The sequence below is a fragment of the Amblyomma mixtum genome, chromosome 7, assembly GCF_055824585.1.
Source record: "Amblyomma mixtum isolate Tamu chromosome 7, ASM5582458v1, whole genome shotgun sequence".
NCBI lineage: Eukaryota > Metazoa > Arthropoda > Arachnida > Ixodida > Ixodidae > Amblyomma > Amblyomma mixtum.
This window is the reverse complement of record NC_143018.1, coordinates 132761725-132833358: the sequence shown is the minus strand read 5'-3', so window position 1 is coordinate 132833358 and position 71634 is coordinate 132761725. Positions and strand designations below refer to the sequence as shown.

Genomic DNA, 71634 nt, shown 5'->3' with positions numbered 1-71634 from the left:
CATTTCCCTCTTAAACACAGCCTCGAACCCAAAGCTGAAGTTGGAGCGCATCTAATTTGCATTTTACCTAACCACGCTTAGATCGTCATCTTTTTTTTTCGCGTTAAAATATGGCACCACGGCGCAAACTATAACTTCACCAAAAAATATCATACTGAGGAAAAAAAAAATTAAGATGATGAAAGGCGTATCCTTTGACGACATGGTTTCTGAAAAGCACCAACAAAGCGTTGCAGCACCTTCTTGGGGCCTCATCCCAAGCAGCGCAGGCAATCGGCCCAATATTGGAAGCTTATAGGCAAAGGCCGGTTCTACAAAGAACCAGAGTGAAACTATTCATTTGGAATATTGGGCCGATTACATGTGCTGCTTGGTGAGCCGTCTGCTTGATGCAGCTGAATTTCAGATGAACTCACCTTACTCTTTTTTTCCCCGCACGAAAGGCAAGCCGTGATGATGGAAAGCATGTCTCGACGCTGCGAAGATTACGTGGCCATCGTGACTGCGCTGCCGTTGTCGATGCGGGAACCTGGTCGCCATCGTCCTGGCAGCTATGCTGGTGGTTATGGCAGTATAGGAGTTCTTGTAGTTGCCCGGAGTTGTTTTTGTCGTGCTTACTCGAGCGTTTTGGACGTAGTGCTTGAGGTTCGAGTGACTGCGTGAGTAGTTGAGGTGCTCGCGCTTGTTCTTTCTGCGATTGTTGCAGTTGCAACTGTGTCGTTGTAGTTTTCAAAACTGCGGTTGCTCAGATACCGGAGAAATATTTGTTGGGAACTCAAATGGTGTGGCTGTACTTTCATTTTCTGCTTTGCGCTGCATTGTTGTGGTGAAATGTTGTCATATTGTGGCTGTACTTGCGTTTTTTGCTTTGTGCTGCGTTTCTATGGTCACCTATTTTCATAGTGTGGCTGTACTTTCGTTTTCTGCTTTGTGCTGCGTTTCTATGGTCACCTGTAGTCCTAGTGTGGCTGTACTTGTGTATTCTGTTTTGTGCTGCGTTGCTATGGTCATATGTTGTCATTGGCGTTTATGGATCGTGTGGGAGAGGTCCTTGTTTAGAAGAATGTAGGTGGTCATAGAATGACCAGCATTAGGAAGAACATAAGCGCCACCAGTGGATTTGCCAGGAGGGATGAGTTGACAGTGCCATGATGAACAGAAGTGCTGTTTTGGTCAAGACGCGTCTCATTTTAGATGGTGTGCCTTGCTTTGATCCGGATGTCCAAAAATGTTCAGTTCTGATTGATTGCACTTTTGCGTGGATTTATCACAGTCCAGAGGTATTAAGCAATGTCACAGGTAGGCATGTCGATAGTACTGGCAGTGGGGTAGCCTGCAATGAAAAATGCATCGCACCGGTACAGAACGTTTTGAACAGATGCCGACGCCTGTGCTGAGCAGCAGTTTGGTTTTTTGAGGCTGTGAGACAATTTATATCCAAGCAAATGACGCTCAATAGAAGTTCAAGAAGAGATTAATTCTGTATAAATGCGGTGGAAATTGCCGAGGCCACCGTGAATATATATACAGAAGGTCTTTTTAACACCTGAACGGCGTACCTGACAACGCCCACTGCAGGACAAAGACTTCTCCCATGTCTCTCCAATTACCACTGTCTATTGCCAGCTTCAGTGACCGTATCCCTGCAAACTTCTTAATCTCATCTGCCCACCTAACTTTCTGGCACCCCCTGCTACGCTTAGCTTTTCTGGGAATCCATTCGGTTACCCTTAAAGGACCTGTGGTTATCTTGCCTTCGCATTACATGTCCTGCCGAAGCCCATTTCCTGATTTCTACTGGAAATCAAGAGGAATAAATAAGTAAATGAATAAATAGATAAATTAGTTAATAAGGAGACACCTGATTTCTACTGGAAATCAAGAGGAATAAATAAGTAAATAAATAAATTAGTTAATAAGGAGAGAGTAAAAGTTAAAAACATAACTATTCAATATTAGTCAACCAGCTTACTAGTTAGCACGTCTTAGCTATATTCAGATGTGCTACACTACTGACGATGTTATGCCGAAACAAGCGCACTTCCCTCTCAAAAAGCGTATTTTAAAAAACTGCAGAGCATCTAAGGTGGAACACCCCGCATACAGCCTTCATAGATTACGAGACGGCAATGGACTCAGTTGAAACCAAACCTCAGTAGTATGAAGCCAATGTGTAACCAGGGTGCATGTGCAACCAGGGTGTAGAAGAAGACATATGTAAATGCTGTGAAAAATATTCACAGCTGTTGCACGGCGATAGCTTACAAGGGAAGCGATCAAAAACCGATCAGGAATGGAGAATGGCTAGATTACAGGATCTCTCTGCCACTGTTCACCGCGTGTTTAAAGAAGGTATCAAGAGAACAAGATTGGGAAGAGTTCGGGCTAAAAGATAATGAATAGCATATTAGAAATCTCAGGTCAGATTATGAATTCGCCTTTCTACTTGCTAAGGGCACGAAATTCAAGCCATGATCGAGTTCGCGGTCAGGCAACGTAGAACTGTCCGAAAATATTCAAGACTCTCGGAAGAGAGCATCAGTTTACGAAAAGCAGCGAAGTGTTCGACGTGGTGAGGAAATACGTCTACTGAGGGCACTTAGGGAAGTAGTCAGCACACAGTAACAGTCAGCACCATATGGTCACGCTAGTATGCATGAAGCATTTCGATTTATACAGATTCAAAAACCCGCGCCAAAATCTCCTCCTATACACAGTTTGAACGCTTAGTGTTTACTTTATTGGCCGCCAGATGTCAGGAGCTGTCCATCTTTTTTTGTCAGCTGCCCAAAAGGCGGGAAATAGTGTTCTTGTGAGAGGTGCGGCGCCATGCAACGCTCCCATGGATAAGTGTGTTTTTTGCACTGTTCCTTTAGGCAATAGGACGATGCACTTACCTCCGTATAGCTCTTTGAATATGCGACCACCGGTGAGTGTTTTAGAAGGATTGATGTTTGTTTTATGAAGGAAAGAGCGCATGTTTTGCTTCATTACCATATGGTCACGCTGGGCCTTAGGGCTCCGTAAATTGTTTTGTTTTTCATTTCTGCATTGCTTTCACTCGCACTAAGGCAAAATTGTCCCCGCTATACTCATGTAATGCATTATTGTCTAAATAGATTGACGTTGGAAGAAATAGCGTAGATACTCGAAGAGGAAGATGACGACGTGTCAGCAATTTACATAGAACCACTAGAGGCTAGCACCTATTCGGATGAGGACTCCGCAGATGAGGATTCCGGCGGGCTCATTGACAATCTGAGCGGGAGGCAGCTGAGAGCCGGAGCCGAAACTGTTTTCACGGAAGGACGCCGCATTGGTGGATGTGATTCCGACGACGACGATGACGACCATGGCGGGCAAGGCGACGGAGCATTGAACACCTCGTCACCTGCGGGTGATGCAGGCGTTTGTGCAAAATTACCTCTGACTTCGAAGTGGAAGAAGGAGGACCTTCAAAAGAGTCCTGCCATATTTCCCGACCCAAACGTTTCCTCCTACAGGGTCTTTTTAGCTGTGGAATTGTTCGAACGTTTTTTCGATGAAGCCGTAGTGGAGCTGCTGGTTGAGCAAACACGAAAATACGCGCTATTTTTTCATATGCCCGATCCGGAGGTCACCAGAGAAGAAATGAGGTGTTTTATCGGAGTCCTCGTTTTGTCCGGCTATACCCGCTTGCCAGGAAAGAAGTGCTACTGACAGCGGCACGGACATGCGCAACACAATGGTGCACAACGCCATGCGTAGAAACCGCTTCATACAGAAAATGAGGTTTCTGCACTGTGCGGACAACATAAGCCTGACACTCAGCGACAAGTTAACGAAGTTGCGGCCTTTGATGACGCTATTGAAAGCGAGGTTTCTGAAGCACTTTCAGCCTGTGCGTCACTTGAGCTATGACGAAAGCATGATTGAATACTACGGTCGCCATGGCTGTAAACAGTTCATACGTGGAAAGCCAATTCGCTTCGGATATAAAGTTCGGTGTCTAAATGCCAAGAATGGCTACCTTGTAAACTTTGAAGTGTATCAAGGCAAGCAGGGGAACCCAGGGACGTCTGCAAAATATGAAAAGGACTTTTGAAAGCTGCGGCCCCACTTCTTCAAATGGTGAATGAACTCCCGGCAGAAGCTCGCCATCTTCCATTCTCTTTCTATTTCGAAAATTTATTCACAAGCATCCCTCTGCTTAGGCATCTCAAGGAACAGGGCTACGAAGGTACGGGCACAGTGAGGCAGAACCGTGTTCCGAAAGAGTGCTCTATCGCTCGACCGGATGTCGTGAAGCGCCAACCTCGCGGACACGAAGAGCACGTGTTGAGCGACGATGGAATAATTGTTGTCCGCTGGATCGACAGTTCTGTAGTAACCATCGCGAGCACCATACACGGGGTAGAGCCAGTGTCGTCTGCAGACAGGTACTCCCGTGCTCAGAAGAAAATAATCAAAGTACCCCGTCCAAATGCTGTTGCTCAATACAACAGCTTTATGGGAGGTACAGACCAGATGGATCCGAATGTAGGTGCCTACAGGATCGGAATCCGTGGCAAGAAATGGTGGTGGCCGATCTTCACATGGCTTTGTGATGTGTCAATCAGCAATGCTTGGGCGCTTATTCGTAGCACAGGGTCCAACGTCACTCAGCTTCAGTTCCGTAGGCAAATCGCACAAAGTTATCTGATGCGATCGGACAATAAACCGAAACGACCTGGACGACGAAGAACCCCGAAGACTGGTGACGTCTTGACGGGTGCACGGTTTGACCAAGTGGCCCACTTTGTTGTACCGGTTCCCATTAGCAAAAGGCGAAGATGCGCTGGGGGACGATTGCAACAGCACGGTGCGCACACAATGTTCAAAGTGTGACATTGGCATGTGTATCCCATGCTTTAAACCTTACCACATTAAATAAGTGGCCAAATATTCACTTAGTATGTTTTTTGTCATTTCTCGCCACTTGAAATAAAGATTTGTTATTCCGTGCATTTTTGTGCAGCCTAAGGCCCAGCGTGACCATGTGGTCACGGGCTATATTTCCTGAACTAATAACACAACAGCCATAGTTTTTTCCATGGGACTTATGTGTATGGAATTGGGTTAAAATATAACATCCACTTCAAGAAAACCGAAAAAAAAACGGTCCTTAATGGGTTAAGGATAGGGTGAAGTGCATTCGGCAGGTACTTTCGGCTTAAGAGTTGAAGGAGGGATCGATGGTGACTTTTCAGTATTTGTTCTTAGAGCGACGAAATTTGGCAGATTTGCTTAAAACAGCATCAAACAATCAAATATAAAGATTCGCAATGGTAGCTTCAGTAGGTTCTCTTTTATCATTGCTTTTGTACTGTCTCCATGTTACTTGTGTAAAGCCTAGTATGACAAAAACAGGCTACAGTTCTGTAAATGCTTTTAATATTTATTAAGAAGTGTGGTGTAAATCAAGAATAGACTCTACTCAATTTTCTTTTTAAATTTCTCTGCTCTGTTTTTAAAGGTTTGGTTTGGTTTATGGGGTTTAACGTCCAAAAACGACTCAAGCTATTGAAGGGCTCTGGAAAATTCGACCACCTGGGGTTCTTTAACGTGCATCCCAGGGGACACAATATGCACCTTCTGTTTACTTTTAGAATGTATCACATGAAAGAGAGTTGGGTTTTGCTGCCCCAGCAGTTATCGCCGACGAAGGAGAGGAAGAAGACAGAAGACGAAGCTGACGAAGCTCGTGTGCGCGCTTGCGAACGCTGGCCTGCTGAGCAGCACCGCTCGAACATAGACCGGCCGTCCACACTAATTGTGCGAGTCGTCTCATTACACATACTTTAGTTACCATGTAATAAAAGAATGTGAGCCTAAATGATAAATCTTAGACTGTCTCGGCGCAGACCGCATTTCAATGATCACAACAAAAAATTACCGACGATTACGTTACTTCCTAATGCGAAATTTGAGCGCAGCAAATAAGCTGTTTCACCTTTTCGATAGATTGAGGCAAAGAAATCGAGCAACACATGTATGCGCTATCACAGAATTTTTTTTTTTTATTTTTCACACGTATTCCTTTAACAAAGACTCCACTAACAGTTCTTGACAGTCATGAAGGAAGCTTTGTGGTCGGAGAAATAGACTGATATATGTTCGACTTGGTACACCAATGCTTGATTCTCAAAGACGAGATCTATACAAGTGCCTCGCGAGGTTGTCACAGCCGTGGGACGCGTTACGAGCGAGAGGAACGGGATGTTCTCCCGCATAAGTGTTAGGAAATTGCTGTTAGTCTTTATGTCAACATTAAAGTCCCCCACTACTAACATCGGTGTGGATCGATGGACGGTTAATGCGAGTTGCAGGAAGTGCACGACCTCTTTCGTGAGTGCGGTAGGGGCGAAGTAGGCAGCTACTACCAGCAAGCCGTTGGGCAACTTTGCGGCGCACAGTTCGCCAACTTCATGTGACGTGCCAAACATTTCGACTGGTATTGCAGAGAGACCTGTGCGCAAGTAGATAGCGACTCCCGCCGCTCTGTTGTGGTCTCTGCGAGCACCACAGCAGTATAGGAAATCTATGATTTCGAGAGGGTCTTCGGGATCCATCCAGGTTTCAGCAAAGCAAAGTACAGAGGAATGGCGCAGAATGTGATCGTGGTGTACGTCCTTGGCATGTGCGGCAAGGGAGCGTACGTTAAGAATGTGGTTGTGAATGATAAATCAAGTGCTGCCAGAGAATGACGCGTCCATTGGCTGTCTGCGTGTGTTACTGATGTGTGGTTAACATGTTAAGCTTCGCCTGTAAGAGTGGAACGCGACAGCGTCTTGCAACGCTGCCAGGGAGTCCACAGAACGCCATCGCCAATTCGGCTGTACGCCTTGCTGGACGGTAAATTTATTTTTTGAGGAAAGGAAATGTATCTCTCTCGCATATCTGGGTGGACACCTGCACCTCGCCGTAAGGGAAAGGGGGAAGATGGGAGTGAACGAAGACGCCGTATTAGCTAGACGCGCCTTTGTTCATTCCAAACCGTTCAGCTGGCATTACGAAGTGGCTAGCGTGCTCGTATCGCACTCCGGAGACCCTGGTTCGAATCCCCAACTCGACCAATTTCGTTCTCGGTTTTATTGATTTATGCGGTCTAACTAGAAAGGTTAATTAGGCTATTTCATATTTATATTATTGTATTTCTATCTGTCGTGTTCTGTCATTAACCTGTCAATTGTTGGAACTGTCTAGGATGTTCGACACAACGTATATGAAACGAGCAACGTCTTACTGAGTGGGGAAGTGCGTGGTGGTGGAGGGAACGCGGCTTTGTACTTATGTTTTTTTCAGCAGCGTCTCCTTCCGCGGACGCTGTTGTCGCTGCGGCGCGCGTCTTTCTTTTCTTTTCTTCTGACCTCTTCATTCTCCTCTATATTAATCAGGCTAATTGATTAATTAAGCAATTAACTAAACTCAGTCTAACGTAGTTGCAGCATCACTATACTATCCCTTTGATTGGTTGCATGGTTACTAGCCAAAGTACAATTGGCCCCATTTGAAATTCGCGCACTGTGACGTCACGAGCATTTCGACCAATTGAAAAGCGTGACATTGGGGGCGGAGCTGGTTACGAGGCCGACGCCGACGCCGACGCCGACGCGAAACCCAGGAACGGACGCCAAAGAGCTGCGCTCTAAAAAAGAAAACGGGGTAAAAATCTATGAACCCATTGCTGTGCTAAGCTTTCCACGAGCAAGGTATTAAGCGCAAAACAAACTTTCGATAAAACAAGCCTGGAAGTAGTAAGCCAGCACACACTGTATATGTGTAGATGCCTTCAAATATATTTAGTTGGAGTGCTTAAAGTTTATTTTTGGGTGAAATATTTCAGTACAACATAGAAACAGTGTTGGAGATACCAGAAAGTACACTTTTCAAAAATCAAATTTTTTCGCGACTTTTGCATTCTGATCCGCACACCCCGCCTAAAGGATGGCAGTTTATCAGTATCCTCTCAAGAGCAAATGGTATAACAGCTGTATTAAGCATGAAATGCTTTTAGCCCCCGTTGTCGGCAGTGTGGTGACGTCACGCCGAGACCGAGATCCACTCATCCGGGCATTGAAATCCACTCATCCGGGCACTGAAATCCACTCATCCGGGCACTGAAATCGAGTCATCCGGGCACTGAAATCGAGTCATCCGGGCACTGAAATCGAGTCATCCGGGCACTGAAATGGAGTCATCCGGGCACTGAAATCGAGTCATCCGGGCACTGAAATCGAGTCATCCGGGCACTGAATTCCAGTCATCCGGGCTCTGAAACGAGAACATCCGGGCACCGTACGAGACTTAACGAGATTTAACGAGACTCTCTAAGCCCTCCTACGCGACCGGCATGCAAGCAACGGTTGGTCTCCAAACGAGTCACAAAAAATAACTGCTGCCAGTGCCTTCTCAATGTTTATCAAGATATCAGTCGCGCTGTGCGTTTGATAATGCACGGAATTATAATTTCCGATTTCTAATAACGCCTGCAGAAAGCACATAAATGCCACGTACACTTCGTTGTCGTACGTGATCTCTTAGGGGCTTCGCGCATCGAAGCAAAGCTGCGCAGGTGCACAGGGGCCCGGGGGAGAAGCGCTGCGTTCAAAGGGCAAGGCATCGCGCCGAACGGGTGGTGGCGTTCCTCCCTTGCTTTACGGTGCGGTTCGGGTGTCCACCGAGATGGCAGAGAATTACTGCGCCATTTCCTTTCCTCAAAAAACCAAATGGCAAGGCATCGCGCTGAACGGGTGGGGGCGTTCCTCCCTTCCTGTACGGTGCGGTTCGGGTGTCCACCGAGATGACATTAGGCCCGTAAACATTTCATGCTTACTCTACTCTCGGTTACGGGAGAGGCAGAGATTTTTTTGTTAGCACTCAATTAAGGAGCAGAAACATAGATGCTTGACAACAAGGTTGAACTTGAGTTGTGACAATGCGGCGAACTTAATTTCCTTCCCGTAGCTCCCTTTCAACGTCCAGCTTTTTTAACGTTCAAAGACAGGTATAGAGCGGAGTAGGTCAGGGAACAAATGCAAGTTAATCACACCCTAGTAGATATCATGAGAGAGAAACGGACATGGGCAGTGGAAGCCATGCAGGGCAATATAATCGATGGCCGTTATGGCTAACGCAGTGGATTCCAAGAGCAGGCAAGCGTAGCCGGAGGGCGGCAGTGAATAATCTGGTCATGAGATTAGTAAGCTTGCGTATGTGAGGCGGCCACAGCTGGCACAGGACAAGGTTATTCAGAGGGTTAACCTGGATGACTTTGTCCTGCAGTGGAGTAGTGAGGCTGATAATGAATTCACCGCAGGAAGATCCAACTCCTATACTCGAGTACCCATACCGCGATGTGGAGCAGTTTCAGTGCCAAAGTTGACGCGAACTTGCCCATGTTTCACCCAAAAACGAAGTTGCGCTTTGCTTGTGAACTAAAAGGCTCACTTGGCCACAATCTGGACAAATAGCGGCAGGCGCTTCGTTATCTAAAATGAGGTGTGCGCCCGTGAGGTACCGCTGAAGCCTCCCTAATTAAAACTTGCCGTGAGAGACCGTATTGAAACGTCACTGGAACATTTTGCGAGAGCCAGTAGTGTGGCGAAGATTACGTTGTTCAATGGGCCGATGGTTTATGGGGTTTAACGTCCCAAAGCAACTCGGGACACGAGGCACGCCGTAGTGAAGGGCTCCGCAAATTTCGATCACCTTCTTTAATACGCACTGACATCGCACAGTACACGGACCTCTAGAATTTTGCCTCCATCGACGGCTGAGAGACCAGAGTTATCCTGGTTATTACCGAGTGTACTCACCACAATTGTCTTGTCTTTCGGGGTTGAGGTCGAAGATATGTAAGACTTGTTTTTGCTGCGCAGGTGACTAGATGTGCTCAGTCGGAACGTGCTGGACTTTGTCGGGCTGAGGGACCGCATTTAGTTGCTGCTGTTGAAATTTGTGCACTCGCTACTACACTTGTCTGGGAGCTTGCGGTTGTGGCTGTCGCGGTTGTCGTCATTGGTGCCGTGGTGCATGCTTCTTGTCTTCTCCACAGGCATGTTTCCTCTGCGTGGTTATTAAGGTATTATGGCTAGTGCAGCATTGAGAAAATCCTGCAAGTCGTGGCTACGCCTGTCCTGGTTTTGCTGAAGGTCTAGCGTTCGGGCGTGACTGACAAACGTAAATATCTGAAGTCGTGTGGTTACTCTCATCTGGATGTTGGTGTCGTCATACTAATGGCGTAATGTTATCTTGAACCATCTATCCGTCAGTTGCAATGGGCGCTCTAGACCTCGTCTGGCTGGTTGTATTTCTACAGCTGTTGTTCGGTGGTTCGCCTGTTGTAGTGTGCCAAGTGCGGAGTCTGTGCGGTCTTACGTGCAGCTATGGTAATTGTGCTGTAGTCAGTAGTAAAGTTCTGGGTACTGTTGGGGCGCGCGTTCACCGTTTGTGACGGGGACGCGGTGGCTGTGCGTTTTGTGTTAGTGCATGGAATGTTGCGGCTACTGCTAGAAACTTAAGCATGAGGAATAACAGTAGCGCCACCAGAAATCTTCCAGGTCTGTATGGAACTGTGGACGAAATGAGAAAAAACAGCGCTGATTTGGACGAGGCGATTTGGACGCTTTAGAATTATATGCTTATTTTGTTTAGTTGTTAACAAGACCAGTGTCTCTTGTTGTGAGCCTTCAATGGTCTACACGATTTGTTCTTGAATATAAGTCCTACTCAAGCTTAAATTACTAGCTGGAATCTACATGGCATCCACAATGGTGGTCATCACCATGGGAGGAAGGATGTGCGGGCTTCAACTGCCCGGCGATGTTCTAGTCGCCGGAGTGTAGATGAAGGCGTCAATGCTCTGTCTGTAGAATCGATGTTAGGCCATACGTGAGCAGACTTGTCATTAGGGACAGCGGCTGCCCTACGGGCGTGATGTCGGGACGGGGTGACGACTGTTGGTCTGACACGATGAATATAGAAGGGCTGCCACACCGAAAACCTTCAGCCAGCGATATGATGTAGCAGTGGTTGCTGTCTGACCTGTTGGCGGGACCGACGCGGCGGATGCTTTTTAGCGAGTGCCGAAGAGTCGTTGGTGCTGGTCAACCGTGGTGTGTTGCATGGCAAACGCCTGGTGGCGTCTTGTGCCTGCGCGTGTTTTAGTTTTGTAGGTTGTGTTTCGGGGAGTGTCAGTCGTGTTTTCCCTGGTGTGTCCTTACTGGGTCTTGTGTCCCATCAGTGTGTTTTGCTCGTCGCTGCATACGTGTTGCTATTAATCTGCGCATTTCCTTACGGTTGTATGGCTCGTGGTTATTAAAAGTGTGTTCGACGAGCCTGGCTGTGTATTTGTGGTTGTGTCTGGTACGGCACTGTGAGCTTGGGTCGTCCATGTTGACTCATGAGGAGCAAAAGAAGTGCCGCCGGTTGCTTCGGAGTCACTGGGCCGCATGTTCCCGTCCGCAAATATGCGCACACGTCAGCCATGTCGACGCATATGCTAGTCACCCAGAGTGGTCCACTTTGCGATGTTGGTCAGTCCGATACAATCTGCGAAAAGGAAAGTGTCATCTTTGTTGAGCATTCTCAGTGTATGCAAAACATATTTCTGTTTCGCGTAGCATTCGTGATACTCTGCATTAACACGTGCACGAACTCCTACCGATATCGATTTTGTACTGTAAAAGAGGAGCATACATTAGTTTTGTTCAATAGCATTTGTTTTTTCATCTTTCTTGGTTATCATTGCCTGCAGGTGGCCTCAAACTTTTTGTATGTTAGCAGAGAGGCAAGCAGAGCTCTCTGGAACTGCGAATGACAAACGGGGAAGTGTGTACGATATTCTAGGTTGTCGTGGGTGCTTTAGCCTCTCCGCTCGTAAGTTTGCTTTCGTGTTTTAACTTAATGCGTCTAAAAAACACGGCCAGCATTCTGATTTTCAACGGCCGTGGAGCACACATGCTGATCTCGCCTCAATAGAGCATTTTGTATCGGGACGCAAGTTCACCCAATGGCGCTGCCTTCACCACTATATAACAACATCCTCGTATTATAGCTGCACAGTCTAGGCAGGAACACTCGACAGAATAAATTGACCTACAATTGTGATAGTAAAGACAGATTTCAGAGCAGCTCTTGACATGCCAGCCGCCAAAGCTCCTGACATGAAACTTGCCACCTTCCAGGAGCATCCCTTGGTATGCCACCTGCCACTGCTGGTAGGTGGTATTTTACGCTGCTAGCCCCGTTTCAGGATGTTCTCGTGGTACTTTCCAAGTGCCATGGGATTGAAACGCCACCAGGAAGGTGGGGGTTCATTCTCCTAATAATAGGAAAACCGATTACACAAGTAAGCTGAACTGGGCTAGTCGGAGCAATTGCATCTTCGAAAAACGTAGCGCGAAACACAAGACACAGGTAAGGTGAAGACAGGACACGAGCGCTACAGTACACTGGTACCGATTACACTGGTAGCTCCAGTGCCGACAGCGCCAATGCCGACAGCGCCGACGCCAACTACCAAGCAGAATACAGAAACGCGCGCCTGAGATCGGCGCTCTAAAAACTGTAGCGCAGAGATTTTTAAGGTGCCCCAGTGCACACGTGATGCGCTCGCATGACCAAATCTGTGGAACCACGTAAGGAGCCAGTGATCGCCAAATCTATACAGCCTGCTTTGGTAAGGGCAACAACGGTGCCGCACTCGGTAATATGGCCATCAAGCGAGGATGGTGACTTCCCATCAGAATTCGCCAGTGGCTGAAGCGACGCCAAGGCTCTCCTTTCCTGGGGCTTGAGCTAACGGCAATTGTTGAACCTGGGGTGGGGCATTGCTTTAGGAAATGACGGAAAGCAAAAACAAACGAATGGAATCAGCGTCGAGTCCACATGTTGCTTCACAGGCTGACCATTAATTACGGGAGGATTCATTAATTGTCTGAATGAATACTATTCGGTCAGGATGACAGAAGATCTGCTGGGTAAACGGGTTCTCGGAGGAGGGGTGATATTTCTCTCACTATGCTGTCATGATCTTGCATGAACGAAGGAAGTGAACTTAATGAGATTCGATAGCACCACAGATTTAATGAGCAACAAGTAAGCTTATAAATACCAAGTAAAACGAACGCTGTAAAACAAAAGCATAGCTTAGAAGCACCCACTCCGAACCCAACTGAAGAAAGAAGGAAATTTGATAGACGGAATGATGTGACAATGTTCGGTAGACCTTGTAACGATGCCATCTTCTAGCACTTTTCGATGTGACCCACGGCCTTCTAAGGCCGGAGGACCAGTGTCTCTGGGGAGGCTGGAAGGGGGTTTAGTGCATAGGCTTAGCTTGCACCCTCGGCCTTTAGGCGCGGCGTCTCCAAGCTAGTGGCTGCAGACCTTGAATTGCATGGTGTCACTAGGCCAAAACTGCGAAATCATCTTTGCCATCTCGTCACATGGTATGAAGTATAGAGTCCGACTTTTACGGCGTCGCCAGGAAAGAGGTTGAAGGATCTACGTAGGTATGACGCGGCATCGCTGCCTGGGCGCTGTTACTCAGCTCTGGACTTCATGACAGCCTAGCACTAGTGCTGCTGCACTTACTCGGGGTGGGGCAGGTGCAGTGCGTCCATTTGAATAGAGCCCACACACTACCCACACTGCAGGATGCAGTGAATGCTTCAAGATGCCTTTGGCTCAACCTTTGAGTGCACCGTTTGCGGTTAAAACTTCATGCCTAAAAATCCGGAAAAAATGCCTGAGTTCGAGTGTGCATGGCTTAGTAAACAGAAAAAAAAATTTAAAACAAGCTGCCCTTTCTCGGTGCTGAAAAGTAGCAATCACAACAGTACCACACCCATCAAAAGAGCTTCCTCTCTGAGACCCAACAGCTGTGCCACGTGATCACAAGCAGTAGAATGGGGGCGGAAGGTTGCCGGGTCACACAACCCACTTCGCACAAGGTTCTCTTGCGATCCCGTTTCTATTTACGAGCACGTGACCGTACGATTTACCGCCTTTGACACGCTTCGTAAATACCGACAATTCCACAAAGCGCGCCAGAGGCTCATCAAAACTCAGTGGCGCTAGGAGCGGGTAGGGATAAGAATTACAACCTCTTGGCGTCAATCCTTTGCCATGGAGGTTACGCACTAAGGCCATAATCAAGTGCGGGAACGGCGGCAAAATTAGAGAGCCTTAGCACTGCTTCGTAATACTAACAGGGCGCATTGCCACCTGCGTGATACTCCGTCGCGAGCTTCCCGTTCCAATTAACTCTCCCGTTAGGGTGAACCCTGGGAAGCCCTGCGGAGACCTGTCGTGCCCCCGTGCCGCTCCAGACGGCAGGAGAGCCAATCAAGAGGCAAGAGGCGCCCCGGCCAGACCTGCGCGCGTCCAACCTGGGCTCCTGACACACCGGGCAAGCTGCATCGAAGCACCCGCGATGAACACGCTAGCCGCTAGGCCACAGGTCCGGCACTGGCAATAGGCTTTCAGGGGGCCTTAATGTTGAACGCATTGGGAGTACTTATTGCACCGCAACACTGGGCACATACAATGCAATCGCTGCCAAGAGCCCATCCCGTCAGCGATCGCTTGTAGCAGGAGCACGCGGCGGCAAAAAGACGAAAAAAATTACGAGGAACTTTAGCGGCTAAACTGGTGAAAGGCGAAAGCCTGAGTGCTGCATTCTGCTACGCGATTGTTCACTACATATTTTGTTTGTGCATTAATTAACTGCCAATTAATGACGCTTAAGCTTCGCATTTGGGAGTAGAACGCGACAGCGTGTTGTAGGACTGCCACGGAGTCCAAGGAACGCCTCCACCCGTTCGGCGCGATGCGTTGTCCTTTGAACGCAACGCCTTTTGAGGAAAGGAAATGGGGCTGTATTCTCTGTCATCTCGGTGAACACCTGAGCCGCACCGTACAGGAAGGGAGGAAGTGTGAGTGAAAGAAGAAAGAGGGGCCGTAATGAAGAAAATGAAATTTGTATTTGAGGAAAGGAAATACGCATTAACTGTCTCACATATCTCAGTAGACACTAGTCGAGAATTGCATTTGAGGAAAGGAAGCTGCACAGTAACTGCCTCACATATTTCGGTGGACACCCGTCAAATTTAGCGCGCGGTGACGTCACCACAATTTGGACCAATCTGAAACGCAGATAAATACGCCTTGCTCGTCGGTAAATTGGTTTTTGAGGAAAGGAAATGTATCTGTCTCGCATATCTCAGTGGACACCTAAACCTCGCCGTAACGGGAAGGCAGGAAGATGGGAGTGAACGAAGACACCGTATTCACTAGACGCACCTTTGTGCATTCCGAACCATCGAGCTGGCATGGCGGAGTGGTAGCGTGCTCGACTCGCACTCCGGAGACCGGGGTTCGATTCCGAAGCTCGGCTAGGTTTTATTTATTTACCTGGTCTGACTAGAAATGTTATACTAATTGGTTAAGTAAGTAATTGGTTAAGTAATTTGTCAAACTTACTTGAAGCACAATCTTTTAATTGGTTGCATGGTTAGTAGCGAAAGTACAATTGGCCCCATCTGAAATTCGCGCACTGTGACGTCACGACCGTTTCGACCAACTGAAAAGCGTGACATTTCTGTCGACAGCTCCTGCTTACAACGATGAGGCATTAAAGGCTTCCGCCTTAAAACTTCAGGAGACAATGAAACAGCTTGAGAATATCAGGCGGCAGTGTTAGTGGGTTCACCGCCATGTTTGCGGAATCGGTTATTCCGTGCACTCATAGGTCCCACAGAGCTCTCATGCCACCACTCGCGCAGTGGTGCAGCTGTTAGGCGATGCGCCACTGCCCTGCGACGACCGCAGTTGCCACCTGTGGGGCTTGTGAGGCTCAGGGTGCCCTCCTCGAGAAGCCTGTCGCAACCAGTATTTAATTTAGCTCTCACCTGTCACGGTGGGCAGTTCGCTCAAAATCCGGTAGGCAGGTTCTGATCACGCCACAAGGTAATGTGACCTAGGAGGCACCTAGATTGCCGGAGCGGCTAGCTGCTGCGGGTGCTCCGGCTGCTCCGGGTGCTCCTTCTGCGAGGCTCCAAACGGTCGCCATCGAGGCGCCGGACAATTTGACCTGACATCGGGCTACTAACGCTCTCGCGCTAAAAGAAACGGTAAAGTTAAAAAGAGCACAAGAGCCCATCGACCCAGAAAGAGAGATCAGGTGTCCAGCCCCACTGAACTTAGGAAAGACAAAGGGTGAACAATTGAAACAACAAACAAAAGAAACAACAGAGACGGGACGCGGTCAGGAACGCAGGCAGCCAAAGAAATTGCTGCCGCGGTGGAAGAGCGAAGGAACACGGAGCAAAATTCAGGGGGCGCTTTGACTGTCAAGTGCGTAGAGGCGAAAGTGATTCCCCACCACTTTGACTGCCTCTGTGGCACTGGTGACATCTTCACTCGATGACGTCATACATAATGAAGTACTAATTACTAAGTAATAAACAATTACTAATAAATGGCTAATTACTGATTAACGACTAAATACTAATTAACTGCTAATTAATACCGCATAAGCTTTGCCTTTAGGAGCGGAACGCGACAGCGTGTTGTAGCGCTGCCAGGTAGTCCATGGAAGAACGCAACGCTTATTAAGGAAAGGAAATGGCGCAGTAATTCTCTGTCATCTCGGTGGACTCCTGAACCGCGCAGTACAGGAAGGGAGGAAGTCGGAGTGAAAGAAGAAAGATGATTGGCCGTAATGAAGAAATTGAAAATTGCATTTGATGAAAGGAAATTACGCAGTAACTGTCTCACATATCTCGGCTGACACCCGTCATCTCTTTGTAGCGGAAGGGAGGAAGCGGGATCGAAAGAAGGGGCCGGAATGAAGAAAATGGAAATCGTATTTAAGGAAAGGAAATTGCGCAGTAACTGTCTCGCATATCTGGGTGGACACCCGTCCAAAAGCGTGACACCTCTGCTGAGCATCTTCAGTCGACAAGGATGAGGCATTAAAGACTTTCGCCTTAATGCAAAATGAAGACGAAGATGAGACCGCAGGTTAACACGGGGGACCCTGCGCAGAAACGAAAGCGCAAGTCCACCGGCCCAGCTACGCAGAGAGAAAATGGTTTACGGTTCTTGGGCGTTTAACGCCCCAAGGCGACTTAGGCTATGAGGGGCGCCGTAGTGGAGGGCTGCGGAAATATCCTCCCCATGGGGTTCCTTAACATGCGCTGACATCGGACAGTACACGGGCCTCTGAATTCGACCGCCGCGGCCGGGATCAAACCTGCGTCTTTCGGGTCGCAGCCGAGCGCCATAAGCACCGAGCCACCGCGTCGGCGGAGAGAGAACAGGCCTACGCTGACAACCTACAACAATGAATGATGAATCAAACTTTATTTCCGCAAACAAAGAGGGGATTGATTAGAAGATGGTGACTTGGGCATTGCTTGGTCTTTCCTGGTTCGGAGACCATTGGCGCTCGCGGTCAGCGTCGCGCGCTCAACCAGCAGAATATGGTCTTGCACGTTCACGCTGCTCAGAAGCGTCTCCCATTGTTCGGATGACTGATTTTTAATTTTGGATTGTTTCGGGTTTTCCAGACAGCCCTATTTTATGCGAAGCATATTACTAGAGCTACACTACAGCCCGTCGAGCGCGGCGGTGGAGCTACCATTGACCTTTAGCGTGACCACGTGACACCACATGACAACATGAGGTCACAGCAGAGGAGAGATGGGCTGCCGGCTCGCGCGGTCGGCCGCGGCGGTGGAGGCTGCACATCAGAGGCGCGGCGGCTGACCACGTGACAACATGACGTCACAGCAGAGGAGAGATGGGCTGCCGGCTCGCGCGGTCAGCCGCGGCGGTGGAGGCTTCACATCAGAGGCGCTGCCGCTGACCACGTGACGCTGCAGCAGCGGTATAAAGCTGAGCTTGCCTCGCTCTCCGGGCACTTACGAGGCGGAAAAGGCGGGGAAATATTGCTACAACCGCCGGTACTACAGCTGCTGCTGCTGCTGGGGGTACATCAATAGTCTATAGGGAATGGTGGCGGTGGTGGAATAACTAAGGGTGTTTCCAGTGTACTTTCCATGGGTGCCAAGAATAATGTTGTAGCCGGTGCTGGGGCAGCGGTTGTACACTCTGCATTGAATTCACCGATGATCCCGTATATAGCTGCCACGGCAATCCTTGCTACACTTCTAGTGGTTGTATTAAAATGACCAAGTATTCAACCAAGGAAAGCCATGTATTACCAAGCCTATAGCCATCAATATGCTTCGCATCTGACTAGGCTTAACCTTAGCTAAGCCTCAGCCATTTATAGTTGTAGGGTGTATCCACTTCCCCACGCCTTTCACATGCCGATGCATACTGTTTGGTTTGGTTTATTGGGTTTTAACGTCCCAAAGCGACTCAGGCTATGAGGGACGCCGTAGTGAAGGGCTCCGGAAATTTCGACCAACTGGGGTTCTTTAACGTGCACTGAGATCGCACAGTACACGGGCCGCCGCGGCCAGGATCGAACCCGCGTCTTTCCAGTCAGGAGCCGAGCACCGTAACCACTGAGCCAGCACAGCGGGGCCCGATGCATACTGTGTTAGGAATGTTTTCCTACATACTTGACGACATGGATATGTGCTTGTAGTCTCCTCCAAGGTTATGGTTTATGGGGGTTTAACATCCGAAAGCAAAACAGGTTATGAGGGACGCCGTAGTGGAGGGCTTCAGAAATTTCCACCACCTGGGGTGGCTTGGTCTCTTGTGAGTCTTTTGTGCAATAACTCCCGCCGATCCGACTCAAAAAGAAAAGAGCAGGTAAAAACTGGAGGGCCCTCATGCGATAGCGTTAATCGACTATTGTCCGTATATGCGCAATTGGTCATTTTGTGCTTTAGATCCATAGATCGCGGGGTGCATTCATGCCACTCCTGGCGCAGTGGTGCAGCACGACTGCCCTGCGATGGCACAGGCAGCCACCGGTGTGGCTTGTGTGCCCCAGCAATCTCTCCCCACCAATCACTTATTTACCTGCTACCTGCCCCGGTCGTCAATTTGATCTCAATTCGGTGGGCAGGTTGTCACCGTATGACGGCACAACGTCACGCGACCTATAGGAGGCGAGTGGGCCCACTGCTTTTTCGTTAAAGCAGAAATGGCGTAGTAACTGTCTCACATGTCGGTGGACCCTTGAACCGTGCTGTAAAGATCGGGTGTTCAGCGTGATGTGAGACAGTCACTGCGCCATTTCCTTTCCTCAAAAACAAATTTTCAAATTTTTTCGCCGCTGACGATGCCAGAATTTCTGCAGAACGGAAGCCTTAACGCTTTCACGTTAACAGTGAATACCTGGCGCTCTTTTCGGGGGACATGAGTACAAGAATCGCAACCAAAGCGGGTCGCCACGACGGCTCCCGCAAGGAAAAGAGCCGAATATCAGCGTCCTCGTCGGCACGCCGGATGACTGGCTACAGGCCACAGTGTGCCCCCGAGTTAAGACGCTCAACGTGCACGGCAAGAATCGAACACGCTCTCACGCCTGGCGTGTGACGCAGGCCGAGGTCCGATCTCTAGAAATACATGGGATCGCCGATGCCATCACACACTTTGCCACCCTACCCCCCTCCCCACAATACGTTGTCTATACAGACTCGCAGGCAGCTCTGCGTGCCTTCCATGAAAGAGGCCTTCCCTACTCGATCGGCCTTAGATGACGACCGGTGACCCTTCGGTGGATCCCTGGTCACATGGGCATCCCCGGCAATGAGCTGGCTCACCAGCTTGCCTGCGAAACTATACACCGGGCGCCGTGGATCTCATGGACGAGCCCACCGACGGAGCAGGCGGTCAGGGCTTACAAACGTACTGTCGACAGATACTACGCGCAGCAAAAATTGGATTTAGCTGATTTACCGCCACCGCACCCATCCTTCTCGATCCGTGAAGCTCGCATTCTTCGCCGAATACAGTGTAATCTCCTTCTTACACCAGCCAAACTTTACCTATACCGGTACACCTCCACACCTCAGTGCCCAAACTGGTTCGGTTTGGTTTAAGGGGTTTAACGTCCCAAAGCGACTAAGGCTATGAGAGACGTCATAGTGGAGGGCTCCGGAAATTTCGACCACCTAGTGTTCTTTAACGTGCACTGACATCGCACAGTACACGGGCCAAAACTGTCCACACACATATGCAGACATAGAACACTGCCTTACACAGTGTCGCGCAGCCTTCCAGTCCCCCGCCTATCCTCCCCCCCCCCCCCCCCCCCCGTGGCCCATCTGGCTCGCCTCCCTGGATCTGAGACTGCAACGTGCCCTCGTCGCCTTGGCCCAGGATGTACTGAACGCCTAACAGAAAGGATGTTCGAATAAAAATGTCACACCACCACCGACTGTCAGCGAACCATACGGGTGCGTCAGCCTGGCTGAACGCGGAGCCTTCAGCGGAGCCCGGGTTATTTCGCACACGGCAGTTACGCGGGACCTAGACGTAAGACGCGAAAAAGTGCACAACGTCAAGCGGAGATCCTCCCGTGGACAAGCGAAAGTCCAGTCGACCGCGACTCATCGGCCACCACCAGAATCTACCGCCAAAATGACGCAGTGACTGTCTCACATATTTCCACCGAGATATGTGAGACAGTTACTGCGTCATTTCTTTTCCTCAAAAACCAGTTTTCATTTCAATTTCATTTTTAATTGTAGAGGCTAATTGTAAACGACCCCAGGCGGTCTAAATTTTTCGATACCTTCCCTACGGATTCCCTCATAGCCTAAGTCGCTTTGGGACCTTCAACGCTCTAAAAACAAAACAAAAAAGCATCGAAACGCGACCGGCGCGGCCGGGTTCGAACCTGGGAACTCCAGCTGTAGCCGAACGCGCTAATCACTCCAGTGCCGTGTTTCTGCCACAGCGTTGTCAACGCATGCAGCGCAGATCTCTATCATTACTGTCAGGTAGCTAAACGCGCGACTGAGGTGTCCACTGAACCAAGGAATGAGTTATGCAACTTTCCTTTCCTCAAAATTGATGAAGTCGACAGCTTTGCCAACCCCAATGAACGCAGTGAACGCCGGCGAGCGACTGCTCCAGAGCCGCGCTTGTGCCACAACGGCATCACGCGTCTCGAAATATACTTTATTTATACTGTTCTTGGGCCAAACCCACAAAGCCAATTTCTGCGTTCCTGCGTCTCGCCTATGAAAAATAATTTATTGGAATTTGACCTCCAAAGCGGCTCAAGCTATGAAGGACGCCGTAGTGAACAGCTCCAGAAATTTCAACTGCCTGTGGTTCTTTAACGAGCACTGACATCGCACAGTACACAGGCCTCTAGAATTTCGCCTCGATCGAAATACGGCCGCCGCGGCCGGGATCGCACCCGCGTCTTTCCGGTCAGCAGCCAAACGCCATTGGCCACTGAGCCACCACTGAGGTTTCGCCCATAACACAAGCGAAAGACACCGTTTTAATTCACTTACAGCTGTCGCTTATCCTACCGAGCTATTCAGCTTTAATTCCAAATGGACGGCTACTCGAAGGAGCCGACAATCATTTCTTAAATGGCGCTGGAAATGCCCCCCCCTCCCCGCCCCCCGTGTATCGCACAAGACGTAATTAAGGTATGGCTAGCGTCCCCTTTACTGTGAACACTGTGAAGAAGGACGCTTTTGCCTGACGACACCACAAAGAAAGCCTGTGCAACAAACTTGAATAGTGCTACGTTTACACACCTTCCACCTCACTAATACTGCACCATTGAATAGTAACGACGTTTCCTGCCCTAGGGCCCTCAAAAACGCACGCGGCGTTGTTGATGCACACGCAGACGCAAGCGAAGCGTCGTGCTGATCCCAGCGCTCACCTTTCAGTGGCCGTCACCGAGCATTGCCAAAACTGACGGCGTCCGTTCATACTGCGGGCGCTGTGGTGGAAGATGTGAATGTGTCCCTTGTCCTCCGATTCGATGCAGCGGAACGAGGAACACTGTAGCTCAGAGCATAAACCGCTTCCTCAGCAGGAAGGTCAGCAGCGACTGAACCACGAAGAACGAGTGCTCGCAGAGTCCGCGTCACTCCCGCACGTGCCTCGCGCTTCCCTCGTGTGCAAGTCATGATCGCGAGCACACCTGCTCTTCCTTTCTAAAGCATCAATGCTGTGCACGTGGACGCGGAGGAGCACAAGCGCCCCTTGCGCGGCTTGGCGTCTGTAACGTTGAGTGCGTTCCGGACACTGGATAGGTAACTCTGCGACCCTGCCACCCTTGCGGGTGGCAGTTAACGGTGGATCGCGAGGGTTTGCTCATCCGATGAACGCAGCGGCCTACTGCTGCAGTGCTGCATGACTGCAGAAAACGTTCTAACCGCTAATTAATGCAGCCACGTCTCTCTCCCATCACCCCACGTATACGTCAAAGCGTAATTGCGTCCACTGACCTATACTCCGTCTCACAAGATGTTTGCAGCACTACGAAAGGTACAGCTCTCTCGTCCAATCAGGATGGCGCGCACTGCATTAGTGTGTTCCTACGCGCCTGTGGCTCGATCCACCTGATGTCCAGGTGGCTTCTTTCTACCTCTAGCAGGTGGCGCGTGATGTCTTTTTATTCTTTTTTTGGTTTGTTTTTGGACAGGCGGACGCCCGTTCCAAAGGGACTAGCCCCACTTTTTTTTTATCGCAACCTGTTCTCATCAGTTCCTCTGTTGTCGCGTCGCAGTAAATTTCAGTACTCGTGTCATGTGCATATAAATTTATTTACTCCAGCGTGCCGAGGCAGCCGAGTGTCGATGGTGGCGAAATGAAAAACAAGCCCATGTGCTGAGCGAGAGGCAACGCACGTTAAACGGGCTCGATCATCTCATCGTCCTCATAACAACTGAATTCAGCACTGCTGGTTGTGTCGTCTCCAGGTTGACAACAATGGCCGGTCCCTGGTCAACAACATCGTCGATGATGTGGTCCAGTTTTCTCATCACATCTTCCTCACTGATAATATGCTGCACGTAATTCCTCCATTTCTCAACAGTCACTTGCGTGATGCCTTGCCAAACCAGAGGCTCGACGTCTTGGAGCTTAAACGTCTTGTGTTGGCTGGCCACGAAACCCTTGACGTCGCTCCAGACAAGCTCTATCGGGTTCAGTTGGCAGTGGTACGGTGGCAGGCGCACAACGAGATGGCCAGCAGCTTCAGCAATGCTGTCAACACGGTATCACTCCCCACCTGTGTTCAAACTGCTCACAAGCTGCATGAGCTCGGCCTTCACCACGCCGCTGCTCCACGCGACACCTTTTGCGGACAGCCAAGCCTGTATGTCCTTTTTGAGGCTACTCATCCGCGGCACTTTATCGTGCTTCACAGAATGATATGGCGCGTTGTCCATCACTATAACGCTGCGGGGTGGTAGTAGTGGAAGAAGTCTCCTGGAGAACCAGTTTTCGTAGTGTTCCCCGTTCATTTCCTCGTGGTAATCGCCCAAGTTTTTCTTCGCTCGGAAAACTTCCGCTGCGCCTTGGACAAAACCTTGCTCACTACCGCAATGCGTCACAATAAGCCTGCCACCTTTGCCACTGGGGTTTTGTAGACCAGTCGACAGTCCTGATCGATGCGCTTGGTGTGCAGATTGGATGGTGCAGTCAGTCCACACTCGACTTCGCGTGTGGCCGGCGTTAACCCACGTTTCGTCGGTAAAGAAAATAGGCCTACCCTGGCGTCGCAGCTCCGCTATCTGGCGCAGGTACCGGCGGCGACACTGCACAAAGTGCGTCGCTTCGATTAACATCGCATTCCGAGAGCGCTTCTTGTATCGGAAGCCAAGTTTCTTCAACATCCTCTGCATTGTCGCTGCGGACACGGTCGGTAGCGTTTCGTCCTCTTCGAAATGCGCAACCACCTTCGCGATAGTTGGAATTTGCCCTCTCTGGAAAAAGGTGTGTACCACCCTTCGCAACACGCTCAGGTCAAAATCGTCCAGCTTCTTCGTCCGCTCGCGGCCTCTTCCGCCAGAACGCTTCTTCGGTGACAACACTCGGCCCGCGTTCAACGTCTCCGTTGTCCACTTGTAAAGCGTTCGCTCGCTCACCTGCGTGAGTTTTGCCGTCCTCTTGATGAGCGCATTTGTACTCCAACTGCCCCCACACTCGACGCGAAGCGCTTCAAGAACATTTAAAGCCACCTGCTTCGGCTGCTTGGGGAAACAGCGCACTGTCGGTGTAGAGCCTACAGGAGGCACAACAGACTCGACCGACGCCATGTTGGAAAGTGGCGACGCATCACTACCTCGCAGCAGGCCTCCGCAGAGCTGTGTCCGTACGGGCTTTGTCTGGTAATTTCACCAGTGATTGAAACACTCCCTACCATTTAAATATACCTGTCCAAACCATGTTTTTAGTTGCAATGCTTATTGTTTTGATTAATAGTCATACACTCCTCAAATATTCGAGGGACTATTTTCTGCGTTTCTGCAGCCCTGATTGGACGAGAGAGCTCTACCTTCCGTAGTGCTGCAAACATCTTGTGAGACAAAGTATATACTCCGCTTCATACATCATGTGCAACGCTGTCAAGGCTACGGAAGTAGTCCGCAAAAGAAAATAAAGAGAGTTGTATCACTCCGCGCTGTTCTGTGGCCGTGTGGTCTAACGCGTCGCCCCGGAGTGTCGACAGGCCGCAATAGGGGTGCATGGGTTCAAATCCCGCGTGGTGAAACTTTTTTTTTTCGCACATTTTTTTTTCTTTTTTTTCATTGCAAGTTGCATTTCGCGTGACTTGATAGAGAAATCTTGTTTTGTTCACAGTCGCTTGATTATTATGCCATGTTCTCAAAAAAACTGCATGCATCTGTTCATTTGATGCATACCGCGTTAATGTGAGTTGTCTGAAATTCGTTGTCAGTGAGCTCGCACCGGCTTTTGGTCAGCAGTGGCGGTTTTCTTCCCGATTCTGCAGCATTGTGACTATACTTTTTAGATGCAAGCTAGAGATTTGAGCGAAAGATGACGTTCATTTGTCGGGTTTAATTAATAAGCACAGTGGCCCAGGTAACAAGTGGCCGTGTGCAACTTTCGATTTCTCTGTTGCCGCGGAACCCACTCTTTTGTGGGCCTCTCTTAAGGTATCTGGCATGTTATGAATTGTTCTGAGCAACCGGTTAGCGGCTGATCCAGTCTTCGCCAAAAGAGTCTGGGGCCGACTTTGGCACTGTGCTGTAGAGTTGAGAAGCGAGATGTCTGTTAATTTAGAATGCTGGTTTAGAATTGAGAATACAGGAGCGCAGAAAACAATCTAGACTTCTTAATCGCCTATTTTCTGACTGTGTATGCGTAACATTCTTGTGCATATCTGCAATTCTTTTGTTTTTGTTAGTGTCTTTCGTTTTTAACCAAAGCGCGTTTTCCTTTGTCATTGAAGATAGCTCTATAACTTGGCTATTATATGCGGAAAAAGAGCAGTATATTTAGAGTGATGGGTCAAAATATTTTTACACACACCACCTCGATATGGCCTGTTTCCTGTGTTGTGTTAAATTTAGAACATAGTGTTTATTAACACAGTGACAGAAAGCAGTACTGCCTCAAGAGTTACAGATTTGTTGTCGTGCACAAATGTATATGAAGGCAATACAGAGGCAAGTCAGGTTGTCTCTATTTCCCTGCTCACCTAGAAGAGCAGAAGCTGCTCAGGCAGGATTTTCATGCACCCAGGTAAAAAGAGTTCCAAGCTGTGGGAGCGTCAAGTAAGAATGCCGAAAAAGTTGTACAACACTAGGAAAAATTATTCTATAAATGAGACAGGACAGTAAAGAACGTTGACCCCGCAGTGTTTGCGAGAAAAGGTTTATTCTGGAAACAGCCAGTGGCCCCCTTGCCCGAAGGCGCAGCCAATCCCGTTGTTAAACCTTTCAGGAAAGCATCCTGAGATGACTTCACAGTCTTGTCCTGCCAGACATATTCTTTTGTGTGCCCTGTGTTGACCCAGGTTTCATCTAGGTAGATGATGCACCTGTAAATGCGAAACAACCGAGTTCACGAGCTAATGCTATTAAGTAAACAAACATACTGCAGCATGTAAGCAGGCAACGCACTGCAACAAACACACTGCTGACCACTGTCTAACAAATAGCCGCTCAAAGACAATCGAGAAAAAGAATTATCTCGGCTTTATTGCTCCCTTGTTCGGGATTATATTTCGCGCCCAGGCGGCATTTGGTAGCCAGGTTATATTCACTCTATGTTTGCTAATTCATAACATTTGAAATCTCTTCACGTGTGGCGACTGCGAACAAAAATTCCCAACGTTCGCAGCAGTAGCGCCTCTAACTCGCACCACAGGTGCAACGGGCAGTGTACGGTGGGTGTTTATTCGTTCCTAACGGAGACGATGAGATGGCACTGCCCATTGCGGTGCTACGACATTTTGGCAGTTTTGTTGTTTTTGCTTGCCGCACCAATTCGGATTTAGCGATTAAATCTGACCCATGCAGACACGTGCCCCACCCAAACGAAGCGCAAAACTGGCCGTGAAACGTCACCTCTGCGCAAAAGGTCCGCAACAGCAACGTGGTTAAGACGATTTCCTTTAAATGTGTCATTCTCAAGCAGCAATCACTGTTACGACTACGAGGTTGCCACGCTAACATCAAGCTCTATGTGAAGCCAGTCTAAACGTGCTGCGTAAGAAAATAAGCAAGGAACGATTCGTACCTGCCCTGTTCTCGGAATGCATAGATCGCCCGCAGGTACAGAGGGCAAAACACATGCCTAGAACAACCAAACTCTGTGTTCCGCCGCTCCCAAAGCCGCTGCGACAAGGAAGGCAAAAAATGACGATGAAATTCTATGAGTTTAAAAGCACATGTTTACAACCAGACCCTTTTTAACCAAATCTTATCGCTAGTTATCGCGTGTTACGCCCGAAACCCACTCTGAGCGTGTTCTAGACATGCGTTTTGCCCTCTGTACCTGCGACGCCAGGCAATGATGTCACTTCGCTCGATCAGTGCAAGGTTCCGTTTTCTTTTTTCGAATGTGAATCCGATGTCCTTCATCAACCTCCACAACGTCGTTTTCTTGAAGTTCGGCAGGTCGTCGTCCTCATTGACAGCCTTTAGCACACTGTCCAGTGTTGGGACTTCCCTCTTCGCGTACATACTGTGCGCTTTCAGACGGATGGCATGGACTGTGAAGCTACCATTCTTGACTGTTCGCGAGCTTGAGATCTTCACGTCGCGAGGTCTTTTCTTCGGAGACGCCAGAGGCCAACACAGACGCTCCGCCTTGATTTTGGCAACGGTACGGGGATATACTCCGGTGTCCTCGTTCACAGCACTCAGTACTTCCCGAACAGACTTCTCCGGAAAACGGATCCTGGTACGGGAGTGCCTTGACAGCTTGGATGACGAACTTTCGCGAAAATGCGTACAGGAGGGTGGCCGCGGCCGCTGAGCAGGACGCCATTTTCTCAAAAGTGAAAGGGAGCCGGACGGAAAGAGTAAACACGGCCAGGGTTGCGGAGACAAAAACGTGAAATGGAAAAATACGGCAAGCGCAAAATACAAAATTACAGATCTCGATCGATTCCCTCGCAATAGCAGCGTTTTTTGTCACGCTGATGACAAAAGTATTATTCACAAAGCCTGCCAGCAAAGCATTTGTTACTTTTCGCTCACCACAAGCAAGGAGCCGCCGCGGTGGCTCAGCGGTTATGGTGCTCGGCTGCTGACCCAAAAGACGCGGGTTCGATCCCGACCGCGGCGGCTAGAATTTCTTTGGGGGAGAAATTCTAGAGGCCCGTGTACTGTGCGATGTCAGTGCACGTTAAAGAACCCCAGGTGGTCGAAATTTCCGGAGCCCTCCACTACGGCGTCTCTCATAGCCTTAGTCGCTTTGGGACGTTAAACCCCATAATCCATAATCCATCCTCACCACAAGCAACGCACTATTTTGTGTCACAGATGCAGGTTGCGCAAAAAGGAGCGCTAGCTTTGGCAGCGTTGCACCTGATGTATGAAACGGAGTATAGGAAGCCAGTTATGCGCACTTCCTTTCCTTATAACAAAATCGGTCTACAACAACAGTGAACACATACGAATGCCGACGGCCTATGGCTTCAAAGCCGCGTTTCTGCCACATTATTGTGGCAAACAAACCAAACAAACAATAGAGGCAACAAACACAGGAAAGAGCCACGAACGCAAGCAGTTCAAGGGAAGCATCGCCAAGAACGGCGGAAGACCGACTGAACGTGGAGCAAAAATTCAGGGCACTTTGGCTCTGTAAAGTGCTGCAAGGCGAAAGCGTCTCCTAATGCAGTTTTTACATACGCAAGGCTCCACACCCGAATAATAGCTTTACAGGAAACTAACACGACACCGTCACTCAGGGGATATACGTGCTACGATAGCGAACGCACGGCAACCTTGGTCAGCAAAACGTTGGTAGCCATAGCTCATGACCCAATTCCCAACACCAAAATTGAACACTTAGTGACGGAAATTATTCCCAAAAAGAAGCGTAAGGAAAAGAGTGTCTTTATCGTAAACCTCTATAGCCCGCCCCGCCAGCGGGACGCGAATTTTGATACACTCTTTCTAGGGGCCAGCAAACTTGCGAAAAGCAACTCGTTGCTCATTGTAGGCGACTTCAACGCTCGCGGACAGCAATGGGGATACCCCACTAATAATCACAAAGGTATACAGGTCGAGGACGCGGCGGAGGCGATCCAATGTACCCTCTTAACAGACGAACTTCAACCCACGCGCCTTGGCACTTCGATCTGCCCGGATACGTGTCCGGACTTAACGTTTGTCAGGGGAGTGAAGCACGCAACGTGGGAGAATCTGCTGGAGAATCTAGGCAGTGACCACTATATCCTGAAGACCACGATAGCAGCCACCAACATCAAGCGCAAGCTCGGCACAGCCAAGATCACCAACTGGCCGGCTTTCCGCAAGGCTTGCGCGGACCTGGAAGGGGAATGGTACGGCAAAACAGCACTGACGGACGGGACGGAAGAAGATGAGACAAACACATGCGCTGACTAACAACTAAATGGTTTATTGCGAAAGAGGGGTGCAATATAAAGCATAGAAGGGAAAACTGCGGTGTAAACATGACAAGGCATAGTACATTCGCCAGAAAACAAGTCAGGCCGAAATAACATGGTCATTCATTTCGCAGATTGCGACAAATGTGAGGCGTTTTTAGACCAAACCACTATCATCGCCAAGTATAGAGATCACACCTCACGCCTGATATCGGAGGCCTTTCACATTCACACATTAGGCAACTCATGTGTAAGCCAACCATCGGTGGCTCTATTCCCACAGGAGATCGCTTTTCTTAATCATTGATGATATCCCGAATGTATGCCTTGTCATGTTTACACCGCAGCTTTCCCTTCTATGCTTTATATTGCACCCCTCTTTCGCAATAAACCATTTGGTTGTTAGTCAGCGCATGTGTTTATCTCATCTTCTTCCGTCCCGTCCGTCAGCGCTGTTTTGCCGTACCATTCAACATGAACCAACCAGCCCGACTCAGCCCTCTCACCTGGAAGGGGGGATTACTTCCATAGATGATTGGTGCCAACAACTTAAAGACATCCAGAAGCGGTACACTCAGGAAGTGGATCGCACCGAGCAAACACCAGAGGTGGACCCTCGGCTCATCAGGCTATGGGAGACACGTCGAGGACTCACCAAGCGCTGGAAGAAGCAGCGCTTTAACAGGAATCTCAAGCTCAAGATCGCAGAAGTCACCAAGATAGCGGAGGAGTACGCGACCCAACTGGCCAGGCAGAGCTGGCAGCAGTTCAGTAGCTCGCTGGACGGCACCCTCAGCACGGCGAAAACGTGGCGTATACTCAAGACCCTCCTCGACCCTACCCAAACCAGGGCCGAAAGTGGGAAAGCTATCCGCAGACTCGTCCACACCTTCGAGGGTACGGAAGAGGAACTGCTAGATAAGGCCAAAGAGAAATGCTACGGCACGGCCTTGCCTGCGGCATACGCGAAACCATACCTGGGGAAACCGAACACCCACTTAGACAGGCCGATCACCAGGGAAGAAGTGTTCGCTGCCATAAAGGCATGCACGCGCAACACTGCGGCGGGAGCAGACAAGATCCAGAACGCACTCATACGCAACCTCAGCGACGAGGCGGTCGACCAGTTGACCACCTTCCTCAACGGGCACTGGGCCGCAGGAACGGTTCCTGAAGAGTGGAAGCATGCAGAGGTCGTAATGATCAACTGGTCACGCAGTTAGCTAGGCTCCAGCAGACTCCTACGGGGCGCTCGCTCCTTAGGCGACTGGGGCTAGGCCGAACTGCGGAATTCGAGAATCGTACTGCGATCATACCGGACGCAATTCGCCAGACGCTAAAGGTTCGCTCCCTTCCCCGGAACATGGACCCCAACTTGCATGCGGCCCGTAGGGCAGCCCGGGCGAGGTATGTACAACAAAATCTAGCTACAAAATCCACAACGGTATACACGGACGCGGCTCCGTATACAGGAAGCTCACATAACAGCACAGTGGCGGTAGTTATTGATTCGAACTTAAAGGAATTAGCTAGCGCCTCAGTGAGGGATTGCACGGTAACCGAAGGGGAGGAGCTGGCCGTAGCTCTAGCGGCGGTAGCCGGTTATCGAAGCAACATGTCCCTTACCATCCTTACACATTCGAGAGAAGCGTGCCGTAACTACATGAACGGCCGCATAGGTCGCGCCGCGCTCCGGCTCCTCCAGAGCGCGACCCCACCAAAAGTCACACATAGCATTTACTGGGTGCCAGGACACACCGACATAGCCGGGAACGAACGCGCCGACGAGGTAGCTCGAGGGTATACGAGCCGAGCTTCCTCCCAATCGGACGATCTACCCGAACGAGTCAGCCCTACGTACTCAGACATTCTCAACTACTTTAAGGGGGTACGGATCCGCTATCCGCCGCCTCATCCTGATCTAAATCAACTAGAGGCAGTGTATTGGCGAAGATTGCAGACAGGAACACTCCCAAACCTGCATATCCTTAGCAAGATTTACCCTACGCAATATCGGGACACTTGCCCGTGGTGTGGTAGCAAACCATCGTTGTACCACATCACGTGGGAATGCAGTAAAAACGGCAACTTTCGCAAAGACCCGAGTGCAGAACAGTGGGAGAGCCGGCTCTCCACGGCGATCTGGGTTGCCAACAAGGTCTGATACAGCACGCCCAACGAGCAGCGAAGCTCAGCGGAGCCCTGGAATAGGGGCACCGACCCTGTGAGAAGAAGGAAGATGGACCTCTTCTTTCTCGTCTGCTACTAGCACCTTTCTAGAGCAATAAAAGTCTCCTACCTACCTACCTACCTTCCTGGCGCACTGTTTTTTTCTATTTATTTTTATTTTCCATATTTTTTTGCTCTTTTCCTTATTTTTATTGTTTTTTATTTTTATTTTGAAATCGTATTTTGATTTTGTTTTTATTTTTTTTTCTTATTTTTATTTTTTATTTTTCCTTTCCTTCAATTTATTCCCTTTATTTTATTTATGAAACCCATGCATTCACTAGATGCGCCTTTCTTCATGCTCAAATCTTGAGCCCTCGTCACGGCAACTGTGATGCCAATGAGCAAATTATAAGTGTGGCCTCGAAGCGCAGTGTGTCTCCGAGTTCTGCCTCCTCTGAGGAGGACAGTGTCCCCGCCAAGCACAAGTCCCGCCGTCGAAAGTCTAAAAATAAGAAACCTCCTCGGCGCTCCAGATCAAGGAGAAAGGGCGTCAACTCTAGGGAGGTCTCACCTTCCGGAGTGATGCCCCCAGACATCGTGGATGCCTGATTGAAGCTCAAGTTAGCCACCATGGCGTCTAACCAGCAGTTGATTGTCGCAACACTCAACATATGCGGACTCCGTTCAAGGCAGAAACAGGTACAGTTACGCCGATTGCTTTGGGGCATTCGGCTAGACATTGTCGCTATTCAAGAAACTTAGAAAGTGAAGTGGATACAGAGATACCCCTGCGACCTTTCCTAACAGATTACAACGTCTGTGTGTCGCACTCAGTGGGTCTTTTGGCAGGTTGCTTTCTTTTCTTAAAGAAGAGTCTACCTATTTCTGACTTTAAGTACCAGGTGGACATAGAAGGGCGTCTGATATGTTGTGACTTCGACTGCATGGTGAGTCGTGGAGGGTTATCAATGTGTATGATTCAAAATCCGGTGCAACGAGCAGTTTTTTTTTCATGACATTGCAACTCTCCTAGGATGTGGTCGTTATGTCGTTTTCATGGGTCACTTCAACTGTGTGTGCGACCCACGCGATCGCACAGGTCCTAACCAAAACGCCGACAAGAGCTCTGGTATATCATTGTCTATTACCAAAAACGCAGGTTTAATTGATGCCGGATTGTCATCCGCCTTCACATACATCAGAGGAGCCTCACATTCAAGCCTTGATCGCATTTACGCTTCCGTAGATCTCCTTAAGCGGCACATTTCATGTGATGTCAAGCCTGTTTCTTTCTCAGATCATGCTATGGTCATTGCGCGGATTGGAGAATGCACCCGTCCAAAATTTCAGCCGCAGTGGGAACTGTGGAAGCTTAATTCCGAGCTTCTAAATGATGAGCATTTTCAGCAGCGAGTGATGACAGCTTTAGAATCTTGCTTGGTCATGGATGTCCCATTATTTGCAGCTTGGGAGATGTTTAAGCTAGACGTTCGTAGCATAGCTATTGAGATCGGCTCCGTCAAGTCTTATCTTAAGCAATGTGAGGAGAAACGGTTACTTCAGAGTCTTTATAATCTGCATGCACTTGAATGTGAGGCTCCTGGCTTGTACACACAGGAAATTGGTGCTGTTAAGTGCAACCTTCAAAAGTTTGATGCAGAACGCTATCGTGCGGCCCGTGTGCGATCCCGCAGCAACCGTGCTCTGCAATCTGAGGAGCCTATTAGACAGGCCTTGCTAGATGAGCGTCGTCACGTGGCTGCTAAGCGAATTTCTGAGCTCTAATGTGGTGGTGCCCTGGTCACAAGTACAGATGTCATAGTTACCGAGTTTGAAAACCACTATAGCTCTCTGTTTGCTGCCACGTCTAGCACTGCTGATGATGAGCATATAGCGCGATTGGTGTCCATGATTAACCCACTCAATGAGGATGAGTGCAAGGCAATACGTGGCTCTTTAAGCTTGGGTGAATTGCAAGATGCAATTCATCAATTGCCACTTTCGAAAACCCCGGGGCCTGACGGCCTCTCAGGAGAATTTTACAAGGCATTTAAATCCGTTCTAGCCCTTGTCCTGCTCCAAATTTTTGAGACAAGTATTGATATTGAATTTCTGCCTCAGTCATTTACGAAGAGTCATATTGTCTTTATACCAAAAACCGAGGATAAGGAAGAACTTCGATTTGTAGATGGCTGCAGACCAATCACGCTTTCTAATTTAGATTATAAGATTTTTGCTAAAGTACTGTCAAATCAGCTGCAGCTTGCAATGTCTACTTTGATTGGGCCTCATCAAACATGTGGCTTGCGGGGATGATCAATACAATCTAACCTACATGTAGCGCGTACGGTGTTGCAGTATTGCAGTGACGCTCAAGAACAATTAGCAATGCTGCAAATTGACCTGGCAAAGGCATTTGATCGAGTGTGCCATTCATTTCTTTTTGCACTTTTAAATCACGTCATTCTCGGTTCAATACTTTCTACTGGCATACGCCTTTGTTACAAATCCTGTACCACGCGCTTGATTGTTAATGGCTGTCTCTCGCAACCAGTTCCAATTCAGTCTTCGGTGAAACAAGGGTGCCCACTGTCTCCGCTCCTGTTCGCATTATACTTGGAGCCACTTTGCAAAAGTGTTATAAACAGTAGAGCTGTCAATGGTTTCCGAATAATGGGCCACGAACTGAAGGTATTGGCTTATGCAGATCACCTTGCGTTTTTTTGTACTGATAAGCCAAGCATCGATGAGGTTATTCGTTTAACGGAGGACTTTGGTTCGGTGTCAGGAAGTCGGATTAATCGCTCTAAGAATTGCGGTCTTTGGTTTGGTAGCTGGAGTTCGACACCTGCTGAATATGCTGGTATAACATGGACATGCAGGCCACCAAAGTACCTTCGCGTCCCTTTGAGTGCCTATAAGCATAGCGCACATTATTGGAAAGACCGCGTGTCACCTCTTCAGCGCTATGCTCAAACGTTTGTCCCCCATGGCCTCTCAATTTTTGGCAGGGCGACCGCCTGTAATTTGTTTCTCGCCACTAAAATATATTATGTACTGCAAATTATTCATTGCGCAAGACTTCCTATCCAGCGTTTTCACAGGGTTTTCGCTACTTTTGTATGGGATTCGTCTTTTGAATCCATGAGGCGTGATAACCTTTTTCGGCCTGTCAGCGCTGGCGGCCTTGGTCTAGTTCACCTGTATGTCCGACAGATAGTGTCACGTTTCATGTTTTTCCGTGACACTACACACCCAATAGTACGTTCATTCCTGCAAACAAATTTAGTTCATGTTTTACCCAACCTCATTGTGTCTTCCAATGTTTGTGACCGTCCGTGTTTTTGGGGCATAATGCAAGAGGTGTATTCGGCTGTCCGTTTCCTACTTGTTCGTTTTTCTCCTGAGGTCCTTTTTTTTTAGTGTCGAGGAAAAAGTTGTATAAGGATTTGATTAGTATGCTCTTCCCTCCGCCCATGTACCGCTCTCTGTATTTCGGTTTACCGGGGCATGGCGTACTCAAAAGAGTACGTAAGATGCTAGTCTCGCCGTGTACAAGGACCTTTTTCTTTAAGTTACACACCGGTACGTTGCCTGTTAGAACATGGTTAGAGAAAAAGGGCATTTTTGTGTCTACCGTTAATTGCTGCCTTTGTGATGAACCAGAAACAATTGAGCATTGTTTCATCAGTTGCAAAGATGCAGTACTCTTCTGGAATATCCTGCAACGCACATTTAAAAAAAGAATTCATCTGACACCACATTCTGTTCGCTATCTCACTGCGCTGCCATTTGTTGATGAACCCCTGGACACGTTCTTTGTGATTGGAGTGCACAGCCTCTGGAAAACCCGCATGATCGACAGACACTGTGAACCTGTTGTGTCTACAAAGGATCACTTCAGTCGAATGGTTGTTCATCTAAGAGACGTGTATGCCCAGACTGAGTACGAACCGGAGTGGCACTCACTATTAGTGAGTTGCTCTGTATTGCCCCTTTTTAAGTGCATGGTCTTTTTAATATGTATTGTTTAACACTGTTTTCATAATGGCTTGTATATAGTTAATGTACATAGAACATTACATCACTGTAATAAATACCATGTTGAAGAAACAAAAAAGCCTTCGTGGCGGAGTGGTAGCGTCTGCGCTTCAAATGCCAAAGGCTCTGGTTCGATTCCCACCCTCGGCGCAGTTTCTTTTTAAGCAGTGACGCCGAAAGGCGGACAAATCTGCAGACGCGTCTGTCGACACGGCTGCTGACGCGTCTGTCGACAAGGCTGCCGACAGCGTCTGCTAACTACAGTATGAGGCATTAAAGGCTTCCGTCTTAAAAGGCAGAATAAAGACGAAGATGAGACCGCAGGTTAACGCGAGGAGCCGCGCGAAGAAACGGAAAGCGCAAGGGGACCCACCTATCTACTGAGAGGGAAATTGGTTTATGGGGTTTAACGTCTGGATGCGACTCAGGCTATGAGGGACGCCGTAGGCAAGGGCTCCGGAAATTTCGACCAATTGGGCTTCTTTAATGTGCCCTGAAGTTGCACAGTTCACACGCCTGTAGAATTTCTCCTCCATCGAAATTCCACCACCGCGACCACGATCGAACCCGCGTCTTTCGGCTCAGCAGCCGCGCCCCATAGCCCCTGTGCCACCGCGGCGGCGGAGGGAGAAAAGACCTACGCTAGCAAGCTACAACAGTGAACAATGAATTAAACTTTATTTCAACAAAGAAAGGGGTTTGACTAGGAGATGGTGACTTGGGCACTGGGTGGTCTTTCCTGGTCCGTAGTCCACTGTCGCTCGCGGTCAGCGTCGCCCGCTCAACCAGCAGAAGCATGGTGGGTACCTAAACCGCTCCATAAGGATCGTGTGTTCACCTTGATGTGGGAGAATTTCTGAGCCATTTCCTTCCTGAAACTGTTTTTTCCAGCCACCGCGGTGGATCAGTGGTTATCGCACTCGGCTGCTGACCCGAAAGACGTGGGTTCGATCCCGGTCGCGATGGTCGAATTTCAATGGAGGCGAAATTCTAGAGGCCCGTGTACTCTGCGATGTCAGTGCATGTTAAAGAACACCAGGTGGTCGAAATTTCCGTAGCCCTTTAATACTGCAGCCCTCATAGCCTGAGTAGCTTTGGGACGTTAAAGCGCTCATAAACGAAACCATAAAAAATTGCTGGGGCTTAGCTTTGGTTAAGCCTAGGTAATTGCGAAAGCAATATCCCCTTGGCTACGCCATGTGTTTCGCTTATGGGTGATACACATTGCTAATGTCCGTGTGTACCCACGAAATGAAAGCGCAGTGTTCTGCTTGTGTCAGTGATGCGTGGTTAAGATGTTAAGCTTCGCCTCTAAAAGTGGAACGTGACAGCGTCCTGGAACGCTGCCAGGGAGTCCACAGACCGCCATCGCACGTTCGGATCTACGCCTTGCTCGATGGTAAACTGGTTTTTGATGGAAGGAAATGTATCTCTCTCGCCTATCTCGATGGACACCAAAACCTTGCCTAAGGGAAGGCAGAAACATGGCAGTGAACGAAGACGCCGTTTTAGCTAGACGCGCCTTTGTTCGGTCGCAGGTGGTCGACCCGCCGCGAAGTTCTAGCTGCGGTGCGCTGAAGAGCCGACTTGGTGCCCCGTCTCTCGCTCTGGTATGACGTCAGTAGTCACATCACCAACCACCGACCGTGAAGAGTAGGCTGCGGTACCGTGAAGATGCGACACCTGGCGTAGTGTTGCTTTCGCAATAAAGGACGATGAGGTAGCGTCGACGTGTTCACGAGACTTTTTTTTTTCTTCGTACGCTGTGGTCCGCTCGTGCCAACGTTCCAGCGCGTGCTCGCCTCGAGCTCTGACCTTGTTACAAGAGGTTTCTTGCGGCAAAGTTGGTCCTGTCTGCTCTGAAGCTGTCCACACTGCAGCGTCCTGCTGCTGGTGCTGCTGTTGCTGCTTTTGGTTTACTGCTGAGTCTGTATCGATCCCAAGGCGGTGCCTTGATGTCTGTGCCTCCGGCGGCCTCAACCCGGCTTCATTCCGAGGCGGTAGGCTTACGAGGCCATCATCTTCAGCGTGTGGGAGGCCGGCGGTTAGCTTACAAGATGACCCCGTCGGCGGAGCACCAGGGTAGTGCAAATACAAAGTTCCGCTCCAGCGGTGACGTGGACTGGCGGCTACGGACGTGGCTTCTGGAACTCGGGCGCAAGTACCGCGGCCAGTGCGGACGGCTGCGGACGCAAGGGATGATGATGCTGCTCTGCTCACGCATTATCTGTGTTGGCTGCTACGCTCAGTATACGAGGGGGAGCTACGCCTGCGTGCTGGACGTCAAGGGCGTCCGGAAACAAGACGTCTCCGTGGTGACCTGTACCAGCGAGGACCTGGCCTCGCCGCACGCCCGACCCTGGACCACTGGCACCGGCTGCGATGTTGCAGGGCCGCTAATCGTGGCTCTGGGCCGGAGTGAGGAGGACTTTCATTTCGTCACGTGTAGCTGCGGCCGGCGCGGCCTGCTGGTCTGTCTTGGACGTTATCGATGCTGCCGGGGAACTGGACCGCACCAGGGTAATCAACCGAGCGTTCCCGCGAGTGTTCATCTCGCAGAAGACCCACCACGCGATGAATGTCGGGAAGGACTTCGTGCGCCAGCCCCGGCCCGTCTCGATGCCTCTGCACCTTTGCCTGGACAGCTGGTCCCACGCCGAGTCCGGAGCAGTTGCTGCGGGCGGAGAGGCGGCAGACTACTTCCATGACCTAAGCACCGCCTTCTTCGGCTACGCCGTCGTCCCCGGTCTGCGTTTGGAGGAAGCGTCCGAGCGCGCGCCCAGCGAGTTCTCTTTCGGCCGATTTCCGTGCGGAGAGGAATCTGAGGCGACTTCCTTCGGTGGCCCGTCCTGAAGCAGCTGGCCAGCTGAGGTGGGACGTCCTTCGCCTAGAAAGGAAGGTCGGACTGAAGGGTGCGCGAGGCCCGCAGACGAGATCACGAAGCCCGTCTCAGGAGCCAAGAGCGTGAAAGCTGGCTATTTCGAAGTGTCCGGGTCGTGGCTGTTGCTGAAATTCGATGACAAATAGTGGCTGGCAGCGTCTGCTCTCACTCCCTACCCTTTCCTCTCCAAGCTTGCCCTGGCCTTCCCTCTGCGTCTGCACGCTACCATCCCTACTCTACCCTACCCTACCCTATTGTACCGTATACCCTACCCTACCCTAATCTTCGCAATTTTCACTAGCGCCAGAAACGGTGCTATAGTAGGATGCAACTTATAAAAACAGCAGTTGCTAACACTGGGCCGTGGTCCGCGGCGTCTTGTATTACTCCGCTGGCGAATCGCAACTGTAAACGAAATAAATTTTTTAATGCTTGACTATATCAAACGATCCACGTATCAGAACTGTAGAGCTCGTAACTTTTTTCTTGTGCTAAGCTTCTTGTTTACTTAACAAGAAACGTTTCAGCCACAGACTACTTTTTCGTCGTGGAGGAATTCTGCGCGCGGAGGCTGAATGTGGGCGCAGCTTCACTGCAGACTTAAGTTGTATCCGACTATGGAACTCGCACGGTATCTGCTTGACCCGTACTACGTCGCGGGTACTTTTTTACCATGAAATTGGCGTTGATGTATTTGTGCTGTTAAATAGCGTTGAAAACTATGCATAAACTTTTGCTGCATATTACGTGCCTTGTTGTGTACTTCATGGTAACGCGATTTGTATCGTCTCACCTCATTGTGATCGAGTACATCTGTAGGTTGCTACTGCTGCCGGCGACTTTGAGCTCCCAAGTAGCGTCAAAACGGATAGAATGAAAATTGATTTTGAGAAAAGGAAAGGCACAGTAACTGTCCCGCTTCTAGGTGGACACCTCAGCCGCGCCATGGAGGAAGGAATGAGAAGGGAGCGAAAGAAAGGTGCCGTAGTGGAAGGTTTTTGAGGAAAGGAAATGGCACAGTATCTGTCTCACATATCTCGGTGGACACCTGAAGCGCGCCGTAAGGGAAGGGTGGAGTGAAAGAAGAGAGGTGCCGTAGTAGAGGTCGGAATAATTTCGGCCACCTGGGGATCTTTAACGTGCGCGGACGCAACATCACCTAGATTGGTGTTGGCTGACATCGCACAGCACACGGGTGGCTTTTGCGTTCCGGCTCCGTCGAAACGCGGCCGCTGTGGTCGGGTTCGTACCCGGCTTTACTCCGGCTTGGCCAATGAGCCACCGCGGCGGGTCCGTAGTGGAAGGCCTCGGATAAATTTCGAACATCTTATTACGCGCACCCGCTTCGCACAGCACATGGGTGTCCTTAAAACCCCTCAGGTGTCCTTTGCGACACACCTAATCAGGCTCGCACGTTAAGTGGTCAATGTCACAAGCTGTGAACGACGAACTTTAGTACGTGAGTGTGCTGAATGTGCTGCGCAAAATAAGGTGCCTATATGATTTCGCAACTGCATTCAGTGTGGCGGGACATTTACGCCTAAAGTATTTGGAGCATTTAGGAACGAACTCGCATGTTGTTTTAATTTGCTGTGCCCTGCCGTCGTATAGATGTTCTGGTCGATCATCGCTTTGCCTTTTTCCAAACTCCTGCACGCAAGCGCCCCGCCGCGGTGGCGCTTGGCTGCTGACCCGAAAGACGTGGGTTCGATAATGGCCGCGGCAGCGGAACTTCGATCGAGGCGAAATTCTAGAGGACCGTGTACTGTGTGAGGTCTGTGCACGTTAAAGAACCCCAAGTGGTCGAAATTTCCGGAGGCCTTCAATACGGCTTGCCTCATAGCCTGAGTCGCTTCGGGACGTCAGACCCTAATAAAACCAATAAACGAAATTCGATCCTACCGGCACATGGTGATTGCGGAAACACCAGCTTGTAGACAGCGTGCACCAATTATTGTTGTGCCCGTTTATAAATAACGGATACTGACAAGGCATGGGAATGAAAATTCACTACAAAAACAAAAAAAAGAACATTTAAACAAAGGAACTGCGCTAATTATTAAACAGAAAGATGAGGTAGCTTCGACGTGTTCACGAGATTTTTTTTCTTCGTACGCTGTGATCCGCTCGTGCCAGCGTTCCAGCGCGCGCTCGCCTCGAGCTCTGACCTTGTTCCAAGAGGTTTCTTGCGGCAACGTCGGTCCTGTTTGCTCAGAAACTGTCCACACTGCAGCCTCCTGCTGCTGCTGCTCCTGCTGCTTTCGGTTTACTGCTGAGTCTGTGTCGATCCTAAGGCGGTGGCTTGATGTCTGTGCCACCGACGGCGTCAACCCGGCTTCATTCCGAGGCGGTAGGCTTAAGAGGCCATCATCTTCAGCGTGGGGGACGCCGGCGGTTACCTTACAAGATGACCCCGTCGGCGGAGCACCAGGGTCGTACCAATACAAAGTTCGGCTCCAGCGGTGACGTGGACTGGCTGCTACGGACGTGGCTTCTGGAACCTGGGAGCATGTACCGAGGCCAGTGCCGGCGTCTGTGGACGCAAGGGATGATGATGCTGCTCTGCTCACGCATTGTCTGTGTTGGCTGCTACGCTCAGTATACGAGGAGGAGCTACGCCTGCGTGCTGGACGTCAAGGGCGTCCGGAAACAATACGTCTCCATGGTTACCTGTACCAGCGAGGACCCGGTCTCTCGGGACGCCCGACGCTGGACCACTGGCACCGGCTGCAATGTTGCAGGGCCGCTAATCGTGGCTCTGGGCCGGAGTGAGGAGGACTTTCAATTCGTCATGTGTAGCTGCGGCCGGCGCGGCCTGCTGGTATGTCTTGGACGATATCGATGCTGCCGGGGAACTGGACCGCACCACGGTAACTGACCGGGCGTTCCTCCTAGAATTCATCTCGCAGAAGACCCACCGTGTGATGAATCTCAGGATGGACGTCTTGCGTCAGCCCCGGGCCCTCTCGATGCCTTTGCACCGGTTTCTGAACAGCTGGTCCCAACCCGAGTCCGGGGCAGTTGCTGCGGGCGGAGAGGCGGCCGACTACTTCCACGACGTATGCACCGCCTTCTTCGACTACACCGTCGTCCCCGGTCTGCGTTTGGAGGAAGCGTCCGAGCGCGCGCCCCGCGAGTTCTCTTTTGGCCGTATTTCGTGCGGAGGAAATTCGAGGCGACTTCCTTCGGTGGCCCATCCTGAAGCAGCTGGCCAGCTGAGGTGGGACGTCCTTCGACACGCGTACAAGGGAAAGATGCGTTTCCTGGCCGTAGATACAAAGAAAGGTCGGACTGAGGGGTGCGCGAGGCCCGGAGTCGAGATCACGAAGCCCGTCTCAGGACCCACGAGCGTCAAAGCTGACTATTTCGAAGTGTCCGGGTCGTGGCTGTTGCTTAAGTTCGATGCCAAATATTTGCTAGCAGCCCCTGCTCTCACTCCCTACCCTTTCCTCTGCAAGCTTACACTGGCCTTCCCTCTGCCTCTGTACGCTACCTTACCCTACTCTATACCCTACCCTATTGTACCGTATACCCTACCCTACCCTAATCTACTAGCGCCAGAAGCGGTGCTAGAACTCGCACCGTATCTGCTCGACCCGTACTACGTCGCGGGTACTTAATTACGATGAAATTGGTGTTGATGTATTTGTGCAGTTAAATAGCGTTGAAAACTGTGCATAAATTTTTACTCGATATTACGTGCCTTGTTGTGTACTTCATAATAACTCGATTTGCATCGTCTCTCTCACCTCATTGCGTTCTAGTACATCTGTAGGATGCGACTACTGCCATCCGGGGTTCTTTAACGTGCACTCACATCGCACAGTACGCGGGCCTCGAATTTCGCCTCAATCGAAATACGACCGTTGTGGCCGGGATGGAACCCGCGTCTTTCAGGTCAGCAGCCGAGCACCGTACCTAATGAGCCACCGCGGCGGAATTTCCGGAGCCCTTGACTACGGCGTCTCATAGCTTGAGTCGCTTTGGGGGGCCCGTGTACTGTGCGATGTCAGTGCACGTTAAAGAACCCCAGGACGTCTAAATTTCCGGAGCCCTCCACTACGGCGTCTCTCATAGCCTTGGTCGCTTTGGGACGTTAAACCCCATAAACCAACCAACCAACCCCATAAACCATAAGCCATCACTGCCGGCGACTTTGAGCCCCCATGTAGTGTCAAAATGGATAGACAGGATGAAAAAATTTAGGCGGGCGCTTTGTTGACCTAAAGTGCGGTGAGGCGAAAGCCTTAAGCGCGGTGGTGCTGTTTGTGTCACTGAAGTGTGGTTAAGATGTTAAGCTTCGCCTCTAAGAGTGGAACGCGACAGCGGCTTGCAACGCTGCCAGGGAGTCCACAGAACGCCATCGCCCGTCCGGCTCTGCGCCTTGCTCGTCGGTAAACTGGTTTTTGAGGAAAGGTTGGTTCGATTCCCCAACTCACCAATATCCTACTGTTTTATTTATTTGTCTCGTCTGTCTAGAAAGGTTAGTTAGGCTAACTGGTTAATTAACTAATTAACTAAACTAAGTCTCGCTTATTTGGAGCACCACTATACCACCCCTTTTATTGGTTGCATGGTGATGCCGTTCGGCGACCTCTTCGGCTCGCTCTGTGACTCGAAGTTTAACCTCCGGGTCCGAGCTGAGCAGCGCGGCCTCCCACTGAGATCATATTGTGCGGTGAGGTGTGCTTCCATCATTTCCGCTAAGGTGTTATGAATTCCTAACTGTAGTAGGTTTTCATTTGGAGTATGACGAGGTAGGTTAAGTGAAATTTTGTACGACTGTCTAATTAGAGAATCCAGGTCGTCTCTTTCTCTGACTGTGAGGGTGATGTATGGTGTAGAGTAGATGACTCTGCTAAGAACAAAGGCTTGTATTAGTTTTCTGGTCTCGGCTTCTTTAACTCCTCCTCGCCTATTCGCGATGCGTCTGATGAGGAAGGAGATTTGGTTGACAGTGTTTCTCAGCTTCTTAATTAGTGTGTCGTTTTTTTGGTTTGACTGTATCAGCATTCCCAAGATTCTTAGCGTTTCCACTTCTGGGATGGCTGCCCCTTCCGCGTAGATTTTGATTTCAGGCGCTTTATTCTTTCTTTGACGCTTTGGATGTAGGATGAGGACTTCAGATTTTTGGGGGGAACACGCGAGTCACGCGGCTTATGCCTCCTCTACTGCTACATGTGCCGCTTGTTGTAGCGTATCTTGTATCGTGGCGATACTCCCCTTGGTGGTACAAAGGGTGATATTGCCACGTATCATTGTGCTGTTTGTTCGTTGACGCTCAAGCCTGCAGGAAAGGGTTGTTATCACTTTTGTTCGTGACGCGAGAAGCGACCAGACTAATCTCGATTGATCGCAGCCATGAAAGGCTGCATCTAGGTTTTTCTAGATTACTGTAGATGATCTTGTCCTGTTACCTGGAAGTTTCCTTGCCGCCTTTAAATTGAACGATGCCGCGAGCGGCGGACATTCGTAGTTCGACGACTGACGAGCACGTTTGTTGCTTACGCCGCCGCCGAGTGATTCAGTTCTTTTGTGGGCGCAAGTCAGCCCAAATAAAGAGCTTCGTTTCCAAGACTGGTTGGTGTATTCCTGACCGCTGGACTGCCGTCACTACAACGTGACATCTGGTGGAGGTGCTGGGTAGCCTCCTATGTTCCGGACACCCCCTACAAGTCGCGACGCCAGCCCTTCGAGTCATTCACCGGAGGACTTGACTCCAGTCTACCACGCAGCCTCTTGGAGCCTCCAGCCATGACTTACGCCGCAGCAGTGCGCCGTCGTGCACCTCGACGACGGCACCTAAGCCCCTATCGCCATTAGCCTGCTGCGCTGGAGCGCCGCCCTCTCGCCCCAACTCGCCCGTCTTACGAGTGTCGCACACGGCCTAGGAAATGCGACGAGTGGAGAACACCCGACCAGCGCCGTCAACTATGCTTCCACTGCGGAGAAGCCGGTGACATTCTCCGGTACTGCCCATACAGGAGAATGGGCATCCGAGGATTTTCTTACGACGCCCCACGACCCCGACCTGGCCTGCGACCAGCCGCAATCGAAGAGTTCTTGCGTCGGGAAGAATACTCATCGCCGAGCCGCCTATCTCGTTCTCCGTCACCATCGTCACCGCGCTATGTATCGCTACGCAGTGCGTGGACGCTCCCCCAGCCTCAGAAGGTTGAGCTGAGTAAAGCAGCCTCTGGAGGTTTGGTTGCTTCTGAGCGCAAGGACTAAGATCCTCCATCGAGAAAAACACAAGACTATGCCTCAACTACGACGAGAACTACGACGACCCCTACGTCGACGACGACCCCTACGATGGCGACGACCCCTACGATGACGACGACCCCTACGATGACGACGACCCCTACGACGACGACGACCCCTAAAACGACGATGACCCCTGTGACGACGACGACCCCTACGACGACGGCGACCCCTACGACGACGACGACCCGTACGACGACGACGACCCGTACGACGACGACGACCCCTACGACGACGACGACCCCTACGACGACGACGACAACTACGACGACGAAAACTACGATAACACCGACGATGACGACACTGCCAGACTTGAAGATTTTAGCGCTGCACTTAAACCTTGTTATGAACGCTAAAGTGCTCGAAGTTAGCATTCTCCGTCTTTATTTTCATTTTAAAGCATCGAAACGATGCTCCTTTGGAAGGGGGGTAATGCCACGTATCATTGTACTGTTTGTTCGTTCACGCTCAAGCCTGCAGGAAAGGGTTGTTATCACTTTTGTTCGTGACGCGAGAAGCGACCAGACTAATCTCGATTGATCGCAGCCATGAAAGGCTGCATCTAGGTTTTTCTAGATCACTGTAGATGATCTTGTCCTGTTACCTGGAAGTTTCCTTGCCGCCTTTAAATTGAACGATGCCGCGAGCGGCGGACATTCGTAGTTCGACGACTGACGAGCACGTTTGTTGCTTACGCCGCCACCGAGTGATTCAGTTCTTTTGTGGGCGCAAGTCAGCCCAAATAAAGAGCTTCGTTTCCAAGACTGGTTGGTGTATTCCTGACCGCTGGACTGCCGTCACTACAACGTGACAATATCGTCCGCGTACAAAGAGTGTTCTAGGTCTGGGATTTTTGCGAGTGCGTGTGCCATTTTGATGAGGGTTATATTGAATAAAAAGGGGGAGAGGACCGATCCTTGCGGCGTTTCTCTGTCTCCTAAACTGAAGGTGTCGGATGTGATAGTGCCAATTTGAATTTTAGCCGTTCTATCAGACAGAAAGTCCTAGATGTAGTTAAACGGTCTTTCGCCTACATTCAACGATGAAAGAGATTCTAGGATTGATTTGTGTTTGACGTTATCAAACGCTTTTGTTAAATCTAGAGCTAGGATTGCCCTGGTACTCTTTCCTTGCTCCTGAGATAGAACTTCGTTTGCTAGTCTGAGCATCGTGTCCTGTGTTGATAAATGCGGTCTAAAGCCAATCATAGTGCGTGGATATAAATTCTCTTTGTGCATGTGAGACTGGAGTCTGTATAGTATGACGTGCTCTATTAGTTTTCCTGTGCACGAAGTAAGCGGAATAGGTCTGCCGAAGTACAATTGGCCCCGTTTGAAATTCGCGCACTGTGACGTCACGACCGTTTCGACCACTTGAAAAGCGCGACATTTCTGTCGACAAGTCCTGCTTACAACGATGAGCATTAAAGGCGTTCGCCTTAATACGTCAGACAGGAGGAGCGGTGGGACCGAGGTACCGTTGGATTAAGTATAGCGCAGTCGTGCGCTTTGAAGTGTCGCTACGTTACACACCACTGGGAGGCTCAACCTCCTTTCCAAACGTCGCCTGCTAGCGTAGTCTACGCACCCAAGCTGCGCAGTTAATCGGCCCAATATGGGAAATGGTTTCACTCTGCTACTTTTGTAGGATCGGCCTTTGCCAATACATTTCCAATATGGGGCCGATTTTCACTACTGCATGCAAGGACGTCGACGCAGAACCATGGGTAAACGCCACACACACGCACAAAAATCCGATATTAAGGCGAACGCCTTTAATGGCTCATACATTCGTGACCATGACGTGTTAGCAAATGTGTCCACGTTTCTGATTGGTCTAAATGGTCGTGACGTCACTACGCGCGATTTCTGACGGGTGTCCACCGAAATATGTGAGACAGTTACTGCAAAATTTCCTTTCCTCAAATACAATTTTCGACTGGTGTCCACCGAGATATGTGAGACAGTTACTGCCTAATTTCCTTTCCTCCAATACAATTTTCATTTTCTTCTTTACGGTCCTTCTTTCTTCTTTCACTCCACTACCTCCCTTCCTGTACGGTGCGGTACGGGTGTCCACCGAGATGACAGAGAATTACAGCGCCATTTGGTAAATTGGTTTCTGAGGAAAGGAAATGGCGCAGTATCTGCCTCACATATATCGGCGGACACCTGAACCGCGCCGTAAGGGAAGGTAGGAGTGAAAGAAGAAAGAGAGAAAGTGGTGCCGCAGTGGAGGTCTCCGGAATAATTTCGACAACCTGGGGATCTTTAACGTGCCCTGACATCGCACAGCACACGGGCGCCTCTTGCGTTTCGCCTCCATCGAAACACGGCCACGGCGGTCGGGTTCGAACCCAGGTACTCCGGCTCGGTAGACGAGCCTTTCCTCAAAAAGCGTCGCGTTCAAAGGGCAACCCATCGCGCCGAGCGGGTGGTGGCGTTCCGTGGACTCCCTGGCAGCGGCACAACACGCTGTCGCGTTCCACAAAACTAACCCGAAAGGTCGCCCTCACTACCAACACGCCCGAGGTGGACAAACATCTCTTACACCTTTGGGACGCCAGACGGGGCCTACTAAAAAGGTGGAAAAGGCAAAAGCATAATAGGCGGCTCAAGCGTAAGATCGCTGAGGTCACCAGATAAGCCGAAGAATATGCGACGGAGCTCTCGAGGCGCGACTGGAACCAAAAGTGCAACGAACTTCAGGGGACTCTAGGTTGGGCCAAGACATGGGCTTTGCTAAGGGCTCTCATAGACTCAACCACGACAAAATCCGAAACTCGTAAGACGACCCAAAGGATCGCGCACCAGTTCCAAGGCACTGACGAGGAACTACTACAGAACATCAAGCAGCGTTATATCGGCAATTCAACACACGCCGACAGCAGCTTGGCATACACGGGCAAAGCGAATCCCGCTCTGGACGAACCCCTTACCATACAAGAAGTCAGACAAGCTGTGATGTCCGCCACAAAGAACACAACACCAGGGAGGGATGGCATCACTAATGCCATGATAAGAAATTTGGATGACAATTCAATCAAAAGATTCACAGAATTCGTCAATAAACACTGGGAACAGGGGACCCTCCCGGACGACTGGCGACATGCGGAAATAGTCATGATTCCGAAGTCCGGAAAGACTCCAAACCTGGAAAATCTTAGACCAATTTCCTTAACATCATGCTTGGGAAAAGTGTACGAGAGAGTTGTGCATCACAGGTTGCAGACCCACCTTGAGGACAACGAACTCATGCCGCACACTATGTTTGGATTTCGAAAATACCTATCGACACAAGACGTTCTCCTGCAGATCAAGGAGGAGGTGTTTACTACCGTTCCAAAATATGGAGAAAACATCTTGCTCGCTCTCGATCTTAAAGCGGCCTTCGACAACGTCAGTCATAGGGCTGTGCTGGAGGGGCTTAGCAAACTGAGTTGTGGGCAGAGAATATTCAACTATGTGAAAGCCTTTCTGACTAACCGAATCGCTACCATTGGAATAGGAGGCATCAGGACTGACACCTTACACACCCCCGAAAAAGGAACACCGCAAGGCTCTGTGTTATCACCTATGCTTTTTAATATTCCAATGATTGGTTTAGCAAGGGCGCTTGAAGAAATTTAAGGAATCAGGCATGCCATCTACGCAGATGATGTCACAATCTGGGTGACAAGGGGATCCTTAGGATAAAAACAAGAGCTTCTTCAGCGAGCAGCAGACACGGTCAACGCATACGTCCGACACTGTGGACTCGCATGCTCCCCTGAAAAATCCGAGGTGCTCAGAGTCTACAGACAAGGGTATGATCTGCAAAACTCCATAGATATCTACATAGGGGAAACGAAGGTTCCGGAAGTATCGAAAGTTAAGATCCTCGGCATGTGGATCCAAAGCAACCGTCGTATTGATCACACGGTCAGACAGCTAGCAAATACCACAGCACAGATCACCAGGATGATTGCAAGAATTTCCAACAGAAGAAGAGGTATGAAGGAGGAAGACACATGTAGGCTAGTACAGGCCCTCGTGGTCAGTAGGATCTTATACGGCGTCCCCTACCAAACACCGCTCGAGCAAGAAAAGGAGCAGTTAGAGGCAATTCTTAGAAAAGCATACAAATGCGCTCTCGGACTGCCGGTCAACACTTCGACGGAGAAATTCCTTAAACTGGGCATAAACAACACAGTACAAGAACATATCGAGGCCCACCTTCTCGCGCAGAAAACAAGACTGGTACTGTCCGCAACAGGCCGAAACACGCTGCGGTTGCTCGGCATGAGGGACGCTTTGAAAGAAATCAATAGCACAGAGAGCGTTCCAAATGAAATCAGGAGGATCATTGAGATCAGCCCGATTCCTAAAAACATGCATCCCGATATACATAAGGCGAGAAGAAAGGCAAGATCTGAATTCCACGAAAGAAGCTTCGCCGGGGCAAAAGACGTATTATACGTTGACGCAACAACATACAGACACCGATACGGCTCGGTAGCCAGCGTGGTGGATCACCAGCTCAGGGAAATCAACTGCGCTTCGATAAAAACCAACAACATCCTCGAGGCTGAGGAAGCAGCAATTGCACTCGCCATAACCCAGCAGAGTGACGAGCCCCATGCACACATCATTACAGACTCGCAAGAGGCGTGCAGAAGATACAGCAGTGGACGCATATCCACTGCAGCCATTCACATACTCAAGGCGAGGACGATCACTTTTACGAGTTGCTTCATCACGTGGACACCAGGCCATGAGGCTGTCAAAGGGAACCAATGTGCGGACGCCAATGCCCGAGGATACGCCAACCGGGAGGCGCGCACCGAAGGGGAACTGGACGCAGTCACTAGACGGTATGGAGCCATCTTAGAACACCAACGAGCCCTCCGTAGGGCCTACCCTCCTCCCCACAAAGACCTTAGTAGAGAGCAGTCGGTTGCCTGGAAACAACTGCAGACTAATACATACCCCAATCTGAGTTTACTCAGCAAAATTTATCCTTCCACATATGCCAACAAATGCCCGCTATGCGGTGAACACCCAACGCTTTACCACGTTACATGGGCCTGTCAGAAAATGCAGGCAGTGCCGATAAACACACACCAACACCGGAGCAGTGGGAGGCTGCGCTGTCCAGCTCGAAGCCTGAAGAGCAGCTCAAGCTGATCGACAGGGCTTGCAAGACTGCAAAGGCCGCTGGGGCCCTGGACTGAGGGCTAAACCTACTCTTCGATAAAGAACACTTGTTCTACAATAAAGTTTTTCATTCATTCATTCATTCATTCATTCATTCATTCCTAAAGGCGAAGATTAAGCGTCATTAATTCGCAATTAATTAATGCACCAACAGAATGCGAAGTGAACAATCGCGTAGCAGAATGCATCACTCAGGCTTTCGCCTTTCGCCACTTTAGCCGCTAAAAGTTCCTTGTAATTTTTTCTTCACAGGCGAAGCTGTAAATACGACCATTTGTACTTTAATTAAGTGTAAATAGAATGCTCGGGCTTACAACAAGAGCAAGGAACTGAAAGTGACTTTTGGCCGAACAGGAATGCAACTTTATTTCACCGGACAACAATGGTTATTCGCCGAAAAAAAAGAAGAAACGAAAATTAATTTCTGAGATAAACACCGCCTTCTCCTCGAGGTCCTTCTTCTTCTCGAGGTCATCCTCCGCAAAATCATGAAACGAGCGCTGGACCTCCCGGTCTCTACCTCTACCAGCCGCCTTTTGGCGCTGGGGATGGTTAACACATTTAGGGAGCTTCGGGAGGCCCAGCTCAACAACCAATACACTCGTCTCACAAAGACAGGGTCGGGTCACCGCCTTTTAGCCCGACTTCACATCCAGCACACTCAATTCACAGAGGAGAGATGCCGCCTTCCCGTACACTGGAGACGCGCCCTCCACGTGCGGCCTCTCCCCACCAATATGTCCAAAGAGGATCATAATGGCAGGCGCCTGGCGCGGGCGGAAGCCTTGGACCGCCATTTTCGGAGCAAACCAGGAGTCTTCTACGTGGACACGTCGGGCCCGGACCCCAGGAGATGGTACACGGCCGCGGTTGTCCACGAGGGTAAAACAGTAGACGCCCTTACTTTCAAGGCCCAGTCAGCAATTCACGCAGAAGAGGTTGCCATCGCTTTGGCAGCCTCTCACACCTCCTACAAATACATAATCACCGACTCGCGAGGGGCTTGCCGTAACGTCACGCAAGGGTGGGTTACTCCCCTAGCTTATCGCATTTACCAAAATTGTAGCCGAGACTCGGATCCCGCGCACCGATCTCTCGTTTGGGCTCCGGGTCACCAAGGCGTCCACGGAAATGAGGCAGCCGACGCCGCCGCCCGCGCGCTCTCTCTCCCGGCATTTCCCACGGGACCCGACGCCGACCAGGACACTGATTTCAATCCGATTTATACTTTTAAAGAAATATGCGAGTATTACAAATCCATGCACCAAACTCTTCCCACCCCGTGCAAAGGGCTGGGGAAGGTCAACGAGCGGGTACTCCTGCGCCTGCTCACCAACACGATATTGTGCCCGGCAACTCTGCAACATTTCGATCCTCAATTCGACGGGCGGTGCTCACACTGTGGGGAGGTGTCTGACACCAAATGGTGTGGGCCTGCCAGCAGAACCCATCCCTACCCCCTATCCCAAACCCCACCCGAGAGGACTGGGAGGCGACCCTGTCCGGTTGCTGCACCCTCGAGGCCCAAAGGGGCTTAACGCAGCGCGCCCGGGCTGCGGCAAACGCCAATGGGGTACCTGTCTAGGCATCCCACCTAGTGGTTGTAAGGGCGTGACCCTTCAGGTCACGACCCCCAACACCTCTCCCTATGATTTAATAAATGTTTTCACCACCACCACCCCCGGGTTCGAACCTGGGCTTGGCGGCCGCGCTTCGATGGAGGCGGAACGCAAAGGCACCCGTATGCTATGTTTGTTATACCAGTGTTTGAAGGACGGTGGTTATACCATCATCTATTTATGTGCATTGCAGTCACTTGATAGAAGCGCCTCGCCTTCCGGTTACGAGTGTCAGAGTGGCCTCCGTCAGCGAGCTTTTTAACTTCCGCTACGAGTACATATGCCTCTCGTCCAAACTTCTCTGGACAACAACAGACACATCAGCCTGCCCCGCCTCCACTTTTTACAGTATATCTTCCACCACTACTACGCGTATATTCAGCTTCCACAAGCTTGTACGTTAAAGATCCACAGGTAGTCGAAATTGTTTTGGTTTGGTTTGATTATAGGGTTTAACGTCCCAAAGCGACTCAGGCTATGAGGGACGCCGCAGTGAAGGGTTCTGGAAATTTCGACCACCTGGGGTTCCTTAACGTGCACTAACATCGCACAGTACACGGGCCTCTAGAATTTCACCTTCATCGAAATTCGGCCGCCACGGCCGGGATCGAACCCTCGTCTTTTGGGTCAGCAGCCGAGCGCCATAACCACTGAGCCACCGCAGCATGGCGGTAGTCGAAATTATTCAGGTGACCTTCTCCTGCAGCCGCGGCGGTCGAATTTCGATGGAGGCGAAATTCTTGAGGCCCGTGTACTGTGCGATGTCAGTGCAGGTTAAAGAACGCCAGTTGGTCGAAAATTCCGGAGCCCTTCACTACGGCGTTCCTCATAGCCTGAGTCGCTTTGGGACGTTGAACCCGATAAACCAATCCGAAGACCTCCACTACGGCACCTCTTTCTCCCTTTCTTCTTTCACTCCCTCCTTTATCGTTTCCCTTCCGGCGCGTTTTGGGTGTCCGCCGAGTAGAACAGTTACTGCACCCTCAAAATCCATTGTCTCTTCCCTCTTCCTCCCCCCCCCCCCTGTTGCGCTCAAAATCTATGAATTAGTAAACTGCAAGGGTATTTTTCAGACTGTTCGGAACAAAATGCGTCATGCATAAGAGGCAAGGTAAACACATCAAAAATTGTTTCAAGATAGAATGTTACAATGAAAATAATATAAACAGCATGGAGAAATCGAGGGCGAAAAAGAATCAACGTGTCACGTGTTGTCATCGTCATCTTCTTCCTTCCGCGCGCTGCAGTTCTCTCGCGCCAACGTTCCAGCTAGCTGACACGTCGAGCTCTGCCATCCTTGTTCCGAGAGCTTTCTTGGCACAGCCTGCGTCTCTTAAACACGGTACACTGTCTGTGCCATCGTCCCTGCTTTCTGAGGCGGTATACGGTTAAGGAGGGTACAGTCTTCCGCATCGGCACCGGCGGACACCAGGCAAGGCAACCCCGCCAGCTGTTCGGCTGGAGGACGCCCGCACTCTGTTCGGCTGCGGTAGTGACGGGTACTGGCGGTGAAGAGCGCGCTTCCCGGAACCGCTTCCTCTTGAGAGTACTGAAACCCGGGCCGCTGTGGGCGAAGGTGGTGATGCTGTTCCCCGGTTTCCATGTTGTCTGCACCAACTGCAGCGATCACAGCGTCTCAAGGAGCTACTTTCGGGTGCTGTCCGCGAAGGGCTTCCGGGAGCATGACGTTGCCGTGGTGACCTGCACCTGCGAGGACCTGGCCTCTCGACACACCTAATGCTGGAACGCTAGCGGCGGCTGCGGTTCGAGGCCATCGTCCGATGCTCTTGAGTACTACCAGAAGGGCTGCCCGTACCGGACCGTTAGCTTCTCGTGGTGCGGCCAATTCGCCTTCTTCCACGAAGGCGCCGTCGTCGCTCATCTGGACCTGCGGTACTTTCGGTCAGTGGAGCACTTGATCTGGCATAAGACCAAGGACGCGTTGAGCGCGTTCGAGTCTCGCGTTCGCTGCGGGATGACGACACAGCCTGAGGCATCCAACGCACTCCGAGGTGCCCTCGCTTCCTGGAACGTGGACCCTCGAGACCCTCGCAAGGTATGCAGGACGGACAAGTGCGATTCCTCGCAACACGAACCACCTGTTAGCGATAGTCTTTCCGTGTCGTGTGTCCGAGAGAAACGAGACTTCAGAACAGAAGGCCGACTAGTAGGAAGCGGGAATCAAGGACCGACATCAGTCGTCCCGACGGACGAAACAGCGGAGAGTTCCACTTCCGACAGATGCGAACCCCTGACGTCGCGGCTCCACGGCTACCCCAGTGAGATCGGCCGCTTTGTGCGCATGATTGTCACCGGAGTCATCTCGGCAAAGGATGCGCTCGGTAAGCTCATGCCGGAAGTGCCAGCGTTAGCCCTGAAGGCCTGCGAGGATGATGACGTCATGGATTATGTGATGACGATGGCGGTCAGCATGCGCACTAGGGTGTCTCCAAGGGCTGGGTAGGAGAAGAATTGAGAATCACTGTCCGACAGTGCTCGGGAGAAGCGACCACTGCAGCGTCGCATGACGGTCGGCGACAATACGTCGCCTGGTTTTGTGAGCACTCGGTGAACTTCGGAGGGAACGTCTTGCGTAGGAACGGCGCGTACCGGTGCCTGCGCGACGGATCGTCGACAGTTGGTTTGACCTGGAGGCCTGGGCAGTTGCTATGGTCGAGGAGGTGTCTGCCACGACATCGGCACCACCTTATTCGGCTACTTATCGTTCCCGGACTGCTTCTGGAAGACGCGAACTTTCGACTTCTTTTTTTCTCGGGTGGATTGTTGTGGAAGAGATGACACTGAGCGTCGTTCGCCCCAGAGACCGGAAAGGTGGACACAAAGAGGGACCTGAAAAGGGGATGTACTATACCCGGAGACAAGGTCACGAAGACTGTGCCGAGAACCGAGATCACCAGGGCGGATAACTTCGACGTGACTGGATGTGGCACTCCTGTCGTGCGTAATTCGACATGGATGCGTTTACGTCCCAGACGGCAGCGTAGATTATTACGCATTCCAGCTTTTGTTTGACTAATTCGTTTCCGTTTGCTTTGTTATCTCTGCGGTACTGAGGTCGTCTCTAGTGTAACTATTCTGCGGAATTTAATTGCTTTCTTGTGTGGTATAAATGACCTTGTTAATTTTCTGTGTCTGTGTGAAGCAGCTTTTAGTAAAGGGCTTCTCCCTTACCCAAAGGCTTCCCACCCCGCCTTGGCTGGCTAGTTGCCGCCATTCACCTGATCCACCGAAGTGTATGGCTCAAAGATTTTATCAACCGACCAGGTGGGGTAATAGGGAGTAATTACTCATTGGCATCCAGCCAAGCGCAGCCATACGGCTACGAAGGCTAGATGTACAGCTTTCTCAGAATCTTCGCAGTTGAAAAAAAAAATTTGCTGTGGCTTAGCTTGGATAAGCCCGGTAATTGCGAAAGCAATATCCGTACCTACGCCATGGTACAGCTGGTAGTATAGGGTTTGGTTTGGTTTATGGGGTTTAACGTCCCAAAGCGACTAAGGCTATGAGAGACGCCGTAGTGAAGGGCTCCGGAAATTTCGAACACCTGGGGTTCTTTAACGTGCACTGACATCGCACAGTACACAGGCCTCTAGAATTTCTCCTCCAAAGAAATTCTAGCCGCCGCGGCCGGGATCGAACCCGCGTCTTTCGGGTCAGCAGCCGAGCACCATAACCGCTGACTCACCGCGGCGGCAGCTGGTAGTATATCTGGTGGTGGTGCTTGTGGTTAGACTTGTGGTGATGCATCGGTAATCGAATCCAATCCAATCCAATCCACTCCTATCCGATCCAATCCAATGTAATCTAATTTAATGTAATATAATCAAATCCAATCCAGTCTAATCCAATCTAATCTAATGCAATGTAATCCAATCTAATCCAATCTAATGCAATGGTGGTCACCGGCACAATGGTGGTCACCGGCCGCGGCACGGCAAAGGCGTGAAAGTGCAAATAGTATTGCTTTCGCAATAAAAGCAAATCTTGATTGGTTTCGAATCCCTCGCACGGTTGGTATTGTCGACCGGGATGATCAGACTCAGCCCGACGTCTACGAGAACCCTCTTAAGGGCGTAGCTTCAGCTGACTTGCTTCGTCCATAGCGAGACATTGGATAGGCAGCGCGCACTGGCGGCGGCGACGGCGGAGCGCGCGGCTGCAGCTGCCGCGAGTCACGTGGTACTACATCACGTGGTTGCTACGCAGCTCTGCTCCTCCCTTTCAGGGTCATTCGTGGAGACAGCCAAATCGGCGCCGCTAGGCTAGTAAAATTTTGGCTTTAATAAAATGAAAGGCGCTTAACCCGCCGTGGTGGCTGAGGTGGAGTAGCCGGGTTCGAACGCGGCCGCGGCGGCCGCGTTTCGATGGAATGTGAAACGGAATAAAGGCGCCCGTGCGAGTGGACGTTAAAGATCCCCAGGTGGTCCAAATTATTCCGCAATCTTCACTACAAGCCCTTTTTCTTCCTCTCTTCTTTCACTCCCTCCTTTATCCGCGGTTCGGGTGTCCACCGAGGTATGTCACTTCCTTCCTTCAAAAACAATTTTCAATTCCCAAAGGCGCTTAGCAGCTTCCGTTTTTAGGTGGCAGCCATTGCCTAATCACACCGCGGAAGAGGCGTCCAGTGCTGGCGTTGAAAATTAGTTTTTGAGGAAAGTAAATAGAGCCAGTAATTTCCTCACATCTTACGCAGCAAAAATTGGACAGCTGATTTACCACCACCACAACCATCCTTATCGATCCGTGAAGCACGCATTCTTCGCCGAATGGAGTTTAGTCTACAATAAAACTAGGGTTGGGCCTAGTTGGTACATGATGTTGTGAAGGTATAGGATGCGCAATCAAAAAACGAACCACGAAGAAAGACACAGAGACACACACAAGCGCTTGTGTGTGTCTCTGTGTCTTTCTTCGTGGTTCGTCCTTTGATTGCGCATCCTATACCTTCACAACAGTTTAGTCTCCTACATACACCAGCCAAACTTTATCTGGACTGGTACACTTACCCACCTAAGTGCCCAAACTGTCCACACACATATGCAGACATAGAATACTGCCTTACACAGGGCCACGTAGCCTTCCAGTCCCCCGCCTATCCTTTCCCGCTACCCCCACCGTGGCCCATCTGGCTGGTGGATGGTGGTGCGCTGGTGCTCAGGGTCCGGGCTTCAGATTCTCCGAGTCTTCTCTACTGTGAATATTCCCACATCGTTTGGGAGTGCCCGAATTCTCCCGAGGCGGCCAAAAATATTGACCATGGTTGATTATAAATTGGTGTGGTTTAGCTCTGGTTGAACCTGGTTGGTTTCGAAAGCAATGCAATGTTATGCATGGTCACACACAGTCGTGCTTATTGCTTGCTTGTTTAGCGTAGACATCCTTGGTTCTCATCCGATTTGAAAGACGTTCGGCCCGTTGTTCTTCTGCTTCCTCGGCTATAGACAGCTATAGAAATACAACCAGGCAGACGAGGTCTAGAGCACCCATTGCAACCCAGATAGGTGACAGAAGATAACATTACGCCATTAGTAGGAAGACATGAACATCTGGATGAGAGTAACCACACTACTTGAAGATATTTATGATTATCAGTCACGCCCGAACGCAGCACCTTCAGGAAAAGCAGGACAGGCGTAGCCACGATTTTCATGACTTTACTTATTAGAATGCTCCAGCAGCCTTAATACCCACACACAGGTCACATGCTTATGGAGATGACAAGAAGCATATACCATGGCACCATCAACAACCGCGACAGCCACGACCGCGAGCTTCCAGACAACCGTTATTGCAAGTGCGGTAGCGAGCGCACATATTTCAACAGTAGCAACGACATGGGGTCCCTTGGTCCGAGACCGTCCAGCACGCTCCAACTGAGCACATCTAATGGCCCGCGCAGCCCCAATAAGTCTTACATACCTTCCACTTGAACCCCCTGAAAGACGAGGGATTCGCGGTAGTAAACTCGATGTTTACCGTCGAGTTTCTGCCTTGAACAAACAAGCCCCTTGAACAAACTAGTCTTCGCCGCACTGCGGGCTCTCGCAAAACGAGCCAATGACATTTAAGTCCGATATGTCACGGCAAGTTTCAAGTATGGAGGCTTCAGCGGTGCGCCTAGTTACCTCATTGCCGCAGACCTCAGTTAAGATAACGAAGACCCTTCCGCTACTTGTTCAGAGGCTGCTAAGGTGATCCTTTATCTTTATAGATGAATCCCAACTTCGCTGTTGGGTGAAACGTGGACATTGAAGTTCTGACAACTTCGGCACAGAAACTACTCCACATCGCGGCGTGGGTGCGCAAGTTCATGAATTCAATCTTCCTCTAGTTAATTCATTATCAGCCTAACTAATCCTCTACATGACAAGGCCATCCAGCATAACCCTATAATTAACCTACTCCTGTGCTAGCTATGGTCACCTTATGTACGTAAGCTTACTAATCTTATCCGCCCAAATTATTTACTGCCGCCCTCTGGCTACGCTTGCCTGCTCTTGGAATCCATTGCGTTAGCCATAACGGCCATCGATTATGTTGCCTTTGCATGGCGTGCACTGCCCATGTCCGTTTCTCCCTCTTGATATCCACTAGGGTGTGACTGTTCACTGGCCTATTCCACTCTATTCCTGTCCAACGTTTGAAAGTTAGCTATGGAAGGGAAAAAAATTCGCAACGCTGTCCACAACTAAATTCAACCCTTTTCTCCAGCCTCTACGTATCTACCCTCAGGTTAGTGCGACAAAATACAGCTGTAATACCGTTTTCTCTTTAGGGACTACTGATAAACTGCCATTCTTAATCCGAGAATACCTGCCGAATGCACTTCACCCCATTTTTAGTATCACAAAACTTTCTCTTCATCCGGCACTCACAAAACTTTAATGGTCTTCAACCGGCACTGCGGTTATTGGTTGCCCTAAGTGCCCTCAGTAGACGTATATACTCACCACTTTCAACTCTTCCCTGCTTTTCGTAAACTGATGCTCTTTTCGAGAGTCTTGAACATTACCAGATGGTGTCATGATAATTTTGAAACCGACAGTTATGCTCTGCTTGTCTATGAGCTCGATCGTGCTTTGAATACCGTCCCCTCAGTAAGTAGAAAGGCGATTTCGTTGGCTAATCTGAGATTTTTAGTGTGCTATTTATTATCTTTCGACCCAACCCTTCCCAATCCAGGTCTCTTAATACCTTTTTTGAACACGCGGTGAATAGTGCCGGAGGGATCCTGTACCCTATCCATTCTCCATACCTGATCGGCTTTTGAGCGCTTCCCTTGTAAATTATTGCTGTGCAACCGCTGTGAATATTTTTGACGGCATTTCCATATGCCTTCTACACCCTGGTTGCACATACACCCTGCTTCCGCATTGCCTTCACACTGCTGAGGTTTCGACTGAGTCCACTGCCATCTCGCAATCTATAAAGGCTGTATACGGCGTGTTCCACCTTAGATGCTCTCCGGTTTTTAAAAATACGGTTTTGGAGAGCGAAGTGCGCTTGTTTCGGCATAATTTTCAGTGGTGCAGCACATCAGTATATAGCTAAGACGCACTAAATAGTATAGGTTGGTTAACTATTATTGAATAGTTAACTTTTTAAAATTTACTGTCTCCTTATTAACTAATATTATTTATTTATTCTTGATTTCTAGTCGAAATCAAGAAATTGGCTTCGGCAGGGCATGTAATGTGAAGGCAAGATAACCGCTGGCCATTAAGGGTAACGGATTGGATTCCCAGAGTAGGTAAGCGGCGTAGCAGGGGGCGTCAGAAAATTGGATGGGCGGATGAGATTAAGAAGTTTGCGGGGATACGGTGGTTGAAGGTGGCAAGGGACAGTGTTAATTAGAGACGTGGGAGCGGCCTTTGCCATGCAGTGGGCGTAGTCAGGATGATGATGATGAAGGTGATGTCTAACCCACCGTAATATTGCTCTTAATCACTGCCCGGATCCTCGATACGACACGCTTCATACCCCGCACCCTTCACTAAGCCCGCAAAAGTCTATTTCTAGTGAAACAACTACGCATACATACACGAGCCCTGATAAAATGGCTTAGCTGCGTCTTATACAAGTAATTCCTCACGGCGAGTACTTGCGGTTTTAACGACACCTTATGAACTACCGTGACTGATGTGACGACTATAACTCAATAGGCTCGCACTCAAGAAAACCGGCAGAGAGAACTGCTCGAGAAGATCCATGTTAATCAGCCCTATACAATTGACCAAAGGGAAGAGGTCCCACGCAATGTGAGAAGAGTCATCAACGTGCACGCCATTCCGCGGAATATGCATCCCGCATACAACATCAAGAGGAGGAAAGCAAGAGGGGAATCCCTGCAGAAGAAATGTAACAAGCAAACTAATACCCTTTACGTGGACGCAGCAGGACCTAAGAATGGAGTCATGACTATTGTGGTCTCAACGCCTTCAGGATCGATGGTGAACTGCGCCTCGATGAAAACATCTAACCCCACTCACGCAGAGGAGACAGCTATTGCATTAGCTGTAGCATCTAACCCCAACGCAGTTGTGCTGATTCGCAGAACGCCTGGCGCAGCTTCAATAACGGATTAATTCACAGGTCAGAGGGTTCATTGCTGACTAAGCATCTGGTTTCCCGGTCACCTGGAACTACCAGGAGGAAACGAAGCCGCTCAGAGGCATGGCCGAACTCTTCTATGCCGGGCGTCTCCCCCTGATGACCAGGAAGGGTGCGGCGACCCAATAGTTCAACAGTGTATGCTGACATCCTCGCACCATACAGAACAGCCAGGTAGGAGTACCCAACACCACATAAATCTCCCAGTAAGTTCGAAGAGAACACCCCTAGGAGACTACAAACCAACACCTACCCAACGCCAGCTAGGTTACACCAGTGGTACCCTACAGTATACACTCCGCAGTGCCCACACTCTGGAGAGGTAGCTAACCTCTGTCACATGGTGTGGGCATGCAAATTTAATCCCTTAGTTGACCTCATTCCAAGCCCCTCAGAAGAGCAGTGGGAGGCTATTCTGCTCAGCGATGATCCTGACCGTCAGCACTGGCTGGTGGTTGGGCAGCGCAGCAGCAGCAGCCAGTGGACTACCGGACTAGGCGGCCCACCCACATGTTCTGAGAATATTCAGCAAATCAATCAATCAATCAATCAATCAATCAATCAATCAATCAATCAATCAATCAATCAATCCCTTGCTGAACGTTTAGGTGAGCATAATTGAAAGGAAGCTAGTTTCTGAATCTGGAGAGGGACCTTATTTTCGGCGCATAGCTGAGAGTGCTTTCTTGCGGCCCTTCAAATTTTCGCAGCATGTCTCGCGCCTCATACCCTGCTGTCTTGTCCACCGTTCTATGCTTCCTTTCCGCGCATTCCGTTGGCTAGTTGTGACAAAAAGTGACGATTTATTATACGGTTTATGGTGGTGTAACGTCGCAAAGCAGCTCAGGATATGAGGGACGCCGTAGTGAAGGGCATCGGAAATTTCGACCACCTGGGGCTCTTTAACGTGCACTGACATCGCGCAGTACACGTGCCTCGAGAATTTCACCTCCGTCGAAATTTGACTGCCGTGATCGGGATCGAACCCACGTCTTTGGGGTCAGCAGCCGAGATCCATAAACACTTAGCCACTAAGACGGCTATGACTATCGAGAACTCGCAACATCGAACGAATAGATATTGCGTCATTAGCCATATTCGCTATATCTCGTAGAGATTTTCGCTATATCTGGGAGGACAAATGGTTTGGCCTCAGTTAGTTTACCCGTAATGAACGTTTGAAGTTCCAAGAAGTTACGCTTTGGGGAGCCAAAGGTCGTCGGTGCCAATCCCTACTATGGACTATGCTCTGATTTGACTAGTAATCTTAAGCTCTGTAACGCGCTGAATCGTTTAATATTACTGCGAACATTATGCGCCAATTAGGTGGTCGACAATCCGTGTACCACTGATACTACCCACAGGTCCCACTTGAATGACTTTGTGTTTCATACTAACGCGACCTTGAGTAATGCGACTATTAGAGCTAACGCTTTCAATCTCAAACACAGGGGCAAAGCACTTTAAGCTAATTCCGGCGTTCATTGATGTGCTCTGGCATAGACAGCGTTTTAGACTGCGTTGATTTCGAGGAAAGGAAAGGCACCTTACCAACTCTGTGGTTTAGTGGACACCTCAATATTACTTCAAGCTAATTCCGGCGTTCTGTGCAGCACTCAGGCTTTCGCCTTTCACTACTTTAGTCGCTAAAGTTGCTTGTAATTTGCTTTCGCAACCTTCCGGGCTTAACCAATCTAAGCCTTTGGCAATTTTTATTGCGAAAGCAATACTGCTAGCACTTTCAGCCCGTCGCGTAGCGAGGCCGGTAGCTATCAAGAGCGGCCTAACTCCTGCTCCTGCCACGCGCGGCGCGCTTAGCCGTCTGATACTGAGAAGGCGGCCGAGCTAATTCCAGGAAATGAGGTTACAGTCACTGATAAGAGGCAACAAGATCCGGAAGTTAGGAGGGAGGGGCAGAGTAGGCTAGTGCTTATCGCTGGTGCCTCAAACATGGGGCGCTGCAAAAGAGCTATTCTGGACCTGGTGAAGGGTGATAGGCGGGTAGCAGTCGGGGTGTTTCCAGGAAGGACAATGGACGGTGTTCTGAGAGCGACTAAAAGTGAACTTTCCGAGAAGGCTGCAAGGCGTAACTTGGTAGTGGTAGCGGTGGGGCTAAATGATGTCCTGAATGGTAACGGCGCACAAGTAGGCAAAAGATTAGCTGAGGGAGTTGACGGTATAAGGGCGATAGCACAGCAAGCGCAGATTGTGGTGTGTACAGTGCCGGAGGTACAAGGAAGGAATGCAGAGGTTGCTAAAGACGTTGTGAATCTTAATCGAGAGGTAAGGCAGTTAGGCCTCGAGAAAGGCTTTGAGGTGGTAGACATAAACAAGGAAGTGCACAGAGCAGGTTCGGGCTGAGACTTTGGACGAGACGGCATCCATTTCAGTGGAAGGGTAGGAGAAGAGATAGGCGGGTGCCTGGGAGGCCGAGCGGTAGCTTTTTTAGGGGGTCCACGGTGGCTCAGGGCGTAGGGGTAGGTAGAAGCGATGTAGTAAATGAAACAATGGCGGCTGAGCCCTACAACATGGCCACTAGGATAGAGTGTACTAGAACCTTTCTAGTACACTCTAACTAGGAGGCCCTGAAAGAAAACTACGAAAAAGAAATTTAACGCCAGGATCAGTTACATAAACATGCAAGGGGGTAGAAAGAGAGCGAAATGGCTAGAAATAGAACAGCAGTTAAAGGACGAAGCAGTAGGTGTGTACGCTCTATGCGAGACACATCTGAGGGATCTAAAAGATCCACCTTTAATCGCTGGCCATATCTGGGAAGGGTGCAACAGAACAACAACAGAGAAAAAGGGAGGAGGAGTAGGTATGCTGATACATCAAGGAACAAATTGGCAAAGAATAAAATTAACTTGCAAAGAACATGTCTGGGTATCAGGTACAATTGCTGGCAAAAGGACATGGCTAGGGGTAGTTTATTTAGGGACCGGGGACAAATGCAGGCAAGAAAACAATGATCTAGTTAAGTGCCTCAATGACGATATAAAGCAGATTGGAGACGGTGTCGATAATATTTTGCTTGGAGACATGAACGGCCACATCGAGGATCTGGATGGATACACAGATTGTAACGGGAAGTTAATGCTAGACTTGTGTGAGCGGCACAACCTAGTTATTGTCAATAGACAAACTAAATGTGAGGGACAAATCACGTGGGAATCCCGTAACAGGCAAACAACCATTGACTACTGTCTAATGTCGCAGGGCATCTATAGCAAGCTCGCAATAATGGAAATTGAAGAAGAGGGGAAGTACAGCCTAGGAAGTGATCATAAACGTATTAGTCTACAGTTCGGAGCCCTAGTCAAAAGAGAAATGCAGCGAAGTCCAAAAGACAACGCAAATTTAAACGATGAACAAATAGCGCTAATATCAGCCGAAATAGAAGTAATCGAGAAACGCCCCATGGCAAAGTGAGATTATGAGAGCCTTGGCCCTCGCCGCTCTTCTTTCCTTGTTATACTCGGGGTTCATGTTCTTGGGTATAGGGACCCAAAGCAACGTCGAGCGGCGCTGCTGCTCTTGACAGGGAGCGCCATCTCTGGCAGAAAAAAAGAAACTGGGGATAGACGTGGCGCTCCACCTGGGCTCCCGTGCATGCTTTCTCCTTTCGCTCTCTCGCTTCCGCGCACGTGCAGACGTCTCGCGCTGCTTCTGTCGCGCGCCGCAATGATCCGGCTGCAGTGCGGGTTCAAAAAGATATGCCAGCTCGACAACTATTTCAGGAAAGCGAACCTAACCAAAGGTGAAAGGCTCTTAAGCCATGTGTTCTCCGTAGAGCAGGTAATTGAAAACAACGAAGCCCGATTGAATGGAAAATGCGTGTCACAAGTCAGCGACAACGTTGTGTACGACGTGAACCTTGAGCCTGTCCATTTGTTATATGCTCAAATAACTGAACGTTTTTATAAGCACTAGCTACGAAACGAAGCGGTGCACTCGGTTGAAGTTCTCCGTTGTCAAAATGCATATAGGAATGAGTTGTTTCCACATGTCATTTGTGAAGAAATTAATCGCGCACTTTCGGGAACGACGTTTGCGTCATGGGGAAGAAATTCTTTGCGGCCAAACCATAATACCCGCTATAAAGCATGGGACAGTACGAGACACACATACTCCATCCCTTAGAACATCACCCGCTGACTTGGCTGGGAGGCAGCTGGACGTAAGCGCTCAGAAGCCACACATATTGTTCGCCTTTTTTTCTCGGTGGCTCGTTGTTCTTTCAGTTGCAATGTCATGCCTGCACTTTATTTTTTTGTTCGCGATTGTTAGATTTACAGACTTAAATACGTAAAATCTGCTCCGCGAACGCGATGTTCAGCGTGAGGGGTGCCGAGCTAGAGGCGCGCTGTCGTAGCTGTGGTATCGAGCGCGCGGAGCGTTCGCGTAATTACGCTGGCATAAAAACGCACTCACAACATTGTACTGGGTGTTTTAAATAATGAAGCCTTTAACCAAATCTTTCGCCTTAATTTTAGCTTTGTACGCGCGCACGGAATAGTGTGGGAGGGGCAGACGGAGTTAACTGAAAAAATGTACACCGTGCCACATGACATGTAGCTGAAAATTTGTAGAGGGAAGTTTCGGGAGGAAGCCTTCTTTAAGAAGACGGCAAGCGTCTACGCTGTCTCACTTTTATTTCTGACTCTCATAGCTGTCGTGGTCGTGCCAGGAAAAGCAGGAGCTGCTTGTTCGAGAGGGGCGATGCTCCTGCAAAGCTGGAATTACAGCTAACTGCAAGCACGCAGCTGCGGTGTGCCTCCATGTGAACGACCACGAAGTAAATTCATGCACCAGCGAGCCCCAGAAGTGGGGAAAACCGAGCGGAAAGCCCAAGAGGCGCTTAGAAGAGGATGTTTTGGACCTCTTCCCCCGTAAGTATATTTAGGCATCCGATGTGCCACACCTTTAAACGGCAGTTTCCATTTTATGAGTGAATCGTTACCTTCCTTACCCCTTGTCTCATTCTCCATAACAGGACAGGGCAGCAGGGTTCCTGATACCAAACCATGCAGCTGACCCAAATATCATTCTCAGCTATCCGGACATGGTGTGTCCACTGAGAGAAATATTGGAGCTGCAATATCGAAGCGCTGAAGATGTCATTTGTGCGACCTTGCTAGATGACATTGTTGACAAAGTCTCAGAAACTGTGTAAAAGGAAATCCTAGAGGATTTACTGCAGTCAATGTCGCACCGGCCTGTTTACAGGTATCTTAATGTCCTCGATGACAAAACAACTGAAGTAAACGATTTTGTTAGCAAAATGGACCGTGAAAGGGCGCATATGTACAAAACAAAAGTAGTACTGAAAGAAGCGCCACGTGACATGGGCTTCCACACCATAGGCCAAGCAAACTGCTCACGGTATGAAACTAAAGTGCAGTAAAAGGTAGGCGACACATTTCATATACATTCTGTTGACTCATATTTTCAAATTTGCCAATTTTCAGATGGCATGAAGAACGTCGACTTCGCATCAGCAGCACGAAAGCACATGCCATACGCACAAAAAAGAATGAAGGATTGGAGAGAGCTGCTATTAGCCTTTGCAGAACATCATCATACGCAAGTGCTGCAATGCGCTACGGTATGTTTCCAACAGCACAAAAAATTGTTTAAAGAAACATTTGGAGTGCTTAGTTATGGCATTCCAACACTAAATTCACTTGTGCTGCCACAAGCTTGGACATAAACCGTGATGTTCACAGTTTATTTGCTCTTAAGTTAAACATGTAAATGTGTTTTACTAGGCATCAAGACAGAAGCCACAGCACGAGAAGAGCTCCAACGAAAGCTTGGCACCCATATTGTGCAGGTGAGTTCACTTACCAGTTTACATCAGGAGTTATTCCTGGCATGCTCAGTTTCCTCTTTGTTGTACATTTCAACTCAAGCACTAATCTCAATTATTCATGTTCTAGGCAGGACTCGTGCTTCCACAGCAGCCATGACTGTGTTGCAGCCCAGATGGACTCGCAAAAATTGGCAGTGAAACTGTGTTGATTGAAATCAAGTGCACATTCAAATACAACGAAGAACCATTCATCGACTATAAAGAAAGGCGAAGCTTGCTCCCCTACTTAATGTTTAATGGAGATGTGATTGTGCTGAGAACCACAAATACTTATTACACACAAATACAAGTCCAGATGTATGTTTTGAACCTGCAGTGGGCCATTTTATATGTCTACAGCCCGAAACACGCAGTTATAGTGAAAGTAACTCGGGACGAGGCTTTTCTGTGGGAACTGATCCCCAAGATGGAGTATTTTTATTTCAAGTTATTGGTTCTGCATTTATTGTAGGATTCTATGCTCTATATTTATGGACTGATGCACGATCCTTGCCTGAAATCAAACTTATTGCTGTGCATACTTCAACTGACATATATCTGCCGTTTGGTTTTCAGTCCTGTTATTGCCTCTTTTACATGTATATTTTGCTTGTAGAATAACACATTACAGAACTATCACAGGGCTTCTCACTAAAAAATAAAATTCAGACAAAAAACAGTGGTGTGATTGAAGAACCCATTTATTGGCTGAAGTGCACATAGTTGCAGTTATCAAGTCACAGTGTGTTAATATGAAACTGCAGAACTAGTTTTCCTTTAAATTTTCATCTTTTTGCAAATGCAATCTATGCCTACAAACCAATTTATGGATGCCACAGCAAACCAAGCAGTGCTACTTCTGAATTATTGGTGCTTGCATGTTTACAAGGGCAGCACACACTGAAACCACTTTGTTCATGTGTGGGACCAGGCTTAGTGGTACTCTGTTGCTTAGAATATGATATATCTTCAGCCTTTGAATAACTCTTTCCACATGGATTCGCACAGACGCAATCTTGCATGTCTTTTCCATGTCTTGTTCAGACAGCTGTCCACCCCCTGAATTAAAAGGAGGCATAAGCAGCACTGCACCTTTACCCTCTACAGTTGTCCGTATGCTCGGGAATCCTTTGTCACTTAAAACTAAGTCCCCTGGTTTGATAAGCTGCAGGAAGCCGGAGTCCTGTGTTATGAAAGAGTCTGTATGCCGTCCTCCATAACATTTAGAAATGAAACTTATCATTCCATTAGGAATTATGCCGATCAAAATTTTGAGCGTGTATCCTCCTTTGTAATGTGAATACAACACGTGTTGGCAATTAGGATTAGACGGTGTTTCTGTGCGGAGCTCGGTGCAATCTATTATTAGGGTGCAATTTGGATAATTTTCTTTGAATGGGGGAGGCAAACACAGCTTGATTACTTCCCTGGAAGGCATAAAGACCCACTCTTTCAGGGCAATGCTTAGAATATCAAGCGTCTTTCTAAACACAGTTGATGCTGTTGTGGCTGTGACACTGAACATAGCGGCCAAGGCACTGTACGTTATCCCAAGCCGTAGCTTGGCAAGGAACAAGCATAGCTTGTCTTCCCTTGACATCGCATTGCGCCTGTACTGTGGTGCTGGCAACAAGTTCAGAAGAAGGCAGAAAACTGGCAGCGTCACACCGCACATATCTTGCAGTGCCTCTTTCTTTTCCTTTAAGGAATGAAAGCCATAAAATCCGCATTTCCGCTTCCAATTTCCATCTGTCCTTGCAACCTTCAGGTTAGAATAAACATACAGAACGATGAAATGAAAAAGGAACCACACTAAGGTAAAATGAATAACAAAGAGACAGTAACATTTGTACTCTCAAGGAGATAAACAAGTTCATTCTAAAGCGAAAATCAGCATAGCCATTATAAAATTTAAAAAAAGTGATGCAGGAAAGGAAGATAAAAATGAACATTGCCCAATAATGCAAGTAAACTGGAGAAAAACAAAAGTGGGGTGCTACAGCAAGACAGCACCACAGTTCAACAGAACAGATAAAGAACAACAGCTGCATCATCTCACCTTGTGAGTCATTTCTGTGTGCATGACTTGAGTAGAAGCTTCAGTGCCATTTGTTGCTGAGAGAAGTATAGTTAGCTTTCCTGAAGTTGCACATTCTTCTGTCTGGCTTGTCTGAAAAAAATCAAACAAAGGATATGTAGAGGTATTTAGACAAATTTTCTGTATTCTTTGGGGAAATTGAAAGGACACTATTAAAAGCAAATGTATGTTGCACTACTGTCAGCTATATTTACACTGACTAAACAGGAGCCCAAAATTAAAAGGTTTCCTTACAGCGTCCGTCTTTTTTGCTGTAGAATGACTTTCTTGTCCTGCACCACACAAAAGCTCCAAAGAATGTGAATCACTCGTGTCGTTGAGCAAAGAGGTAGTTGTACTTGTTTCCAGAGGTGCATCACTGAAATCCATTGGGCTCAAGTCACGATGCACATCGTCCAGAACGGAGGCTTCCAGCACCTGCATTTTTGCTTCATCGGCTGCACTTTGCTATGGATGCTCATCTTTTGCAACAAGCTGTTTGGATGAGATTTCCTTCTTGAAACGTGTCTGCATTGCACAATCAAAATTCTAGGTTACTAATTGAGTCTTCTGCAGGCTGCAAACAAACTTGCCATGAAATGTAGTCACTAAATACATGAGAATGCATCTAATGATCATATTATGATTGGACCGCAATTTCATAAAGCAGGTAAACAACAGAACACACTTGAAAACATAAGCTTGTGACTTCCACTGGCAGTGTCACATTTTTGGTTTCATACCTTTGCGCCCTTTCCCGATCAGGTGCCTTTTTTCTGTAGATAGGTGGAAAAATGGTTGGGATGTAGGAGGGATGTTGGCTGATGTCACTCTTGCTGTTGCCCACAAAATGTGCGCTACAAATTCGCGTATGTTCTTTTGGCAGCCACTGAGTTCCATCGGGACTGCACAAGAAAGAACAGCATTCTCTCTTATCCACCGCCAAGACACACACGTACTCACGCACATGCATGCACACAAAGACACACGAAAACATAGAAACGAATGCGCACACATGAACAAATGAATGAAAATTGCTCAAGCTCCGAAGGTGGCAAATAACAGAGCCGCCGAGCTCCTAAGCATTCGATATGGTAGTAGTATATATAATGGTAGTAACATACAGAACATAAAATGCTGCCATAATAAAGAGGCACAGCAAATTGAACTAGCAAAACAATGTCCAAGTTTGTTGAAATTAAAAGCAGTCTGTTCAGACGCGAGAAAGATGCTTGCCTGATGCGCAAATCGCGGCGTCAAACCTTTGACAACGTACGTAGTTCAAATGAATTAAATTAACAGCGCAACGAGCGCGTGCAAGTGTGAATTTCAACAATGACGGCTACGTTAAAAAAAAAAGCTGATTAAAAACGCCTCAACATGCCACCGTAACTTGGCTTTCACACACACGTGCTGTGAGAAGGCAGCGATCTCGATATCGAGATGCGTCGCGGCAACAAACAAAAACGATTAGCTGCCACGGTCAAAGCAGAAAACGAGAGAGGGCTGTCATGACTTACTTGACTCTCCTTACAGCGGTGATCCAGGCTTGTCTCCTTTCTTTCTCGTACCACCTGCCTGGGAATCGGTACAGTTTCACAGGCGGATCGCGATCTTTGGTGTTGTCTGCACTGTTGTGGCAACCCACGACACAGCAGTACTTCGGACCTCGCTTTTGTTTTCGTTGGGCCGTTTCTGCCATTGCAAAAATTCCGCTTCAACACCCTTGTCGATGCAGCGCACAAAACTAGCCACGCGGAGACTACGCTGCGCCCCAGCCGGACTGAACAGCACGCGTGCACGTGCGCCGCCGCCGCTGTCAAACCGGCAGCGTCTGCCGCGCTCCTTCCCAATAGCCTCTCCGGGTGGCCACCATAGGAGGCGCGGCGCTGTCGTCGCGCCGCCAAACTTGAGCTTGGGTTCCCTATGGGGTCGATTCTGGTCTGGCGTGGGACCTCTTCGGGGACGGGGAGCTTCGTCTCCGCGTCGTTTAAGTGTCCTATTCCCAGGTCGTCCAGTATTTTCCTCCCGGCTTTGGTCGTGGACAGCCGCTCCTGTTGAGAGGTCCGTTGCGCTTCGGCTATTTCATCAAGCGTGTTGTGGATCCCGAGCTGTAAGAGGCGGGTCGTGCTCGTGGACTCGAACAGGCCCAGCGCCGCCTTGTACGCTCTCCTGATGATTACATTAATTTTGTTGCGTTCGTGTTGCAGCCATCTATGGTAGATTGCAACGTACGCGACGTGGCTGATGACGAAGGATTGGACGAGCCTGATTAGGCTCTCCTCTCTGATGCCAGCCTTCCGGGAAGTGACTCTTTTGAGGAGTCGCATAGCGTTGGCCGCTTTTGCCGTGAGACGGGCGATGGTTTCGCCGTTTCTTCCATGCTTTTCGATGACCATGCCTAGGATCCTGATTTTGCTGACCTCGGGATCACGTTGCCAGATTTGGTTACGATTCTGATTTTTTCGCATTCGCGTTGTCTGGCCTTGCATCTGCCATTGTTGGTAGGTGGGAGTATGAGGAGCTCCGATTTGCTCGGCGAACATCTCAAGCCGGTGCCTTCCAGGTGGTCTTCTATCGCGTCGACGGCGGCTTGCAGAGCGCCCTCGATGTGGGCGTCGCTGCCGCCGGTCACCCACAGTGTGATATCGTCCGCGTAGATGGTGTGCCTGGCGTCTTCGATGTCCGCGAGCTTCTCGGCCACTCCGATCATTACCAGGTTGAACAGCATCGGCGAAATGACCGATCCCTGCGGTGTGGCGGTGCTCCCGAGCTTCTTCTCTTGCGTTTGTAGGTCGCCTGCTCGTAGCTGGGCGGTCCTGTCCGTGAAGAAGTCCTTGATGTAGTTGTAGGATCTTTCGCCCATGTTGAGCTTAGAGACTTGGGACATAATCGCCGAGTGTTTCACATTATCAAAGGCGCTCTTTAGGTCGAGACCCAGGATTGCCTTGTTGTCGCGGGCGCTGCCGCCATTGTCTATGATTTGGTATTTGAGCTGCAGCATCGCGTCCTGCGTGCTGAGGTGCTGTCTAAAGCCGATCACCGTGGCCGGATACAGCCCTTCTCGTTCCAGGTAGTCTTGCCACCTGTTGAGCAGGACGTGCTCCAGCACCTTGCCCACGCAGGACGTGAGCGAGATGGGCCGAAGGTTGTCCGTGTCCGGTGGCTTCCCCGGCTTGGGTATCAGGATAGTCTTGGCTGTCTTCCACTGCTTTGGTAGCGCGGCCGCCCTCCAGCACTTGTTGAAGTATTTTGCGAGGTTCTCAATCGAGCTGTCGTCGAGGTTCTTGAGCGCCTTGTTCGTGACGACGTCCGGGGCAGCTGCCGACCGGCTGTTGAGGGCGTGCAGGGCCGCGCGGACCTCCTCGACGTCGATGTCACGATCGAGCTTCGCGTTGGGTAGGCCGCCGTACGGCGCGTGTTGTTCGGTGGGCGTAGTGGGCAGGTATTTGTCATTGATGCGCCTGGTGACAGCATCGGCGCCCTGTACCGAGACAGCCCGATGTATGTGCTTGGCGAGTCTGTCCCTTTGGTGCGACTTGGTCTTGGTTTCGTTCGAGCAGGTGCCGCAGCAGGTTCCACGTCTTCCCGCTATGCATCTGCCCGTCTGCCGCGTTGCAGATCTCGATCCACTGTTGCGTGCATAGAGCGCGGCAGTGCTCCTCGATCGCTCGGTTGACCTCCGCCACCTTCTTTCTGAGTCTGCGGTTGAGCCGTTGGTTCTTCCAGCGACTGAGTATTGACTGCTTGGCTTCGATGAGATGCGCTAGCCGGCTGTCTACTTTATCAATCGCAGCGTCCGTTTCAATTTCTTTGGTCGCGTCGCGTATGCTCTTGGTGATTTCGGCCGTCCACGTCT

The 71634-nt window shown here is 49.7% G+C and overlaps 2 protein-coding genes across 2 annotated transcripts; both read left to right on the top strand.

Annotated features, from left to right (window-relative positions):
* Nucleotides 1-23193: 23193 nt before the first annotated feature.
* On the top strand, nucleotides 23194-38107 carry LOC149337627 (uncharacterized). The gene is made up of 5 exons (XM_089554472.1): nucleotides 23194-23308; nucleotides 28444-28961; nucleotides 29548-30234; nucleotides 37135-37725; nucleotides 37814-38107. Exons 1-5 carry the CDS (start codon nucleotides 23194-23196, stop codon nucleotides 38105-38107), a joined length of 2205 nt encoding a protein of 734 aa, XP_089410598.1.
* A 25244-nt stretch (nucleotides 38108-63351) lies between these two features.
* On the top strand, nucleotides 63352-65934 carry LOC149337626 (uncharacterized). The gene is made up of 5 exons (XM_089554922.1): nucleotides 63352-63729; nucleotides 64517-64736; nucleotides 65316-65452; nucleotides 65616-65680; nucleotides 65787-65934. Exons 1-5 carry the CDS (start codon nucleotides 63457-63459, stop codon nucleotides 65866-65868), a joined length of 777 nt encoding a protein of 258 aa, XP_089411048.1. The 5' UTR covers nucleotides 63352-63456; the 3' UTR covers nucleotides 65869-65934.
* The last annotated feature ends 5700 nt before the right edge of the window (nucleotides 65935-71634 follow it).

Excerpts from the sequence above, each read along its gene's own strand:
- LOC149337626 (XM_089554922.1), top strand. The coding sequence starts at position 63,457 with ATGCTTTCTCCTTTCGCTCTCTCGCTTCCGCGCACGTGCAGACGTCTC. Across the intron at positions 64,737-65,315 it reads TGTTTTGGACCTCTTCCCCC|ATGGCATGAAGAACGTCGAC; the intron begins GTAAGTATATTT and ends GCCAATTTTCAG. Across the intron at positions 65,681-65,786 it reads TTGGCACCCATATTGTGCAG|GCAGGACTCGTGCTTCCACA; the intron begins GTGAGTTCACTT and ends TTCATGTTCTAG.
- LOC149337627 (XM_089554472.1), top strand. The coding sequence starts at position 23,194 with ATGCTGTCAACACGGTATCACTCCCCACCTGTGTTCAAACTGCTCACA. Across the intron at positions 23,309-28,443 it reads TTTTGCGGACAGCCAAGCCT|CTCATGACCCAATTCCCAAC; the intron begins GTATGTCCTTTT and ends TGGTAGCCATAG. Across the intron at positions 30,235-37,134 it reads AAGAGTGGAAGCATGCAGAG|CGTCCTGCTGCTGGTGCTGC; the intron begins GTCGTAATGATC and ends TCCACACTGCAG.